The 58,091-nt window shown below is 37.4% G+C and overlaps 1 protein-coding gene across 1 annotated transcript; it reads left to right on the top strand.

Moving 5' to 3' along the window:
• Positions 1 to 1,670: 1,670 nt before the first annotated feature.
• LOC138316806 (kelch domain-containing protein 4-like) lies at positions 1,671 to 47,468 on the top strand. Its single transcript, XM_069258462.1, has 10 exons — positions 1,671 to 1,866; positions 3,275 to 3,366; positions 3,905 to 3,983; positions 9,229 to 9,327; positions 26,653 to 26,719; positions 26,870 to 27,018; positions 40,789 to 40,880; positions 41,333 to 41,864; positions 46,505 to 46,598; positions 47,220 to 47,468. Exons 1-10 carry the CDS (start codon positions 1,753 to 1,755, stop codon positions 47,426 to 47,428), a joined length of 1,527 nt encoding a protein of 508 aa, XP_069114563.1. The 5' UTR covers positions 1,671 to 1,752; the 3' UTR covers positions 47,429 to 47,468.
• Positions 47,469 to 58,091: the final 10,623 nt, after the last annotated feature.

Here is a 58,091-nt window from a genome sequence, read left to right as displayed (position 1 = left end):
AGCCATTGACTACGTATGATTGTACAGGTGTTGACTATGTCCGGTTAATACACAGCCATTGACTACGTCAGATTGTACAGGTGTTGACTACGTCAGATTGTACAGGTGTTGACTATGTCCGGTAATACACAGGTGTTGACTACGTCAGATTGTACAGGTGTTGACTATGTCCGGTTAATACACAGGTGTTGACTACGTCAGATTGTACAGGTGTAGACAATGTCAGGCTATTTCACAGGTGTTGACTATGTCCGGTTAATACACAGGCATTGACTACGTATGATTGTACAGGTGTTGACTATGTCCGGTTAATACACAGCCATTGACTACGTATGATTGTACAGGTGTTGACTATATCAGGCTTTTATACAGGTGTTGACTACATGTTCTTATACAAAAACAAGAAGGAATGTAAAAATATAAAGAAATCTGATAATGTCAATGCAAAATATTTATACTGCAGATTTGAAATGGCTTTCAAATAGAAATTGGAAAATATATATACTAAATATCTTCACTAGTGACAATAGGCTGATGCTTTCTCGACTGATCATGAGCTATGAACATACAATATACCTGCATGCACAGGGATCTGAGAATTACTTACAGATTATATAATTATGAATCAACCAGAGTGTCCATAGACCATTTTATACGTTTAGGGTCTAAATAAAAAATCGGTAATTCAGCGCTATTCTACATTGTACTATACACGTAAAGGGTGGAAAGCTCAAAAGAAAAGACACAAAACATTTACTCCACCTAAACTTAAGCGTCTAAAAATCAATTTCTAGGACGCCTTCACAAAACGTTATTGTACAATGGAGAATAGGATTTTTACCGATTTTTGATCTAGACACTAAAACGTCTTATTAAAAATGGTCTATGGACACTAGCTCTTGTGGGTCATTTTAGGTTTTTGTTAGTTTCATGTAAGGACGTGTCAGGTTTGTTGATGAAGAAAAGCCGGAGTACCAGGAAAAAAACCCACTCCCCACCAGCAGTCAGTACCTGGCAACTGACCGCATGGGATTCGAACTCGTGATCCAGAGGTGGAGGGCTTACAGTAGTAATATGTTCCACGCGGCCACCGCGGCAATCCGCACTCTGGTGGGTCCATATCGTTCTCAGATCCCTGTGCCTGCATGGTCCAATATAGTCCGCTAAACCTGCCAATATTATTAGCCTTTAAAAAATAAATTAAAAAAGCCTAATTATATAGGCAGGTTTAGCGGACTATTAAGTCCAATAAAAAAAATCCCAAACAATTAAATTGCTCAGAAGGTGATGATAGTGTAGTATCAACGTTAAAGTTATATATTTTGCAACTATACAAAAGTAAGTTATCTCAGTTTACATTTCCATTTTAAAGATCAAAAGCCGTTTCAGAAAGGCGTTATGTATCTAACGTTAGTCACGTGGCGCTACCTTGCATATTCATATAGAAAATCATTGTCGTCCCTACATTTTGGTTACTGAACTCTTATTAAGAAAAATTTAAATTTGGTTTAATAGTTTATACTATACCAAGGCATTGGTCTCTGTACAAACATTTTTGTAAAAAAAATATCTAGAGTTTATTTTTTTCAAATATTTGTGTGGTGCATCATAGAAACGAAAAGTAAATCTTCCCCACAGAAACGCTTACATCGAAAGAATTTCAAAGCGGTTAACTTTCAAGCGGTAAATTGACATCGAGTCAAACCATGTGGCCTACGCATTCCGCGAAATCGCCTCAATAAAATTGACAAAATGGGCAAGAAAAACAAGAAAGACAAGAAGGGGAAGGGTAAAGAAAAGACAGCATTAAAGACAGAAAAGAATGCAGAGAAGAGGGCGAAGAAAGAACTAGCAGAAAAGGGAGAGGTATCTATAGGGGCTTAGATGATGTTCGGAGTTTTCGGATTTTATCTCCGCTCGCGATTGCTGTCAACAGGAGTTGGTGTACTTGTTATTCTTAATAATTCTCATAGGTTATGTGAATTAGAGTATTTGTACTGATATTTTTGCTAGCTTTTGAATCTGTAGGATAATAAAGGATGGTTAAGTCAAACCCATTAAACCTATAATAAATTAAAATATAGGAATAAAAAGTTGTTGCCGAGACTCGGTGCAGTAGTACCACTAAATCTGACTACACGTAAAGTGGACAAATGTAAACAAAAGTGATATACCTGGTCACAAAATCAGCGTACACATCGAAAATTGAATGTCAGACAAATCTTGCGAATCGGCTGAATGAAATATTTTTGTCATCTAAGATAATTTCCGGCGATTTTCCGTCATTGCATTTTTTGGTTTTCGCATCCATTCATCCTCATGTTCTGATGAAAAAGATATAAAATCCAAATTTTCATTTGAAATAAGTCACATATCTTGTTGTTCAAGGATTTACAAGTGAGAAGGATTTGCCACTGTCTAATATATAAGTTAAGGACAGAGGATTTAGAAGAAATGTCTTAAATTTTCATTAAAATAATACAACAACTCATGAAATGGCAGCACGCTTCAGAAAGTAAGATGGTAAGCCTGGCATCTGCAAGCTACATCAAAGGCTGCGCTGGGGGATATCAAAGGAAAATCAGTCGCCGCCCAATGTTACGGTCAGTGCACAAACACAAAAGCTCCTGCGCCGTACTTGCCCCGAAACCAGTGTGACTTATCCTTCTCGTATATGTCCTTGTGTTATTTTATGTGAGCAGAATGAGCACTTTTTGCAAAGGTCAGTTTTGCACGGGATCTGCCTGCTCCAAGTGCACCTGTGGCCTGAATCTTCAATATGTGGATGCTTATCTGCAGACGACACAACAGCACCATTTTGGATCGGCTCACTATAGTCTTGTTATCAGGGAATAGTGATGATGGATAACAGATAATTGCAATGATGGAATTTTAAAAAGTCGTCTGAAAATGAGCAAGTAGGCAAACATTATTCATATCACTGACTTACATGTTTCATCATTCATGCTTTCATGCTGCAAGAGGGAAATGTGACCAGACCTCACCTGTTTGTTTACATTTGTCCACTATACGTGGAGTCAGATATAGTAAAATCTAGCTATATAGCCAGATTTAGCAGTGCTACTGGACTTGTCAGTGTACCAACAGGCTGGACACAACCCTGTATATGGGTAACAGTTACCCATTTGAGTAACTGTTACTTGTCTTGATCAATAGTTTGGGAACATTTTGTTATTAAAATTCAAGACAGTGTAAGACCAATGATTTCCAAAGAAAATTTGATGGTTCTTAACTTCTAATTTTTTCGTTAAAGGATGATATCGAGAAGTTGATTGCTGAGTTTCAAAGTAAAGACAAGAAAAGAGTTCAGGTGGTAGAAGAGAAATGTGATCCACCATCACCAAGGTTTGTACATATCTTAACATTAACAAATGATCAAAATTGTAATTCCAACCATGCTATGTACTCTAGAGGTGAAATTTAATTTTTAGCTCACCTGGCCTGAAACTTGCATAGAATGATCCTGACATAGTCCCGACCAAGTGTTGTTATTTTTCAGGTTGATCGGAAATCCAAGATGGCCACCACAGCCATCTTGGTCCCTAGTTGTGCATATTGCATTTTTGGACAATTCGGTGAACAAAATGACCGAGAAGACGCCAGACTGTATATATATTGAGAATGACAAACGATGCACCCCCTCGCCAAAAATTGCAAGTTTGATGTTTTTCAACTGACCATTTCAAAAATCGACTTGCATTTGGCCAGTTGACGATGTGTTGATTTTGAATCCAGTACTGATGATGAGAACTGTAATGAGATTAAAGAAATAAATAAGTGCACATGTTTCAATAATTCTTCTCCAGGTGACAATAATTGCTGCCACATAGCATAAAGATATACACAATATGTTCATTAGCACTGTTGGATTGTCTCCCTTTAGATGCAACATGACCATGTCTGCCCATCCTACCAAGGAAGAGCTGATCATGTTTGGTGGAGAATATTGCACTGGTAACAAGGTAACATATGAGGAGACATGTTAGATAGTATCATAAATACTGTTTTCAAAGGGGACACTACTGTTTAACTTAGAATATTAAGATATAAAATATCTTCATTATGTAAATACTATCATTAAAATATGTATCACAATCATTTACATATTTTTTATGTACATTTTACACAATGTACAGATATGCATGTTTTCATATTTTTACAATGCAATCTTGCAACCTGAGCACAGATATTTTGTTTTCAATTTTACATAGCAAGACATTGCAAAGTTGAATTATGAATTCAAATATAGGGCCATAATACAGTGTGTATGGTGTTTATTTTAGTCATGACATGTGTTTGAATTCAAATGCATTCACTAAAAATGGGAGGGAAACAAGTCATTAAGGGGAGATAAATATGCAGTATTGTACATAATGTCATTGCATTACTGTGAGGTTGTCATCAATTGTACATAACATAAAATTCAGTTAATGACATTAATGAAATGAATGAAATTAACTTACATTATATATAATAATAATAATGAAAATACTGTAAAAGATATCTTCATAATTCCAATTGTTTTGAAATAAGAACGTTTTTTTAAGTGTTCCAGCTAAATTAATGTAGTGTAACTTATTTCCTTTTGGAGAAAATCGACTTTTTGTGTCCCTATTTCCCTGATGCAAATAGTCACTGTTGCCATACTTGGAAGGTATTTATCACTACGGTGTTTATTCCCGTTGAAAACAAGTGTTCTGACACCCTTCGCGGGTTAAGTTCATTTTACGAATTTCAAGTCAACAAAAGAAGCGGAAAAATATCAAGAAACAATGCATTTTCAGCATTAATATCGACATTAGTCGGGCACAAAACTCGATACCGGACAATAAGAATTTCCTGTAATAGTTGCAAGAGGAAAATATTCCGATGTCAGTAAATAAATATTTAATTTCTTTCTTTTGATTAAATTTCTTAATTTGATGACTTGATCCCGAACATTCCAGTGACGTCACTTTTAGTAGGAGTGAATGAAACGGCAGTCAGTCCCGCCAAACAGTGACGTCACAGTCACCGGAATGACGTCGCTTGAATATTTCCCCCGGTAGTAAAAAGGAGTACACACTCATTCTGTTTAGTGAATGCATTCTTTTCTTGATCATCAAAGAAGCGTTTCGCCTTGAGCGAAATTGTGTAAATAACAGGCAATTTGCTTTCGTTTTGAATACCATCTTCTGTATGCATAATGAAAAAAATACAGGATAAACAGAATACACGGTCACTATCTTACAATACAAGTTTTATTTTGGTGTCGACAGGGAAAACCGAGATGACTCGGCAAAACCTCCTCATCTCATCTCATAGCACAAACGAAACCAGCATCGATATTAATTATAGCAAAATGAAAATGTCCAACGTTGGAAATATTGCAAGTACATTCATTATTTACATACACCAGTAATTAGAATAATCATTTATTTCATCTAGACTAAATAATTTGCAAATCCCATACATCGCTTCCAAGGCGACGTCCTTGGCCTATCGCTACCCACGATGCTCTCGACCGTGGTCTTAGATTATGTAACTTTTCATTGGATATTAAATCTAGATATATCTGTTTTCGATAGTTAAATTTCTATGAACATGTGTAAAACAAGCAGTCTCAACTGTTATTCCGAGACCGTTAATGCAATCTTGGTCACCTCAGCCACAGGGGCACGCAAATTATGACAGAAACGTTTACTAGTAAATTGATACGTATGTCATTTAAAAGTATTGGAGACCTTTTGATATCCACGTGTAGACTATATCATGACGTTTCAAGTGATGGCTCGTATTATTTTTTGTGAAAAATGAATTATACATATATGTTATAAAATTCGGTTAGTTTTTTTATTGTCATTATTGTTATATACACTGTATGTGATATTTAAACGAAAACACATATTTTACCTAGGAAGCCAATGATATATATAATGTAAGTATCGGTTAGCTTGTTAACTTACATTATATATAATAATAATAATAAAAATACTGTAAGAGATATCTTCATAATTCCAATTGTTCGGAAATCAGAACGATTTTTTAAGTGTTCCAGCAAAATTAATGTAGTGTAACTTACTTACTTTTGGAGAAAATCGTCTTTTTGTGTCCCTATTTCCTGGATGCAAATATTCACTGTTGCCATATTTGGAAGGTCTTTATCACTACGGTGTTTATTCCCGTTGAAAACAAGCGTTCTGACGCCCTTTGTGGGTTAAGTTCATTTTACGAATTTAAAGTCAACAAAAGAAGCGGAACAATATCAAGAAACAATGCATTTTCAGCTCTCATATCGACATTAGTCGGGCACAGAACTCAATACCGGATATTAAGAATTTCCTGTAATAGTTACGATAGAAAAATTTTACGGTATGAGTAAATAAATGTTAAATTTCTTTCGTTTGTTTCAATTTCTAAATTTGATGACTTCATCCCGAACATTCCAGTGACGTCATTTTAGTAGGAGTGAATGAAACGGCAGTCAGTCCCGCCAAACAGTGACGTCACAATCATCGGAATGACGTCGCTTACATATTTCCCGCAGTAGTAAAAAGGGGTATACACTCATTCGGTTTAGTGAATGCATGTTTTCTTGATCATCAAAGAAGTGTTTCGCTTTGAGTGAAATCGTGTAAATAACAGGCAATTTGCTTTCGTTTTGAATACCATCTTCTGTATGTATAATGAAAAAGTTGCAGGATAAACAGAATACACAGTCACTATCTTACAATACAGGTTTTACTTTGGTGTCGACAGGGAAAACCGAGATGACCTGGCAAAACTTCCTAATCTCATCTCATCGCACAAACGATAGCAGCATCGATATTAATCATAGCAAAATAAAAAAGTCCAACGTTGGAAATATTGCACGTACATTCATTATTTACATAAACCAGTAATTAGAATAATCATTTATTTCATCTAGACTCAATAATTTACAAATCCCATACACCGCCCGCCGGCATGGAGATGTCCATGGCCTATCGCTACCCACGATGCTCTCGATCGTGGTCTTAATATTATGTAACTTTTCATGGGATATTAAATATAGATATATCTGTTTTCGACAGTTAAATTTCGATGAACATGTGTAAAACAAGCAGTTTCAACTGCTATTCAGAGACCGTAGAATGCAATCTTGGTCGCCTCAGCCAAAACACAGGGGCACGCAAAATATGACCGAAACGTTTACTAGTAAGTTGATACGTATGTCATTTAAAAGTATTGGAGACCTTTTGATATGCACGTGTATATCATGACGTTTCAAGTGGCTGCCCGTATTATTTTTTTGTGAAAAAGGAATCATACATATATATGTTATAAAATTCGGTTAGTTTTTTTATTGTCATTATTGTTATATATACTGTATGTGATATTTAAACGAAAACACATATTTTACCTAAGAAGCCAATGATATATATAATGTAAGTATCGGTTAGCTTGTTAACTTACATTATATATAATAATAATAATAAAAATACTGTAAGAGATATCTTCATAATTCCAATTGTTCTGAAATCAGAACGATTTTTTAAGTGTTCCAGCAAAATTAAAGTAGTGTAACTTACTTACTTTTGGAGAAAATGGTCTTTTTGTGTCCCAATTTCCCTGATGCAAATTTTCACTTGGAAGGTCTTTATCACTACGGTGTTTATTCACGTTGAAAACAAGCGTTCTGACGCCCTTCGCGGGTTAAGTTCATTTTACGAATTTAAAATCAACAAAAGGAGCGGAATAATATCAAGAAACAATGCATTTTCAGCTCTAATATCGACATTAGTCGGGCACAAAACCCGATATCGGATAATAAGAATTTCCTGTAATAGTTGCAATAGGAAAATATTACGATGTCAGTAAATAAATGTTCAATTTCTTTCGTTTGATTCAATTTCTAAATTTGTTGACTTGATCACCAACATTCCAGTGACGTCACTTTAAGTAGGAGTGAATGAAACGGCAGTCAGTCCCGCCAAACAGTGACGTCACAATTATCGGAATGACGGCGCTTACATATTTCCCACGGTAGTAAAAAGGAGTACACACTCATTCGATGTAGTGAATGCAACTTTTATTGATCATCAAAGAAGCGTTCCGCTTTAAGCGAAATCGTGTAAATAACAGACAATTTGCTTTCGTTTTGAATACCATCTTCTGTATGTATAATGAAAAAGTTACAGGATAAACAGAATGCCTGGTCACTATCTTACAATACAAGTTTTATTTTGGTGTCGACAGGGAAAACAGAGATAACTCTGCAAAACCTCCTCATCTCATCTCATCGCAAAAACGATAGCAGCATCGATATTAATTATAGCAAAATAAAAATGTCCAACGTTGGAAATATTGCAAGTACATTCATTATTTACATACACCAGTACCTAGAATAACCATTTATTTCATCAAGACTAAATAATTTGCAAATCCCATACACCGCCTGCAAGGAGACGACCTTGGCCTATCGCTAGTCACGATGCTCTCGATCGTGGTCTTATATTATGTAACTTTTCATGGGATATTAAATCTAGATATATCTGTTTTCGACAGTTAAATTTCTATGAACATTTGTAAAACAAGCAGTCTCAACTGCTATTCCGAGACTGTAAAATGCAATCTTGATCACCTCGGTCAAAACACAGGGGCACGCAAATTATGACAGAAACGTTTACTAGTAATTTGATACGTATGTCATTTTAAAGTATTCGAGACCTTTTGATATGCACGTGTATATATCATGACGTTTCAAGTGGCTGCCCGTATTATTTTTTTGTGAAAAATGAATCATATATATTATATATATGTTATAAAATTCGGTTAGCTTTTTTATTGTCATTATTGTTAATACACTGTATGTGATTTTTAAACGAAAACACATATTTTACCTAAGAGCCAATTATATATATAATGTAAGTATCGGTTAGCTTGTAATATAATAATAATAATAAATAATATATTTTTGATAAGTGAATAAAGATTATTGTTGCATATGTCTTTCATGAAAACATTGCATACTCTGTTTAAAGAAGAGAGTTAAATGATTAGACAAACACATCACAGATTATCTGTATTTTTACAAATTATCAGAATTTTTACACTTAAATCAAAATTGATTTTTTGGTTCAACATAGACTAACCTATCAAAGTTTTTCTATCTGATAATGGTTAAATAGTTGTACTCACTTTTCTTATCATTTCATTCTATTAATATCATGATTTCTTGGTTTACAGACTTACATGTACAATGACCTATTTTTCTACAACATAAAGAAAAAGGAATGGACCAAAGTCACCGCCCCAAACGCTCCCCCTCCACGGAGTTCCCATCAGGTATAAACTGCTTCCTTGTAGGGTCTCTCCAATATGTACACAGTAAATTCACACATGCCGTACATTTAAATGTACGGCATGTGCATCTGTATTTTTAGGTCATCTGACCCGAAGGGTCAGGATGACCTATAGTCATCGTGATTTGGCCGTCGTCGTGCGCCGTGCGCCGTCCGTCGTGCGTAAACTTTTTCCTTTAAAACGCTACTCCTCCTTAACGGCTAGGCGGCTGTCATCCATATTTGGTGTGAAACATTATTGGGGAAGGACAATCATATTTTTAGCCCACCATCATCAGATGGTGGGCTATTCAAATCGTCTTTCGTCCGTGGTCAGTGGTCCGTCCGTCCGTCCTTCCGTCTGTCCTTCCGTCCGTCCTTCCGTCCGTCTGTCCGTCCGTTAACAATTCTTGTTACTGCTATTTCTCAGAAAGTACTGAAGGGATCTTTCTCAAATTTCATATGTCGGTTCCCTTAGGACCCTCGTTGTGCATATTGCATTTTGGGACCGATCGGTCAACAAGATGGCCGACAGGTGGCCATCTTGGATTTTGATAGTTTAAGTTTGTTACCGCTATTTCTCAAAAAGTGCTGAAGGGATCTTTCTCAAATTTCATATACAGGTTCCCCTAGGACCCTAGTTGTGCATATTACATTTTTAGACCGATCGATGAACAAGATGGCGGAGAGGGGCGGCCATCTTGAATTTTGATAGTTAAAGTTTGTTACCGCTATTTCTCAAAAAGTATTGAAGGGATCTTTCTCAAATTTCATATATAGGGCCCTAGTTGTGCATGTTGCATTTTGGGACCGATCGGTGAACAAGATGGCCGACAGGCAGCCATCTTGTAATTTGATAGTTAAAGTTTGTTACCGCTATTTCTCAAAAAGTGCTGAAGGGATCTTTCTCAAATTTCATATATAGGTTCCCCTAGGGCCCTAGTTGTGCATGTTGCATTTTGGGACCGATCGGTGAACAAGATGGCCGCCAGGCAGCCATCTTGGATTTTGATAGTTAAAGTTTGTTACCGCTATTTCTCAAAAAGTACTGAAGGGATCTTTTTCAAATTTCATATATAGGTTCCCCTAGGGCCCTATTTGTGCATGTTGCATTTTGGTACCGATCGTTGAACAAGATGGCCGATAGGCGGTCATCTTGGATTTTGATAGTTAAAGTTTGTTACTGCTATTTCTCGAAAAGTACAGAAGGGATCTTTCTCAAATTTCATATGTCGGTTCCCCTAGGACCTTAGTTGTGCATATTGCATTTTGGGACCAACTGGTCAACAAGATGGTCGACAGGCGGCCATCTTGGATTTTTAGCCCACCATCATCAGATGGTGGGCTATTCAAATCGCCTTTCGTCCGTGGTCCGTCGTCCGTCCGTCCGTCCTTCCGTCCGTCCGTCCTTCCGTCCGTCCGTCCGTCCGTTAACAATTCTTGTTACGGCTATTTCTCAGAAAGTACAGAAGGGATCTTTCTCAAATTTCACATGTAGGTTCCCCAAGGGCCCTAGTTGTGCATATTGCATTTTGGGACCAATCGGTCAACAAGATGGCCGACTGGCGGCCATCTTGGATTTTGATAGTTAAAGTTTGTTACCGCTATTTCTCAGAAAGTTTTAAAGGGATCTTTCTCAAATTTCACATGTAGGTTCCCCTAGGGCCCTAGTTGTGCATATTGCATTTTGGGACCAATCGGTCAACAAGATGGCCGACTGGCGGCCATCTTGGATTTTGATAGTTAAAGTTTGTTACCGCTATTTCTCAGAAAGTTTTGAAGGGATCTTTCTCAAATTTCATATGTTGGTTCTCCTAGGGCCCTAGTTGTGCATATTGCATTTTGGGACCAATCGGTCAACAAGATGGCCGACTGGCGGCCATCTTGGATTTTGATAGTTAAAGTTTGTTACCGCTATTTCTCAGAAAGTTTTAAAGGGATCTTTCTCAAATTTCACATGTAGGTTCCCCTAGGGCCCTAGTTGTGCATATTGCATTTTGGGACCAATCGGTCAACAAGATGGCCGACTGGCGGCCATCTTGGATTTTGATAGTTAAAGTTTGTTACCGCTATTTCTCAGAAAGTTTTGAAGGGATCTTTCTCAAATTTCATATGTTGGTTCTCCTAGGGCCCTAGTTGTGCATATTGCATTTTGGGACCAATCGGTCAACAAGATGGCCGACTGGCGGCCATCTTGGATTTTGATAGTTAAAGTTTGTTACCGCTATTTCTCAGAAAGTTTTGAAGGGATCTTTCTCAAATTTCATATGTTGGTTCTCCTAGGGCCCTAGTTGTGCATATTGCATTTTGGGACCAATCGGTCAACAAGATGGCCGACTGGCGGCCATCTTGGATTTTGATAGTTAAAGTTTGTTACCGCTATTTCTCAGAAAGTTTTGAAGGGATCTTTCTCAAATTTCATGTGATGGTTCTCCTAGGGCCCTAGTTGGGCATATTGCATTTTGGGACCAATCGGTCAACAAGATGGCCGACTGGCGGCCATCTTGGATTTTGATAGTTAAAGTTTGTTACCGCTATTTCTCAGAAAGTACTTAAGGGATCTTTCTCAAATTTCACATGATGGTTCTCCTAGGGCCCTAGTTGGGCATATTGCATTTTGGGACCAATCGGTCAACAAGATGGCCGACTGGCGGCCATCTTGGATTTTGATAGTTAAAGTTTGTTACCGCTATTTCTCAGAAAGTACTGAAGGGATCTCTCTCAAATTTCATATGTTGGTTCTCTTAGGGCCCTAGTTGTGCATATTGCATTTTGGGACCAATCGGTCAACAAGATGGCCGACTGGCGGCCATCTTGGATTTTGATAGTTAAAGTTTGTTACCGCTATTTCTCAGAAAGTACTTAAGGGATCTTTCTCAAATATAATATGTTGGTTCTCCTAGGGCCCTAGTTGTGCATATTGCATTTTAGGACCAATCGGTCAACAATGATGGCCGACCGGCGGCCATCTTGGATTTTGATAGTTAAAGTTTGTTACCGCTATTTCCCAGAAAGTACTGAAGGGATCTTTTTCTCAAATTTCATATATAGGTTCCCCTAGGGCCCTAGTTGTGCATATTGCATTTTGGGACCAATCAGTCAACAAGATGGCCGACGGACTGACGGCCATCTTGGATTTTGATAGTTAAAGTTTGTTACCGCTATTTCTCAGAAAGTACTGAAGGGATCTCTCTCAAATTTCATATGCATGTTCCCCTTGAACCCTAGTTGTGCATATTGCATTTTGGGAGTGATTGGTCAACAAGATAGCCGACCGGCGGCCATCTTGGATTTTGATAGTTAAAGTTTGTTAACACTATTTCCCAGAAAGTACTGAAGGAATCTTTCTCAAATTTCATATGTAGGTTCCCCTACGACCCTAGTTGTGCATATTGCATTTTGGGACAGATCGGTCAGCAAGATGATCGACAGGTAGCCATCTTGAATTTTGATAATTGAAGTTTGTTACTGCTACATATCTCAGAAAGTACTGAAAGGATCTTTCTCAAAGTTCATATATAGTATGTAGTAAAAGTTTGAAAAGCAGGGAAAAGATCCCTCTTTCTGTTGTCAGACATAGATCATTCTTTGGTGGGCGCCAAGATCCCTCTGGGATCTCTTGTAATGGTTAAAGTTTGTTACCACTATTTCTCAAAAAGTGCTAAAGGGATCTTTCTCAAATTTCATATACAGGTTCCCCTAGGACCCTAATTGTGCATATTGCATTTTGGGACCGATCGGAAACAAGATGACCGACTGACGGCCATCTTGGATTTTGATAGTTAAAGTTTGTTATCAATATTTCTCAAAAAGTACTGAAGGGATCTTTCTCAAATTCCATGCATAGTTTCCCCTTGTACCCTAGTTGTACATAGTACATTTAAGGACTTATCCATAATGCCTTTCGGCACTGATTGGTATACAAGATGGCAAACCGGCCGCCATCTTAGATTTCATTGTTGAAGTTTGTTACCACTATGTCTTAGAAAGTACTATAGCGATCTGTTTCAAATGTAGTGTGTTTGAACAAGTTTGAAAAGCAGGGAAAAGATCCCTCTTTCCATTGTCAGACATAGATCATTCTTTGGTGGGCGCCAAGATCCCTCTGGGATCTCTTGTATATAAATGAGCGTTGTCCAACCCCTAGGGGCTGAGGGGTTGGGCCCCCAAAGGGCAAATTTTCTTAATTTTAGCTTTAAAATCCTACTCCTCCTTCATCCTTGGATGGATTTCATCCATATTTGATGTGAAACATCATTGGGGACGGACAATCATATTTTATATAAATGAGCGTTGTCCAACCCCTAGGGGCTGAGGGGTGGGGCCCCAAAAGGGCAAATTTTCTTAATTTTAGCTTTAAAATCCTACTCCTCCTTCATCCTTGGATGGATTTCATCTATATTTAGTGTAAAGCATTATTGGGGAAGGATAATCATATTTGATGTAAATGAGCGTGGTCCAACCTCTAGGGTATGAGGTGTGGGGCCCCAAATGGGCAAATTTTCTTAATTTTGGCTTTAAAATCCTTCTCCTCCTTCATCCTTGGATGGATTTCATCCATATTTGGTGTGAAACATCATTGGGGAAGGACAATCATATTATAAATGAGCCTGGTCCGACCCCTAGGGGCTGAGGGGTGGGGCCCCAAATGGGGAAATTTTCTTAATTTTAGTTCCTCCTCCTCCTCCATCCTTGGATGAATTTTATCCATATTTGGTGTGAAACATCATTGGGGAAACACAATTATATTTTTATATAAATGAGTCTGGTCTGAACACTAGGAACTGAGGTGTGGGGCCCCAAAAGGGCAAATTTTCTTAGTTTTAGCTGGCCCACTTCCTGTTTTAAGGTTTCAGTCTCCGATCTCAATGAAAATTGGTCTATAGGGGTTTTAATTGATGCCAAACAACATGCAAACATTTTCGTAAAGATTTTGGTATTCCAAGATGGCCGCTAGCCCACTTCCTGTTTTAAGGTTTCAGTCTCTGATCCAATGAAAATTGGTCTATAGTGGTTTTAATTGATTCAGAAGGGGGAACTTTAGGTAAGGACAATCATATTTTATAAAGGACCGAGGTAAGACCCATGGGGATAGTATGACCGAGGTCCTTAATGGGAGCTTTGCTGAAATTTGGCTTTAAAATCTGACTCCTCCTTATATTAATCCTTGAATGGGTTTCGACCATATTTGGATGAAGGGCTACCAAGTTTGTTCAACAAATGACATTTACCTTTTTCAGAAACTTACATATTCAACTAAGGAGTTCCTTGTATTGTTTATATTAATCGTTAACCAATACTTTATACTGTGACTTTATTGTTTTGTGCCATGAATCAGATGACCGTTAAGGCCCATGGGCCTCTTGTAGTAAATGCTGTAATGGTTTCAGAACTGTTGAAGACATAATGAATAATCTAGATTTTATAAATGTCTGTCAGCACAGTATAGAGCAATTTGTTGTGGCAAATTGACAATATATGTACAGCCATTTTGTTATTGGTGCCTAAATTCCCTGATGTATATTGTATCATGTTATTGTTGTATTGATGTCACAATGTCAAATGAAACAAGAGGGAGGACAAAATAAATGTCCTAATATCCCTTTGTTATAGGTAAAAACCCTGAAACAAGGGGGAAGACAAAATAAATGTCCTAATGTCCCTTTGTTATAGGTAATAGCCCTGAAACAAGGGGGATGACAAAATAAATGTCCTAATATCCCTTTGTTATAGGTAAAAACCCTGAAACAAGGGGGAAGACAAAATAAATGTCCTAATGTCCCTTTGTTATAGGTAATAGCCCTGAAACAAGGGGGAAGACAAAATAAATGTACTAATATCCCTTTGTTATAGGTAATAGCCCTGAAACAAGGGGGAAGACAAAATAAATGTCCTAATGCCCCTTTGTTATAGGTAATAGCCCTGAAACAAGGGGGAAGACAAAATAAATGTCCTAATATCCCTTTGTTATAGGTAATAGCCCTGAAACAAGGGGGAAAACAAAATAAATGTCCTAATGCCCCTTTGTTATAGGTAATAGCCCTGAAACAAGGGGGAAGACAAAATAAATGTCCTAATGCCCCTTTGTTATAGGTAAAAACCCTGAAACAAGGGGGAAGACAAAATAAATGTCCTAATGCCCCTTTGTTATAGGTAATAGCCCTGAAACAAGGGGGAAGACAAAATAAATGTCCTAATGCCCCTTTGTTATAGGTAATAGCCCTGAAACAAGGGGGATGACAAAATAAATGTCCTAATGCCCCTTTGTTATAGGTAATAGCCCTGAAACAAGGGGGAAGACAAAATAAATGTCCTAATGTCCCTTTGTTATAGGTAATAGCCCTGAAACAAGGGGGATGACAAAATAAATGTCCTAATGTCCCTTTGTTATAGGTAATAGCCCTGAAACAAGGGGGAAGACAAAATAAATGTCCTAATGCCCCTTTGTTATAGGTAATAGCCCTGAAACAAGGGGGAAGACAAAATAAATGTCCTAATGCCCCTTTGTTATAGGTAATAGCCCTGAAACAAGGGGGATGACAAAATAAATGTCCTAATGTCCCTTTGTTATAGGTAATAGCCCTGAAACAAGGGGGAAGACAAAATAAATGTCCTAATGTCCCTTTGTTATAGGTAATAGCCCTGAAACAAGGGGGAAGACAAAATAAATGTCCTAATGCCCCTTTGTTATAGGTAATAGCCCTGAAACAAGGGGGAAGACAAAATAAATGTCCTAATGTCCCTTTGTTATAGGTAATAGCCCTGAAACAAGGGGGATGACAAAATAAATGTCCTAATGTCCCTTTGTTATAGGTAAAAGCCCTGAAACAAGGGGGAAGACAAAATAAATGTCCTAATGTCCCTTTGTTATAGGTAAAAACCCTGAAACAAGGGGGAAGACAAAATAAATGTCCTAATGCCCCTTTGTTATAGGTAATAGCCCTGAAACAAGGGGGAAGACAAAATAAATGTCCTAATGCCCCTTTGTTATAGGTAATAGCCCTGAAACAAGGGGGAAGACAAAATAAATGTCCTAATGCCCCTTTGTTATAGGTAATAGCCCTGAAACAAGGGGGAAGACAAAATAAATGTCCTAATGCCCCTTTGTTATAGGTAATAGCCCTGAAACAAGGGGAAGACAAAATAAATGTCCTAATGCCCCTTTGTATAGGTAATAGCCCTGAAACAAGGGGGAGACAAAATAAATGTCCTAATGCCCCTTTGTTATAGGTAAAAGCCCTGAAACAAGGGGGAAAACAAAATAAATGTCCTAATGCCCCTTTGTTATAGGTAAAAACCCTGAAACAAGGGGGAAACAAAATAAATGTCCTAATGCCCCTTTGTTATAGGTAAAAAGCCCTGAAACAAGGGGGAAAACAAAATAAATGTCCTAATGTCCCTTTGTTATAGGTAATAGCCCTGAAACAAGGGGGAAGACAAAATAAATGTCCTAATGCCCTTTGTTATAGGTAATAGCCCTGAAACAAGGGGGAAGACAAAATAAATGTCCTAATGTCCCTTTGTTATAGGTAAAAAACCCTGAAACAAGGAGGAAGACAAAATAAATGTCCTAATCCCTTTGTTATAGGTAGTAGCCCTGAAACAAGGAGGAAGACAAAATAAATGTCCTAATGTCCCTTTGTTATAGGTAAAAACCCTGAAACAAGGAGGATGACAAAATAAATGTCCTAATGCCCCTTTGTTATAGGTAAAAACCCTGAAACAAGGGGGAAGACAAAATAAATGTCCTAATGTCCCTTTGTTATAGGTAGTAGCCCTGAAACAAGGGGGATGACAAAATAAATGTCCTAATGTCCCTTTGTTATAGGTAAAAACCCTGAAACAAGGGGGAAGACAAAATAAATGTCCTAATGCCCCTTTGTTATAGGTAAAAACCCTGAAACAAGGGGGAAGACAAAATAAATGTCCTAATATCCCTTTGTTATAGGTAAAAACCCTGAAACAAGGAGGATGACAAAATAAATGTCCTAATGTCCCTTTGTTATAGGTAATAGCCCTGAAACAAGGGGGATGACAAAATAAATGTCCTAATGTCCCTTTGTTATAGGTAATAGCCCTGAAACAAGGGGGATACAAAATAAATGTCCTAATGTCCCTTTGTTATAGGTAATAGCCCTGAAACAAGGGGGAAGACAAAATAAATGTCCTAATGCCCTTTGTTATAGGTAATAGCCCTGAAACAAGGGGAAGACAAAATAAATGTCCTAATGTCCCTTTGTTATAGGTAATAGCCCTGAAACAAGGGGGATGACAAAATAAATGTCCTAATGTCCCTTTGTTATAGGTAAAAACCCTGAAACAAGGGGGAAGACAAAATAAATGTCCTAATGCCCCTTTGTTATAGGTAAAAACCCTGAAACAAGGGGGAAGACAAAATAAATGTCCTAATGCCCCTTTGTTATAGGTAAAAACCCTGAAACAAGGGGAAGACAAAATAAATGTCCTAATGCCCCTTTGTTATAGGTAATAGCCCTGAAACAAGGGGGAAGACAAAATAAATGTCCTAATGCCCCTTTGTTATAGGTAATAGCCCTGAAACAAGGGGGATGACAAAATAAATGTCCTAATGCCCCTTTGTTATAGGTAATAGCCCTGAAACAAGGGGGAAGACAAAATAAATGTCCTAATGCCCCTTTGTTATAGGTAATAGCCCTGAAACAAGGGGGAAGACAAAATAAATGTCCTAATGCCCCTTTGTTATAGGTAATAGCCCTGAAACAAGGGGGATGACAAAATAAATGTCCTAATGTCCCTTTGTTATAGGTAAAAACCCTGAAACAAGGGGGAAGACAAAATAAATGTCCTAATGCCCCTTTGTTATAGGTAAAAACCCTGAAACAAGGGGGAAGACAAAATAAATGTCCTAATGCCCCTTTGTTATAGGTAAAAACCCTGAAACAAGGGGGAAGACAAAATAAATGTCCTAATGTCCCTTTGTTATAGGTAAAAGCCCTGAAACAAGGGGGAAGACAAAATAAATGTCCTAATGTCCCTTTGTTATAGGTAAAAACCCTGAAACAAGGAGGATGACAAAATAAATGTCCTAATGCCCCTTTGTTATAGGTAAAAACCCTGAAACAAGGGGGAAGACAAAATAAATGTCCTAATGCCCTTTGTTATAGGTAGTAGCCCTGAAACAAGGAGGAAGACAAAATAAATGTCCTAATGTCCCTTTGTTATAGGTAAAAACCCTGAAACAAGGAGGAAGACAAAATAAATGTCCTAATATCCCTTTGTTATAGGTAAAAACCCTGAAACAAGGGGGAAGACAAAATAAATGTCCTAATGTCCCTTTGTTATAGGTAAAAACCCTGAAACAAGGAGGAAGACAAAATAAATGTCCTAATATCCCTTTGTTATAGGTAAGTAGCCCTGAAACAAGGAGGAAGACAAAATAAATGTCCTAATGTCCCTTTGTTATAGGTAATAAACCCTGAAACAAGGGGATGACAAAATAAATGTCCTAATGCCCCTTTGTTATAGGTAAAAACCCTGAAACAAGGGGGAAGACAAAATAAATGTCCTAATATCCCTTTGTTATAGGCAAAAACCCTGAAACAAGGGGGATGACAAAATAAATGTCCTAATGTCCCTTTGTTATAGGCAAAAACCCTGAAACAAGGGGGAAGACAAAATAAATGTCCTAATGTCCCTTTGTTATAGGCAAAAACCCTGAAACAAGGGGGAAGACAAAATAAATGTCCTAATGTCCCTTTGTTATAGGTAAAAACCCTGAAACAAGGGGGAAGACAAAATAAATGTCCTAATGCCCCTTTGTTATAGGCAAAAAACCCTGAAACAATGGGGAAGACAAAATAAATGTCCTAATGTCCCTTTGTTATAGGAAAAAACCCTGAAACAAGGAGGAAGACAAAATAAATGTCCTAATGTCCCTTTTGTTATAGGTAAAAACCCTGAAACAAGGGGGAAGACAAAATAAATGTCCTAATATCCCTTTGTTATAGGTAAAAGCCCTGAAACAAGGGGGATGACAAAATAAATGTCCTAATATCCCTTTGTTATAGGTAAAAACCCTGAAACAAGGGGGAAGACAAAATAAATGTCCTAATATCCCTTTGTTATAGGTAATAGCCCTGAAACAAGGGGGATGACAAAATAAATGTCCTAATGTCCCTTTGTTATAGGTAAAAAACCCTGAAACAAGGGGGAAGACAAAATAAATGTCCTAATATCCCTTTGTTATAGGTAAAAACCCTGAAACAAGGGGGAAGACAAAATAAATGTCCTAATATCCCTTTGTTATAGGTAAAAACCCTGAAACAAGGGGGAAGACAAAATAAATGTCCTAATGTCCCTTTGTTATAGGTAGTAGCCCTGAAACAAGGAGGAAGACAAAATAAATGTCCTAATGTCCCTTTGTTATAGGTAGTATAGGTAAATGTCCTAATATCCCTTTGTTATAGGTAGTAGCCCTGAAACAAGGAGGATGACAAAATAAATGTCCTAATGCCCCTTTGTTATAGGTAGTAGCCCTGAAACAAGGGGGAAGACAAAATAAATGTCCTAATGTCCCTTTGTTATAGGTAGTAAAACCCTGAAACAAGGGGAAGACAAAATAAATGTCCTAATATCCCTTTGTTATAGGTAAAAACCCTGAAACAAGGGGGAAGACAAAATAAATGTCCTAATATCCCTTTGTTATAGGTAAAAACCCTGAAACAAGGGGGAAGACAAAATAAATGTCCTAATATCCCATTGTTATAGGTAAAAACCCTGAAACAAGGGGGAAGACAAAATAAATGTCCTAATGTCCCCTTTGTTATAGGTAAAGCCCTGAAACAAGGGGGATGACAAAATAAATGTCCTAATATCCCTTTGTTATAGGTAAAAACCCTGAAACAAGGGGATGACAAAATAAATGTCCTAATGTCCCTTTGTTATAGGTAATAAACCCTGAAACAAGGGGGATGACAAAATAAATGTCCTAATATGTCCCTTTGTTATAGGTAATAACCCTGAAACAAGGGGGAAGACAAAATAAATGTCCTAATATCCCTTTGTTATAGGTAAAAAAACCCTGAAACAAGGGGGGAAGACAAAATAAATGTCCTAATGTCCCTTTGTTATAGGCAAAAACCCTGAAACAAGGGGATGACAAAATAAATGTCCTAATGTCCCTTTGTTATAGGTAAAACCCTGAAACAAGGGGGGAAGACAAAATAAATGTCCTAATATCCCTTTGTTATAGGCAAAAACCCTGAAACAAGGAGGATGACAAATAAATGTCCTAATGTCCCTTTGTTATAGGTAAAAAGCCTGAAACAAGGTAGGAAACAAGGGGGATACAAAATAAATGTCCTAGTAAGGAGAAGGTAAACCCTGAAACAAGGGTGTAGTCCACACCGTTATAGACATAAATGTCACCACAATTAGTTCTTTTAGTTATACAAAATGAAGGTTAGTTCATTCAGAAACCCTGAAACAAGGTTGGTTCATTTAGACAAAACTGAAGGTGTCCTAATTTAGATCTCACCACAGTTAGCTTAGTAATTTAGATCCTGAAACAAGGGGGAAGACAAAATAAATGTCACTAATGCCCCTTTGTTCATTTAGATCTCTCCAAAACAAAACTTAGCTCATTTAGAAACTGGGGGAAGACAAAATTGTCCTAATGTTCATTTGTTAGATCTCAAACAGAAGGATTAAATGTCCTAATATAGGATAAAAAACCTGAAGGTTGTTCAAAATAAATGTCCTAACTGAAGGTTAGTTCATTTAGAACCCTGAAACAAGGAAGGTAAATGTCCTAATATAAGTTTTGTTGTAGATCTCACAACTGAAGGGGAAGTTCAAAATAGATGTCTCACCACTGAAGGTTAGTTCATTTAGATCTCACAACAGAAGGTTAGAATCATTTAGATCTCATCAAATTAATGTCCTTTAATAGTCTCCCACAGAAGGTTTGTTCACCCTCAGAAACCACTGAAGGGGAAGACAAAATAAATGTCCTAGTATCCACTTGTTATAGGTAAAAACCTGAGAGTAACAAGGGGAAGACAAAATTAAATGTCCTAGGTTCATTTGATATCCACCAAGAAGGTTAGTTCATTTAGATCTCCCTTTGTTAAGAAGGTTGAAACACAAAGGGGGATCTCACAAAATAAATGTTAATTCATTTAGATCTCAACACTCACACCACAGAAGGTTAATTCATTTAGATCTCACCACTGAAGGTTAGTTCATTTAGATCTCACACACACTGAAGGTTGGTTATTTAGAATTCTCACCACTGAAGGGTTAATTCATTTAGATCTCACCACAGAAGCTTAGTTCATTTAGATCTCTCACCACTGAAGGTTAGTTCATTTAGATCTCACCACAGAAGGTCAGTTCATTTAGATCTCTTCACTGAAGGTTGATTCATTTAGATCTCACCACAGAAGGATAGTTCATTTAGATCTTAGCCACTGAAGGTTAGTTTCATTTTAGATCTCACCACAGAAGGTCATTTCATTTAGATCTCTTCACTGAAGGTTAATTCATTTATATCTCACCAACAGAAGGATTGTTCATTTAGATCTTGCCACTGAAGGTTAGTTCATTCAGATCTCACCACTGAAGGTTGGTTCATTTAGATCTTCAACCACTGAAGGTTAATTCATTTAGATACTGCACCACAGAAAAGCTTAGTTCATTTAGAACTCACCACTGAAGGTTAGTTCATTTAGATCTCACCGACTTAAGCTTAGCTCATTTAGATCTCATCACTGAAGGTTAGTTCATTTAGGATCACACCACTGAAGGTTGATTCATTTAGATCTCACCACTGAAGTTTAGTTCATTCAGAACACTCACCACTTAAGCTTAGCTCATTTAGATCTCATCACTGAAGGTTAGTTCATTTAGATCTCACAACAGAAGGTTAGTTCATTTAGATCTCTCCACAGAAAGTTTGTTCACTCAGATTTCAACACTGAAGGTTAGTTCATTTTGATCTCTCCACAGAAGGGTTAGTTTAATGTAAATCCCAATACTGAAGGTTTAGGTCATTTAGATCTCACAACAGAAGGTTAGTTCATTTAGATCTCACCACTGAAGGTTAGTTCATTTAGATCTCTCCACAGAAAGTTTGTTCACTCAGATTTCACCACTGAAGGTTAGTTTCATTATATCTCACCACTGAAGTTTAGTTCATTTAGATCTCACCACTGAAGGTTAGTTCATTTAGATCTCACAACAGAAGTTTAGTTCATTTAGATCTCACCACAGAAGGTTAGTTCATTTAGATCTGATCACTGAAGGTTAGTTCATTCAGATCTCACCACTGAAGGTTGGTTCATTTAGATCTAACACTGAAGGTAAGTTCATTAAGATCTCACCACAGAAGCTTAGCTCATTTAGATCTCACCACTGAAGGTTAGTTCATTTAGATCTCACAACAGAAGGTTAGTTCATTTAGATCTCTCCACAGAAAGTTTGTTCACTCAGATTTCACCACTGAAGGTTAGTTCATTTAGAACTCTCCACAGAAGGTTAGTTAATGTAGATCTCATCACTGAAGGTTAGTTCATTTAGATCTCACCACTGAAGGTTAGTTCATTTAGATCTCACAACAGAAGGTTAGTTCATTTAGATCTCTCCACAGAAAGTTTGTTCACTCAGATTTCACCACAGAAGGTCAGTTCATTTAGATCTCACCACTGAAGCTTAGTTCATTTAGATCTCACCACTGAAGGTTAATTCATTTAGATCTCACCACTGAAGGTTAATTCATTTAGATCGCACCACATAAGGTTAGTTAATTAAAATCACACCACAGAATGTTAGTTCATTTAGATCTTGCCACTGAAGGTTAGTTCATTCAGATCTCACCACTGAAGGTTGGTTCATTTAGATCTCACCACTGAAGGTTAATTCATTTAGATCTCACCACAGAAGCTTAGTTCATTTAGATCTCACCACTGAAGGTTAGTTCATTTAGATCTCACCACAGAAGGTTAGTTCATTTTGATCTCTCCACAGAAGTAAGGTTCTAGTTAATGTAAATTTCAACACTGAAGGTTAGGTCATTTAGATCTCACAACAGAAGGTTAGTTCATTTAGATCTCTCCACAGAAAGTTTGTTCACTCAGATTTCACCACTGAAGGTTAGTTTATTTAGATCTCACCACTGAAGTTTAGTTCATTTAGATCTCACCACTGAAGGTTAGTTCATTTAGATCTCACAACAGAAGGTTAGTTCATTTAGATCTCACCACTGAAGGTTAATTCATTTAGATCTCACCACTGAAGGTTAATTCATTTAGATCTCACCACTGAAGCTTAGTTCATTTAGATTCTCACCACAGAAGGTTAGTTCATTTAGATCTCGCTACTGAAGGTTAGTTAATTTAGATCTCACCACAGAAGCTTAGTTCATTTAGATCTCACCACTGAAGGTTAATTCATTTAGATCTCACCACTGAAGGTTAATTCATTTAGATCTCACCAGTGAAGGTTAGTTCATTTAGATCTCACCACAGAAGGTTAGGTCATTTAGATCTCTCCACAGAAGGTTAGTTAATGTAAATCTCAACACTGAAGGTTAGTTCATTTAGATCTCACAACAGAAGGTTAGTTCATTTAGATCTCTCCACAGAAAGTTTGTTCACTCAGATTTCACCACTGAAGGTTAGTTCATTTAGATCTCACCACTGAAGTTTAGTTCATTTAGATCTCACCACTGAAGGTTAGTTCATTTAGATCTCACAACAGAAGGTTAGTTCATTTAGATCTCACCACTGAAGGTTAATTCATTTAGATCTCACCACTGAAGGTTAATTCATTTAGATCTCACCAACTGAAGCTTAGGTCATTTAGATCTCACCACAGAAGGTTAGTTCATTTAGATCTCTCCACAGAAGGTTAGTTAATGTAAATTTCAACACTGAAGGTTAGGTCATTTAGATCTCACAACAGAAGGTTAGTTCATTTAGATCTCTCCACAGAAAGTTTGTTCACTCAGATTTCACCACTGAAGGTTAGTTCATTTAGATCTCACCACTGAAGTTTAGTTCATTTAGATCTCACCACTGAAAGTTAGTTCATTTAGATCTCACAACAGAGAGGTTAGTTCATTTAGATCTCCACCACTGAAGGTTAATTCATTTAGATCTCACCACTGAAAGTTAATTCATTTAGATCTCACCACTGAAGGTTAGTTCATTTAGATCTCACCACAGAAGGTTAGTTCATTTAGATCTCACCACTGAAGGTTAGGTCATTTAGATCTCACCACTGAAGGTTAGTTCATTTAGATCTCACCACTGAAGGTTAGTTCATTTAGATCTCACCACTGAAGGTTAGTTCATTTAGATCTCTCTACTGAAGGTTAGTTCATTCAGATCTCACCACTGAAGCTTAGCTCATTCAGATCTCACCACAGAAGCTTATTTCATTTAGATCTCACTACTGAAGGGTAGTTCATTTAGATCTCACTACTGAAGGTTAGTTCATTTTAGATCTCACCACAGAAGCTTAGCTCATTTAGATTTCACCATTGAAGGATAGTTCTTTTAGTTGTCACCACAGAAGCTTAGTTCATTTACATCTCACCACTGAAGGTTAGTTCATTTAGATCTCACAACAGAAGGTTAGTTCATTTAGATCTCACCACTGAAGGTTAATTCATTTAGATCTCACCACTGAAGGTTAATTCATTTAGATCTCACCACTGAAGCTTAGGTCATTTAGATTTCTCACCACAGAAGGTTAGTTCATTTAGATCTCTCCACAGAAGGTTAGTTAATGTAAATTTCAACACTGAAGGTTAGGTCATTTAGATCTCACAACAGAAGGTTAGTTCATTTAGATCTCTCCACAGAAAGTTTGTTCACTCAGATTTCACCACTGAAGGTTAGTTCATTTAGATCTCACCACTGAAGTTTAGTTCATTTAGATCTCACCACTGAAGGTTAGTTCATTTAGATCTCACAACAGAAGGTTAGTTCATTTAGATCTCACCACTGAAGGTTAATTCATTTAGATCTCACCACTGAAGGTTAATTCATTTAGATCTCACCACTGAAGGTTAGTTCATTTAGATCTCACCACAGAAGGTTAGTTCATTTAGATCTCACCACTGAAGGTTAGTTCATTTAGATCTCACCACTGAAGGTTAGTTCATTTAGATCTCACCACTGAAGGTTAGTTCATTTAGATCTCACCACTGAAGGTTAGTTCATTTAGATCTCACCACTGAAGGTTAGTTCATTCAGATCTCACCACTGAAGCTTAGCTCATTCAGATCTCACCACGGAAGCTTATTTCATTTAGATCTCACTACTGAAGGGTAGTTCATTTAGATCTCACTACTGAAGGTTAGTTCATTTAGATCTCACCACAGAAGCTTAGCTCATTTAGATTTCACCATTGAAGGATAGTTCTTTTAGTTGTCACCACAGAAGCTTAGTTCATTTACATCTCACCACTGAAGGTTAGTTCATTTAGATCTCACAACAGAAGGTTAGTTCATTTAGATCTCACCACAGAAACTTAGCTCATTTAGATCTCACCACTGAAGGTTTGTTCATTCAGATCTCTCCACAGAAAGTTAGTTCATACAAGTCTCTTGGTATCTAACAGAATATGCTTGTGATTGCTACAATAAAGGGACATCTGGATTCTAATGTCGCATTTCTTTACGTCTGTCTGTCAATTTGTGGTATTCAGGGGTTAGCCAGGTAAAGGAGTAGATACAATAGGACCAGTATTTGGCCTTAATTTTTCAGGCCGAAAAATATTAACTCTGATCCACATCAATTTCACATCAATAAATACTCTCATACTTGCCATTCATAAAAACATAACTTTTTGTAACCATGTACACGATGTGCTCCACCTCTGACGTCATCAAATTTATGATTTTCCTCTTCTCGCCAAATCTTGCTAGAAATTCATCATCTTTAGGTTAGAAAAGGCTTGAAATGGATTTGGCCGCCACCTTGGAGCAACTTTATATTTTGCATGGATAAGCGTAAATACACGATACACAACGTGTGAAAATCTCTTTCTGCTCCACGAAGGCGGCCACATTCATTTTTAGAGAAAACCACTCAAAAAGTATGATTTTTAAGGATTTTTGTGAAAATTGGCGGGAAACTGCCTGTTGATGACGTCATAGTGAACATAATTGGCACATGCGAGATATTTTCAGGATGTAATGTGTTAACAAATGTATTAAACAGTTATATGGCAAAATATGTTGTTCTTTACTGGATAATTAATTTTGGGGCCATATTCGAGTCTTAACGTACCTTTTCCTTTGATTTGTCAACTATTTAGACAAACTTTTTAGATTGTATTTCAGTCAAAGAGTGGATGGGGTTATATATTTGTTATCATGTATTCTAAAAAGGGTGTGGGATGTGTGACAGGTTGACACTCTCTAAATCTGTTGGGATAAAACTGAATTTAACCAATAACTTGGTGTTTTGCTGCTCTAGATGTGTTTTATGTACAGGAAGTTTATACACTGGATAGCTTTCTGGTTTTATTTATTATACTGGTAATATATTATGTCACAGGTAAAGTAATCGATGAGAATTCACCCCTCAAATGGAAATGGGTTCACATGAAACAGTCTGGCACCAAACCCACAGCCAGATGTGGTATGTCATTGGCTGTCACACCAGGACACAGTTCAAGCCTCGCTGTTGGTGGGGCGTACTGGACAGTTTTTACGACCCTTTATGTGTTATATAGCCTGGATAGGAATTCACAGTTACCTACTTTGTTGCGTGCCCAGCCTTGATATCCTGAACAACATAATTGTACCATCACTGGTACAGTTCACGATTAGTTGAATACCGTAATATTGTATTTCTTGACTTGGAATATAATAAACAGTTCCTTTCTTTCAATCATGTAATGGTTTTCTAAACCATTTGTACACGTCCTCAAGTAGGAATGTCCCAGATGTTAACGATCATGTTCAGAATAATCACTCTAAGACAAAAACTTATACTGTTAATACCACATTATATACATGGACAGTAACAGTTAATTTCCTTATTTGCTGTGGCTGGACATTTTTGAAGAAGCTTAACAATGTCCCTTTGTCCAAATACTTTGTATGAGATTCAAGCCTGAAAAACGTTATATTTTGAAATATTGGACTGGCGCTGATGTGCCTCTGACAGTTCAATTGTTTCACATGGAAAAACAGTTTTCTAGCTTTGTAATCTTACTGACAAACGCAGTTCCCTTTGTGTTAATACTGGACAGTTCACAGTTCCCATTTGTTAATACTGGACAGTTCACAGTTCCCTTTTGTGTTAATACTGGACAGTTCACAGTTCCCTTTTCTGTTAATACTGGACAGTTCACAGTTCCCTTTTGTGTTAATACTGGACAGTTCACAGTTCCCTTTTGTGTTCATACTGGACAGTTCACAGTTCCCTTTTGTGTTAATACTGGACAGTTCACAGTTCCCTTTTGTGTTAATACTGGACAGTTCACAGTTCCCATTTGTGTTAATACTGGACAGTTCACAGTTCCCTTTGTGTTAATACTGGACAGTTCACAGTTCCCGTTTGTGTTAATACTGGACAGTTCACAGTTCCCGTTTGTGTTAATACTGGACAGTTCACAGTTCCCTGTTTGTGTTAATACTGGACAGTTCACAGTTCCCTTTTGTGTTAATACTGGACAGTTCACAGTTCCCTTTTGTGTTAATACTGGACAGTTCACAGTTCCCTGTTTTGTGTTAATACTGGACAGTTCACAGTTCCCTGTTTGTGTTAATACTGGACAGTTCACAGTTCCCTTTTGTGTTAATACTGGACAGTTCACAGTTCCCGTTTGTGTTAATACTGGACAGTTCACAGTTCCCTTTTGTGTTAATACTGGACAGTTCACAGTTCCCTTTTGTGTTAATACTGGACAGTTCACAGTTCCTGTTTGTGTTAATACTGGACAGTTCACAGTTCCCTTTTGTGTTAATACTGGACAGTTCACAGTTCCCTTTTGTGTTAATACTGGACAGTTCACAGTTCCCTTTTGTGTTAATACTGGACAGTTCACAGTTCCCTGATTGTGTTAATACTGGACAGTTCACAGTTCCTGTTTGTGTTAATACTGGACAGTTCACAGTTCCTGTTTGTGTTAATACTGGACAGTTCACAGTTCCTGTTTGTGTTAATACTGGACAGTTCACAGTTCCCTTTTGTGTTAATACTGGACAGTTCACAGTTCCTGTTTGTGTTAATACTGGACAGTTCACAGTTCCCTTTTGTGTTAATACTGGACAGTTCACAGTTCCTGATTGTGTTAATACTGGACAGTTCACAGTTCCTGTTTGTGTTAATACTGGACAGTTCACAGTTCCTGTTTGTGTTAATACTGGACAGTTCACAGTTCCCTTTTGTGTTAATACTGGACAGTTCACAGTTCCCGTTTGTGTTAATACTGGACAGTTCACAGTTCCCTTTTGTGTTAATACTGGACAGTTCACAGTTCCCTTTTGTGTTAATACTGGACAGTTCACAGTTCCCTTTTGTGTTAATACTGGACAGTTCACAGTTCCTGATTGTGTTAATACTGGACAGTTCACAGTTCCTGTTTGTGTTAATACTGGACAGTTCACAGTTCCTGATTGTGTTAATACTGGACAGTTCACAGTTCCTGTTTGTGTTAATACTGGACAGTTCACAGTTCCCTTTTGTGTTAATACTGGACAGTTCACAGTTCCTGTTTGTGTTAATACTGGACAGTTCACAGTTCCTGTTTGTGTTAATACTGGACAGTTCACAGTTCCCTTTTGTGTTAATACTGGACAGTTCACAGTTCCCGTTTGTGTTAATACTGGACAGTTCACAGTTCCCTTTTGTGTTAATACTGGACAGTTCACAGTTCCCTTTTGTGTTAATACTGGACAGTTCACAGTTCCTGTTTGTGTTAATACTGGACAGTTCACAGTTCCCTGTTTGTGTTAATACTGGACAGTTCACAGTTCCTTGTGTTATACTGGACAGTTCACAGTTCCCGTTTGTGTTAATACTGGACAGTTCACAGTTCCCTTTTGTGTTAATACTGGACAGTTCACAGTTCCTGTTTGTGTTAATACTGGACAGTTCACAGTTCCCTTTTGTGTTAATACTGGACAGTTCACAGTTCCTGTTTGTGTTAATACTGGACAGTTCACAGTTCCTGTTTGTGTTAATACTGGACAGTTCACAGTTCCCTTTTGTGTTAATACTGGACAGTTCACAGTTCCCTTTTGTGTTAATACTGGACAGTTCACAGTTCCCTTTTGTGTTAATACTGGACAGTTCACAGTTCCCTTTTGTGTTAATACTGGACAGTTCACAGTTCCCTTTTGTGTTAATACTGGACAGTTCACAGTTCCCTTTTGTGTTAATACTGGACAGTTCCTTTGTGTTATACACAGTTCACAGTTCCTTTGTGTTAATACTGGACAGTTCACAGTTCCCTTTTGTGTTAATACTGGACAGTTCACAGTTCCTGTTGTGTTAATACTGGACAGTTCACAGTTCCCTTTTGTGTTAATACTGGACAGTTCACAGTTCCCTGTTTGTGTTAATACTGGACAGTTCACAGTTCCCGTTTGTGTTAATACTGGACAGTTCACAGTTCCCTTTGTGTTAATACTGGACAGTTCACAGTTCCCGTTTGTGTTAATACTGGACAGTTCACAGTTCCCTTTTGTGTTAATACTGGACAGTTCACAGTTCCCTTTTGTGTTAATACTGGACAGTTCACAGTTCCCATTTGTGTTAATACTGGACAGTTCACAGTTCCTGTTTGTGTTAATACTGGACAGTTCACAGTTCCCTTTTGTGTTAATACTGGACAGTTCACAGTTCCCTTTTGTGTTAATACTGGACAGTTCACAGTTCCCTTTTGTGTTAATACTGGACAGTTCACAGTTCCCTTTTGTGTTAATACTGGACAGTTCACAGTTCCCTTTTGTGTTAATACTGGACAGTTCACAGTTCCCTTTTGTGTTAATACTGGACAGTTCACAGTTCCCTTTTGTGTTAATACTGGACAGTTCACAGTTCCCTTTGTGTTAATACTGGACAGTTCACAGTTCCCTTTTGTGTTAATACTGGACAGTTCACAGTTCCCTTTTGTGTTAATACTGGACAGTTCACAGTTCCCGTTTGTGTTAATACTGGACAGTTCACAGTTCCCTTTTTGTGTTAATACTGGACAGTTCACAGTTCCCGTTTGTGTTAATTACTGGACAGTTCACAGTTCCCTTTTGTGTTAATACTGGACAGTTCACAGTTCCCGTTTGTGTTAATACTGGACAGTTCACAGTTCCCTTTTGTGTTAATACTGGACAGTTCACAGTTCCCCTGTTTGTGTTAATACTGGACAGTTCACAGTTCCCTTTTGTGTTAATACTGGACAGTTCACAGTTCCCTTTTGTGTTAATACTGGACAGTTCACAGTTCCCTTTTGTGTTAATACTGGACAGTTCACAGTTCCCTTTTGTGTTAATACTGGACAGTTCACAGTTTCCATGTGTTAATACTGGACAGTTCACAGTTCCCTTTTGTGTTAATACTGGACAGTTCACAGTTCCCTTTTGTGTTAATACTGGACAGTTCACAGTTCCCTTTTGTGTTAATACTGGACAGTTCACAGTTCCCTTTTGTGTTAATACTGGACAGTTCACAGTTCCCTTTTGTGTTAATACTGGACAGTTCACAGTTCCCTTTTGTGTTAATACTGGACAGTTCACAGTTCCCTTTTGTGTTAATACTGGACAGTTCACAGTTCCCGTTTGTGTTAATACTGGACAGTTCACAGTTCCTGTTTGTGTTAATACTGGACAGTTCACAGTTCCCTTTTGTGTTAATACTGGACAGTTCACAGTTCCTGTTTGTGTTAATACTGGACAGTTCACAGTTCCTGTTTGTGTTAATACTGGACAGTTCACAGTTCCCTTTTGTGTTAATACTGGACAGTTCACAGTTCCCTTTTGTGTTAATACTGGACAGTTCACAGTTCCTGTTTGTGTTAATACTGGACAGTTCACAGTTCCTGTTTGTGTTAATACTGGACAGTTCACAGTTCCCGTTTGTGTTAATACTGGACAGTTCACAGTTCCCTTTTGTGTTAATACTGGACAGTTCACAGTTCCCTTTTGTGTTAATACTGGACAGTTCACAGTTCCCGTTTGTGTTAATACTGGACAGTTCACAGTTCCCGTTTGTGTTAATACTGGACAGTTCACAGTTCCCTTTTGTGTTAATACTGGACAGTTCACAGTTCCCTTTTGTGTTAATACTGGACAGTTCACAGTTCCCGTTTGTGTTAATACTGGACAGTTCACAGTTCCTGTTTGTGTTAATACTGGACAGTTCACAGTTCCCGTTTGTGTTAATACTGGACAGTTCACAGTTCCTGTTTGTGTTAATACTGGACAGTTCACAGTTCCCTTTTGTGTTAATACTGGACAGTTCACAGTTCCCTTTTGTGTTAATACTGGACAGTTCACAGTTCCCTTTTGTGTTAATACTGGACAGTTCACAGTTCCCTGTTTGTGTTAATACTGGACAGTTCACAGTTCCCTGTTTGTGTTAATACTGGACAGTTCACAGTTCCCTTTTGTGTTAATACTGGACAGTTCACAGTTCCCTTTTGTGTTAATACTGGACAGTTCACGTTCCTTGTGTTAATAGTTCACAGTTCCCTTTTGTGTTAATACTGGACAGTTCACAGTTCCCTTTTGTGTTAATACTGGACAGTTCACAGTTCCCTTTTGTGTTAATACTGGACAGTTCACAGTTCCCTTTTGTGTTAATACTGGACAGTTCACAGTTCCCTTTTGTGTTAATACTGGACAGTTCACAGTTCCCTTTTGTGTTAATACTGGACAGTTCACAGTTCCCTTTTGTGTTAATACTGGACAGTTCACAGTTCCTGTTTGTGTTAATACTGGACAGTTCACAGTTCCCTTTTGTGTTAATACTGGACAGTTCACAGTTCCCGTTTGTGTTAATACTGGACAGTTCACAGTTCCCTGTTTGTGTTAATACTGGACAGTTCACAGTTCCCGTTTGTGTTAATACTGGACAGTTCACAGTTCCCTTTTGTGTTAATACTGGACAGTTCACAGTTCCCTTTGTGTTAATACTGGACAGTTCACAGTTCCCTTTTGTGTTAATACTGGACAGTTCACAGTTCCCTTTTGTGTTAATACTGGACAGTTCACAGTTCTTTTGTGTATACTGGACAGTTCACAGTTCCCTTTTGTGTTAATACTGGGACAGTTCACAGTTCCCTTTTGTGTTAATACTGGACAGTTCACAGTTCCTTTTGTGTTAATACTGGACAGTTCACAGTTCCCTTTTGTGTTAATACTGGACAGTTCACAGTTCCCTTTTGTGTTAATACTGGACAGTTCACAGTTCCCTTTTGTGTTAATACTGGACAGTTCACAGTTCCCTTTTGTGTTAATACTGGACAGTTCACAGTTCCTGTTTGTGTTAATACTGGACAGTTCACAGTTCCCGTTTGTGTTAATACTGGACAGTTCACAGTTCCCTTTTGTGTTAATACTGGACAGTTCACAGTTCCCTTTTGTGTTAATACTGGACAGTTCACAGTTCCCTTTTGTGTTAATACTGGACAGTTCACAGTTCCCGTTTGTGTTAATACTGGACAGTTCACAGTTCCCTTTGTGTTAATACTGGACAGTTCACAGTTCCCTTTGTGTTAATACTGGACAGTTCACAGTTCCCTTTTGTGTTAATACTGGACAGTTCACAGTTCCCGTTTGTGTTAATACTGGACAGTTCACAGTTCCCTTTTGTGTTAATACTGGACAGTTCACAGTTCCCTTTTGTGTTAATACTGGACAGTTCACAGTTCCCTGTTTGTGTTAATACTGGACAGTTCACAGTTCCCTTTTGTGTTAATACTGGACAGTTCACAGTTCCCTTTGTGTTAATACTGGACAGTTCACAGTTCCTGTTTGTGTTAATACTGGACAGTTCACAGTTCCTGTTTGTGTTAATACTGGACAGTTCACAGTTCCCTGTTTGTGTTAATACTGGACAGTTCACAGTTCCCTTTGTGTTAATACTGGACAGTTCACAGTTCCCTTTTGTTAATTGGACAGTTCACAGTTCCTTTTGTGTTAATACTGGACAGTTCACAGTTCCGTTTGTGTTAATACTGGACAGTTCACAGTTCCCTTTTGTGTTAATACTGGACAGTTCACAGTTCCCTTTTGTGTTAATACTGGACAGTTCACAGTTCCCTTTTGTGTTAATACTGGACAGTTCACAGTTCCCGTTTGTGTTAATACTGGACAGTTCACAGTTCCCTTTTGTGTTAATACTGGACAGTTCACAGTTCCTGTTTGTGTTAATACTGGACAGTTCACAGTTCCCTTTTGTGTTAATACTGGACAGTTCACAGTTCCCGTTTGTGTTAATACTGGACAGTTCACAGTTCCCTTTTGTGTTAATACTGGACAGTTCACAGTTCCCTTTTGTGTTAATACTGGACAGTTCACAGTTCCCTTTTGTGTTAATACTGGACAGTTCACAGTTCCCGTTTGTGTTAATACTGGACAGTTCACAGTTCCCTTTTGTGTTAATACTGGACAGTTCACAGTTCCCTTTTGTGTTAATACTGGACAGTTCACAGTTCCCGTTTGTGTTAATACTGGACAGTTCACATTCCCGTTTTGTGTTAATACTGGACAGTTCACAGTTCCCTTTTGTGTTAATACTGGACAGTTCACAGTTCCCTTTTGTGTTAATACTGGACAGTTCACAGTTCCCGTTTGTGTTAATACTGGACAGTTCACAGTTCCCCTTTTGTGTTAATACTGGACAGTTCACAGTTCCTGTTTGTGTTAATACTGGACAGTTCACAGTTCCTGTTTGTGTTAATACTGGACAGTTCACAGTTCCCGTTTGTGTTAATACTGGACAGTTCACAGTTCCTGTTTGTGTTAATACTGGACAGTTCACAGTTCCTGTTTGTGTTAATACTGGACAGTTCACAGTTCCTGTTTGTGTTAATACTGGACAGTTCACAGTTCCCTTTTGTGTTAATACTGGACAGTTCACAGTTCCCGTTTGTGTTAATACTGGACAGTTCACAGTTCCCTTTTGTGTTAATACTGGACAGTTCACAGTTCCTGTTTGTGTTAATACTGGACAGTTCACAGTTCCCGTTTGTGTTAATACTGGACAGTTCACAGTTCCCTTTTGTGTTAATACTGGACAGTTCACAGTTCCCTTTTGTGTTAATACTGGACAGTTCACAGTTCCCTTTTGTGTTATTACTGGACAGTTCACAGTTCCTGTTTGTGTTAATACTGGACAGTTCACAGTTCCCTTTTGTGTTAATACTGGACAGTTCACAGTTCCCTTTTGTGTTAATACTGGACAGTTCACAGTTCCCTTTTGTGTTAATACTGGACAGTTCACAGTTCCCGTTTGTGTTAATACTGGACAGTTCACAGTTCCCGTTTGTGTTAATACTGGACAGTTCACAGTTCCCTTTTGTGTTAATACTGGACAGTTCACAGTTCCTGTTTGTGTTAATACTGGACAGTTCACAGTTCCTGTTTGTGTTAATACTGGACAGTTCACAGTTCCCTTTTGTGTTAATACTGGACAGTTCACAGTTCCCTTTTGTGTTAATACTGGACAGTTCACAGTTCCCTTTTGTGTTAATACTGGACAGTTCACAGTTCCCTTTTGTGTTAATACTGGACAGTTCACAGTTCCCGTTTGTGTTAATACTGGACAGTTCACAGTTCCCGTTTGTGTTAATACTGGACAGTTCACAGTTCCCTTTTGTGTTAATACTGGACAGTTCACAGTTCCCTTTTGTGTTAATACTGGACAGTTCACAGTTCCCTTTTGTGTTAATACTGGACAGTTCACAGTTCCCTTTTGTGTTAATACTGGACAGTTCACAGTTCCCTTTTGTGTTAATACTGGACAGTTCACAGTTCCCTTTGTGTTAATACTGGACAGTTCACAGTTCCCTTTTGTGTTAATACTGGACAGTTCACAGTTCCCTTTTGTGTTAATACTGGACAGTTCACAGTTCCCTTTGTGTTAATACTGGACAGTTCACAGTTCCCGTTTGTGTTAATACTGGACAGTTCACAGTTCCCTTTGTGTTAATACTGGACAGTTCACAGTTCCCGTTTGTGTTAATACTGGACAGTTCACAGTTCCCTTTTGTGTTAATACTGGACAGTTCACAGTTCCCGTTTGTGTTAATACTGGACAGTTCACAGTTCCCTTTTGTGTTAATACTGGACAGTTCACAGTTCCCTTTTGTGTTAATACTGGACAGTTCACAGTTCCTTTTGTGTTAATACTGGACAGTTCACAGTTCCTTTTGTGTTAATACTGGACAGTTCACAGTTCCCGTTTGTGTTAATACTGGACAGTTCACAGTTCCCTGTTTGTGTTAATACTGGACAGTTCACAGTTCCCGTTTGTGTTAATACTGGACAGTTCACAGTTCCCTTTTGTGTTAATACTGGACAGTTCACAGTTCCCTTTTGTGTTAATACTGGACAGTTCACAGTTCCCTTTTGTGTTAATACTGGACAGTTCACAGTTCCCGTTTGTGTTAATACTGGACAGTTCACAGTTCCCGTTTGTGTTAATACTGGACAGTTCACAGTTCCCTTTTGTGTTAATACTGGACAGTTCACAGTTCCCTTTTGTGTTAATACTGGACAGTTCACAGTTCCCTTTTGTGTTAATACTGGACAGTTCACAGTTCCCTTTTGTGTTAATACTGGACAGTTCACAGTTCCCGTTTGTGTTAATACTGGACAGTTCACAGTTCCCGTTTGTGTTAATACTGGACAGTTCACAGTTCCCGTTTGTGTTAATACTGGACAGTTCACACAGTTCCCGTTTGTGTTAATACTGGACAGTTCACAGTTCCCTTTTGTGTTAATACTGGACAGTTCACAGTTCCTGTTTGTGTTAATACTGGACAGTTCACAGTTCCCTTTTGTGTTAATACTGGACAGTTCACAGTTCCCTTTTGTGTTAATACTGGACAGTTCACAGTTCCCGTTTGTGTTAATACTGGACAGTTCACAGTTCCCGTTTGTGTTAATACTGGACAGTTCACAGTTCCTGTTTGTGTTAATACTGGACAGTTCACAGTTCCCGTTTGTGTTAATACTGGACAGTTCACAGTTCCCGTTTGTGTTAATACTGGACAGTTCACAGTTCCCGTTTGTGTTAATACTGGACAGTTCACAGTTCCCTTTTGTGTTAATACTGGACAGTTCACAGTTCCCGTTTGTGTTAATACTGGACAGTTCACAGTTCCCGTTTGTGTTAATACTGGACAGTTCACAGTTCCCTTTTGTGTTAATACTGGACAGTTCACAGTTCCCTTTTGTGTTAATACTGGACAGTTCACAGTTCCCGTTTGTGTAAATACTGGACAGTTTGTGTTAATACTGGACAGTTCACAGTTCCCTTTTGTGTTAATACTGGACAGTTCACAGTTCCCTTTTGTGTTAATACTGGACAGTTCACAGTTCCTGTTTGTGTTGATACTGGACAGTTCACAGTTCCTGTTTGTGTTCATACTGGACAGTTCACAGTTTCCGTTTGTGTTAATACTGGACAGTTCACAGTTCCCGTTTGTGTTAATACTGGACAGTTCACAGTTCCTGTTTGTGTTAATACTGGACAGTTCACAGTTCCCGTTTGTGTTAATACTGGACAGTTCACAGTTCCCTTTTGTGTTAATACTGGACAGTTCACAGTTCCCTTTTGTGTTAATACTGGACAGTTCACAGTTCCTGTTTGTGTTCATACTGGACAGTTCACAGTTCCCTTTTGTGTTAATTCTGGACAGTTCACAGTTCCCGTGTTAATACTGGACCTCAATTGTCGCTGTCCAATATGTTACATTTGACAGTCCATTATTTACCTGTAGCTGTCCAATAAGTTACCTTTGACAGTCCATTATTTACCTGTAGCTGTCCAATATATTACCTTTGACAGTCCATTATTTTCCTGTAGCTGTCCAATATGTTACCTTTGACAGTCCATTATTTACCTATAGCTGTCCAATATGTTACCTTTGACAGTCCATTATTTACCTGTAGCTGTCCAATATGTTACCTTTGACAGGCCATTATTTACCTGTAGCTGTCCAATATGTTACCTTTGACAGTCCATTATTTACCTGTAGCTGTCCAATATGTTACCTTTGAAAGGCCATTATTTACCTGTAGCTGTCCAATATGTTACCTTTGACAGGCCATTATTTACCTGTAGCTGTCCAATATATTACCTTTGACAGTCCATTATTTACCTGTAGCTGTCCAATAAGTAACCTTTGACAGTCCATTATTTACCTGTAGCTGTCCAATATGTTACCTTTTGAACAGCCACAGGTTAATAATGGACTGTCAAAAGGTATCATATTGGACAGCGACAATTGAGGTCTGTGGTTTCTGTTTGATATTGTACTAGAAAGACAATGGATGACATCACAACTGTGTTTTTAGCCCATCATCATCAGATGGTGGGATATTCAAATCGCTTTTTGTCCGTGGTTTGTTGTCCGTCCCTTCGTGCGTCCGTCCGTCCGTCCGTTATCAATTCTTGTTATCGCTATTTCTCAGAAAGTACTGAAGGGATCTGTCTCACATTTCATATGTAGGTTCCCCTTGGGCCCTAGTTGTGCATATTGCATTTTGGGACCAATCGGTCAATGAGATGGCCGCCAGGCAGCCATCTTGGTTTTTTATACTTAAAGTTTGTTATCTCTATTTCTCAGAAAGTACTGAAGGGATCTGTCTCAAATTTCATATGTAGGTTCCCCTCGGGCCCTAGTTGTGCATATTGCATTTTGGGACCAATCGGTCAACAAGATGGCCGCCAGGCAGCCATCTTGGATTTTGATAGTTAAAGTTTGTTATCGCTATTTCTCAGAAAGTACTGAAGGGATCTGTCTCAAATTTCATATGTAGGTTCCTCTAGGGCCCTAGTTGTGCATATTGCATTTTGGGACCAATCGGTCAACAAGATGGCCGCCAGGCAGCCATCATGGATTTTGATAGTTAAAGTTTGTTATCGCTATTTCTCAGAAAGTATTGAAGGGATCTTTCTCCAATTTCATATGTAGGTTCCCCTTGTTGTGCATATTGCGTTTTGGGAGTGATCGGTCAACAAGATGGCCGCCAGGCAGCCATCTTGGATTTTGATAGTTAAAGTTTGTTATCTCTATTTCTCAGATTTGTTATCGCTATTTCTCAGAAAGTACTGAAGGGATCTGTCTCAAATTTCATATGTAGGTTCCCTTAGGGCCCTAGTTGTGCATATTGCATTTTGGGACCAATCGGTCAACAAGATGGCCACCAGGCAGCCATCTTGGTTTTTTATACTTAAAGTTTGTTATCTCTATTTCTCAGAAAGTACTGAAGGGATCTGTCTCAAATTTCATATGTAGGTTCCCCTCGGGCCCTAGTTGTGCATATTGCATTTTGGGACCAATCGGTCAACAAGATGGCCGCCAGGCAACCATCTTGGATTTTGATAGTTAAAGTTTGTTATCGCTATTTCTCAGAAAGTACTGAAGGGATCTGTCTCAAATTTCATATGTAGGTTCCTCTAGGGCCCTAGTTGTGCATATTGCATTTTGGGACCAATCGGTCAACAAGATGGCCGCCAGGCAGCCATCATGGATTTTGATAGTTAAAGTTTGTTATCGCTATTTCTCAGAAAGTATTGAAGGGATCTTTCTCAAATTTCATATGTAGGTTCCCCTTGTTGTGCATATTGCGTTTTGGGAGTGATCGGTCAACAAGATGGCCGCCAGGCAGCCATCTTGGATTTTGATAGTTAAAGTTTGTTATCTCTATTTCTCAGATTTGTTATCGCTATTTCTCAGAAAGTACTGAAGGGATCTGTCTCAAATTTCATATGTAGGTTCCCCTAGGGCCCTAGTTGTGCATATTGCATTTTGGGACCAATCGGTCAACAAGATGGCCACCAGGCAGCCATCTTGGATTTTGATAGTTAAAGTTTGTTATCGCTATTTCTCAGAAAGTACTGAAGGGATCTGTCTCAAATTTCATATGTAGGTTCCCCTCAGGCCCTAGTTGTGCATATTGCATTTTGGGACCAATCGGTCAACAAGATGGCCGCCAGGCAACCATCTTGGATTTTGATAGTTAAAGTTTGTTATCTCTATTTCTCAGAAAGTACTAAAGGGATCTGTCTCAAATTTCATATGTAGGTTCCCCTAGGGCTCTAGTTGTGCATAATGCATTTTTGGATCGATCGGTCAACAAAATGGCCGCCAGGCTGCCATCTTGGATTTTGATAGTTAAAGACTGTTATCGCTATTTCTCAGAAAGTACTGAAGGGATCTGTCTCAAATTTCATATGTAGGTTCCCCTTAGGCCCTAGTTGTGCATATTGCATTTTGGGACCAATCGGTCAACAAGATGGCCGCCAGGCAACCATCTTGGATTTTGATAGTAAAAGTTTGTTATCTCTATTTCTCAGAAAGTACTAAAGGGATCTGTCTCAAATTTCATATGTAGGTTCCCCTAGGGCTCTAGTTGTGCATAATTTGTTTTTGGATCGATCGGTCAACAAAATGGCCGCCAGGCTGCCATCTTGGATTTTGATAGTTAAAGACTGTTATCGCTATTTCTCAGAAAGTACTGAAGGTATCTGTCTCAAATTTCATATGTAGGTTCCCCTCAGGCCCTAGTTGTGCATATTGCATTTTGGGACCAATCGGTCAACAAGATGGCCGCCAGGCAACCATCTTGGATTTTGATAGTTAAAGTTTGTTATCTCTATTTCTCAGAAAGTACTAAAGGGATCTGTCTCAAATTTCATATGTAGGTTCCCCTAGGGCTCTAGTTGTGCATAATGCGTTTTTGGATCGATCGGTCAACAAAATGGCCGCCAGGCTGCATTCTTGGATTTTGATAGTTAAAGACTGTTATCGCTATTTCTCAGAAAGTATTGAATGAATCTATCTCAAATTTCTTATATAGGTTCCCCTAGGGCCCTAGTTGTGCATATTTCGATTTGGGACCGATCGATCAACAAGATGGCCGCCAAGGAGCCATCTTGGATTTTGATAGTTGAAGTTTGTTACCGCTGTGTCTCAGAAATTACTGAAGCGATCTGTCTCAAATTTGATATGTAGTATGTTTGCAAAAGTTTGAAAAGCAGAGAAAAGATCCCTCTTTCCATTGTCAGACATAGATTATTCATTGGTGGGCGCCAAGATCCCTCTGGGATCTCTTGTTAGTGTATGTATTTCTATAGTTTTCATCTTTTGAATATTTTCCTAACCAAAACTCAAAGAAGTAGCTTTATAAAAACCAATGTAGCAGCCATTTTTAATATCTAACTTACAATATCCTCACCAATGGAACACCATATAAGAGTCATCAATATGTTGATGATGTGTGTAATGTGTTTAGATGGAGGATGAAGAGGACCTAGATAGTGTGTTCTATAATGAGATGTATACCCTGGACCTGGAGAGGGGCAAATGGTTCCCCCTTACACTTAGGTAAGTTTCTCATTGGTCAGTTTTTACTCCCACCTATCCAACTTCCAAGTATGATCTTGATAAGCAGGTATACAAATTATTATGTTACAGAATAGATCCTCAGACAAGGGAGATAACTCTATTTTCCCTATATCATTGTACTGTTGGGGTTGTTTGGCGTAGTTGAGAGTTAAGGTGTTATTAAGCATGTTGCACCTAAATCAATGTCACTAACTAACTTTAAGTCCCCTTCCCATCTCAAGGTATTGTTTTGATGGCCAATCTTTATGGATGTCTAGAACTTGTCTTAGTTTTGTCTTCAAATGTCAGTTGTCTTTGTAAATGAACAAAAAGAACAGGAGTGGTAAAACTGGTAGTTTCTTTTCATCTATTAAGAATTCTAGTAATCATAATATTGAGTCTTGCTAGTTAAGAAAAATGCTTTACTTTTCAATGTTTTATATAATTTCTAGAGGAAAAAAATCCACAAGTACAGAAAAGAGGAAGAGGAGGAAGAAAAAAGAGGAAGGTGATGGTGAGGGAAGTGATGAGGAGGACAATGAAGAGGACAGTGACATGGATGATGAGGATGTTGAGGAAGCTGAGGAGGATATAAAGAAATTAAAACTTGATCATGAAACAGACGTTCAAAGTGAGATCACAAACGGCAGTGCATGTGCCTTAGACAATAATGAAGGACAAGGGTCAAGCCAGGGGTCAGGTAAGGGGTCAGGTGAGGGAGGTGAAGATGAGATTTTCAAGGTGACGGTCAGTGAGAAGCCTGCTGGACAGGCACAAAGTATGGAGGAGGATAGCATGGATGTGGATGTATTCCTGCCTCCCCCAAGGATGGGGACACTGATGGCAGTAAGAGGCGGCGAGTTGTTTCTATATGGAGGGCTTTGTGAAGTTGGAGACAGACAGATTACATTTTCTGATTTCTACTCACTTGATCTACACAAGCTTGATGATTGGACAGTGCTTATACACAACAAACAGACACTGGTAGGTTCTGTCTTAACATTGCAATTTTAGTCAGGATGACCTATAGTTATCATGTCTCATCTGTCGCCATCTGCTTTGCGTAAACTTTCATATTTGAACTTCTTCTCCAGTTCTACCAGTGTCATTTGACATCAAATTGTCTGTAGTGATCCTAATGTGTAATTAGGACTGGGACGAATGACTTATTGTAATTGTGTAATTAGGACTGGGACGAATGACTTATTGTAATTGTGTAATTAGGACTGGGACGAATGACTTATTGTAATTGTGTAATTAGAACTGAGATGAATGACTTATTGTAATTGTGTAATTAGGACTGGGACGAATGACTTATTGTAATTGTGTAATTAGGACTGAGATGAATGACTTATTGTAATTGTGTAATTAGGACTGAGATGAATGACTTATTGTAATTGTGTAATTAGGACTGGGACGAATGACTTATTGTAATTGTGTAATTAGGACTGGGACGAATGACTTATTGTAATTGTGTAATTAGGACTGGGACGAATGACTTATTGTAATTGTGTAATTAGGACTGGGACGAATGACTTATTGTAATTGTGTAATTAGGACTGGGACGAATGACTTATTGTAATTGTGTAATTAGGACTGAGATGAATGACTTATTGTAATTGTGTAATTAGGACTGAGATGAATGACTTATTGTAATTGTGTAATTAGGACTGGGACGAATGACTTATTGTAATTGTGTAATTAGGACTGGGACGAATGACTTATTGTAATTGTGTAATTAGGACTGGGACGAATGACTTATTGTAATTGTGTAATTAGGACTGGGACGAATGACTTATTGTAATTGTGTAATTAGGACTGGGACGAATGACTTATTGTAATTCTGTAATTAGGACTGAGATGAATGACTTATTGTGACTGTGTAATTAGGACTGGGATTAATGACATATTGTGACTGTGTAATTAGGACTTGGACGAATGGCTTATTGTAATTGTGTAATTAGGACTTGGATGAATGACTTATTGTAATTGTGTAATTAGGACTGGGACGAATGATATATTGTGACTGTGTAATTAGGACTGGGACGAATGATATACAGTGGAACCTCCCGAAACCGATCATGGTCGGTGCATATAATTTCGGCCAGTTTAGAGAGGGTTCGGTTTGGAGAAGTGAACCGAATACCGATCATCACGATCCGGATTTAATCGATCGGAAGTCGTTTTTTACATTAGTGCTGCGCATGTATGCCTAGTGTTCGTTAAAACCGACCGATATTGATTGTTAATGTGAATGTTATCACAAAAGAGAGAATCATACGTTTAAAAGGAATGGATCATAGCAAACTTGACTTTGTTACCGCTTATAAACGTAGTTTAGTTAGTTAGTTGCGTGAATGTTCTTTGGGATGTTCTCGTCTGTACTAACCTACATACGACCAATCGCTTCCGGTTACGTCAAAAATCAAATTATATGGTCTAATTACACGATGATCAGTCGATGCCGGTCATTATATGACATAGGCATTTTCAAAAACAATACATGGCTTCGGCTTCTTCATACAGATAATTTACGTTATCCGACAACTACATATGTAAATAAAAAAAAAAACGTGTGATTTGAATACGAAACTTTCTCTTTATTACTAGCTCTGCTTGTTTTCCTACAGTAAAAAAAACGCGTGCACATGGTAGACCTTCGTTAGATATCTAAACAATAGGCATGATTAAATAATTACACCACCATCTCGGGTATAATTACTGTGTACCTATAGCCTTCCCATCGGTATACATGCCCAAGGACATGGCATGCAACAACTATGGTACAGGTATGTGTGTATTTCACGGTCGGTTGATCATGATCAGACCTCAATGCAACTATCGGTGTCGCTCAGGTAAGGCTGGTTTTCAGAAGTGTATTTTAGTTACATTTGATTATTCCGATCTCAAAATCGGTCCGGTATTCGGAATTGGGAGCGATCGGTTTTGGGACGTTTTATATACTATTAATAAAGAGGAATTCATTCCGTACATGACATCCATGTTCGGTTTCTAGAGGTGATCGGTTTTGAGAAGGTTCAGTTTTGGGAGGTTCCACTGTATTGTGACTGTGTAATTAGGACTGGGATGAATGACATATTGTGACTGTGTAATTAGGACTGGGACGAATGATATACAGTGGAACCTCCCGAAACCGATCATGGTCGGTGCATATAATTTCGGCCAGTTTAGAGAGGGTTCGGTTTGGAGAAGTGAACCGAATACCGATCATCACGATCCGGATTTAATCGATCGGAAGTCGTTTTTTACATTAGTGCTGCGCATGTATGCCTAGTGTTCGTTAAAACCGACCGATATTGATTGTTAATGTGAATGTTATCACAAAAGAGAGAATCATACGTTTAAAAGGAATGGATCATAACAAACTTGACTTTGTTACCGCTTATAAACGTAGTTTAGTTAGTTAGTTGCGTGAATGTTCTTTGGGATGTTCTCGTCTGTACTAACCTACATACGACCAATCGCTTCCGGTTACGTCAAAAATCAAATTATATGGTCTAATTACACGATGATCAGTCGATGCCGGTCATTATATGACATAGGCATTTTCAAAAACAATACGTGGCTTCGGCTTCTTCATACAGATAATTTACGTTATCCGACAACTACATATGTAAATAAAAAAAAAATGTGTGATTTGAATACGAAACTTTCTCTTTATTACTAGCTCTGCTTGTTTTCCTACAGTAAAAAAAACGCGTGCACATGGTAGACCTTCGTTAGATATCTAAACAATAGGCATGATTAAATAATTACACCACCATCTCGGGTATAATTACTGTGTACCTATAGCCTTCCCATCGGTATACATGCCCAAGGACATGGCATGCAACAACTATGGTACAGGTATGTGTGTATTTCACGGTCGGTTGATCATGATCAGACCTCAATGCAACTATCGGTGTCGCTCAGGTAAGGCTGGTTTTCAGAAGTGTATTTTAGTTACATTTGATTATTCCGATCTCAAAATCGGTCCGGTATTCGGAATTGGGAGCGATCGGTTTTGGGACGTTTTATATAAAGAGGAATTCATTCCGTACATGACATCCATGTTCGGTTTCTAGAGGTGATCGGTTTTGAGAAGGTTCAGTTTTGGGAGGTTCCACTGTATTGTGACTGTGTAATTAGGACTTGGATGAATGACATATTGTGACTGTGTAATTAGGACTGGGATGAATGACATATTGTGACTGTGTAATTAGGACTAGGATGAATGACATATTGTAATTGTGTAATTAGAACTGGGATGAATGACATATTGTAATTGTGTAATTAGGACTGGGATGAATGACATATTGTGACTGTGTAATTAGGACTGGGATGAATGACATATTGTAATTGGTAATTAGGACTGGGATGAATGACATATTGTAATTGTGTAATTAGGACTGGGATGAATGACATATTGTGACTGTGTAATTAGGACTGGGATGAATGACATATTGTGACTGTGTAATTAGGACTGGGATGAATGACATATTGTAATTGTGTAATTAGGACTGGGGTGAATGACATATTGTGACTGTGTAATTAGGACTGGGATGAATGACATATTGTGACTGTGTAATTAGGACTGGGATGAATGACATATTGTGACTGTGTAATTAGGACTGGGATGAATGACATATTGTGACTGTGTAATTAGGACTGGGATGAATGACTTATTGTAATTGTGTAATTAGAACTGGGATGAATGACATATTGTGACTGTGTAATTAGGACTGGGATGAATGACATATTGTAATTGGTAATTAGGACTGGGATGAATGACATATTGTGATTGTGTAATTAGGACTTGGATGAATGACATATTGTGACTGTGTAATTAGAACTGGGATGAATGACATATTGTAATTGGTAATTAGGACTGGGATGAATGACATATTGTGACTGTGTAATTAGGACTGGGATGAATGACATATTGTGACTGTGTAATTAGGACTGGGATGAATGACATATTGTAATTGGTAATTAGGACTGGGATAAATGACATATTGTAATTGTGTAATTAGGACTGGGATGAATGACATATTGTGACTGTGTAATTAGGACTGGGATGAATGACATATTGTGACTGTGTAATTAGGACTGGGATGAATGACATATTGTAACTGTGTAATTAGGACTGGGATGAATGACATATCGTAATTGTGTAATTAGGACTGGGATGAATGACATATTGTGACTGTGTAATTAGGACTGGGATGAATGACATATTGTGACTGTGTAATTAGGACTGGGATGAATGACATATTGTAATTGGTAATTAGGACTGGGATAAATGACATATTGTGACTGTGTAATTAGGACTGGGATGAATGACATATTGTGACTGTGTAATTAGGACTGGGATGAATGACATATTGTATTTGTGTATTTAGGACTGGGATAAATGACATATTGTGACTGTGTAATTAGGACTGGGATGAATGACATATTGTATTTGTGTATTTAGGACTGGGATGAATGACATATTGTATTTGTGTATTTAGGACTGGGATGAATGACATATTGTATTTGTGTATTTAGGACTGGGATGAATGACATATTGTATTTGTGTATTTAGGACTGGGATGAATGACATATTGTATTTGTGTATTTAGGACTGGGATGAATCTGACTCTGATGATGAGCAGTCTAAAGGAGCTATTGGAGGCAAGGAAGAAGAGGATGATGACGACGACGATGATGATGAAGGTGAAAATTATTGATTTGTTTCTGATACTTTCAGTCTCTTCTTCCTTAATTATCGTAAATACTGTATTACCATATGAATAAGGTATATTTCTCATCCAAATGAAATAATAATTTAATGCATTAGTTATTAGTATCAGTATCAATACTTGTTCCTCTGTTGACGTTCCTCATACAATCACTATCAATAGCACACGTGTGTTATACTTTAGTCTGAACTGATGCACAATATGCTGACATTTGTTCACAAGGTTATAGGTTATCCATTGCATACCTTTTTCAGGTGAATATCATTATTACATTGATGGACTATTTTTGCGAATTATCATTTTAGCCTTTTAAAGTTCCACTCTGATGACAGACCATGATTTTGAGAAATTTCACGATTTTGGATGGATCCACAAATTGAGTGAAATTAAAACCCCGCAAATATTAGCAACTACACAGTATTAGCTTCAATCTTAAGGTCAGAGGTCAAATATTTCTTTTTCAAACCTCCAAAGGTGATGTTATGGTCCCTCACTTTTCACACTGTTAAAGAGTAGACAAACATTTATGACGACACACATAATCTTATTGTCTTTGTATGTTGATTTTATAATATCTGTATTTTGTGATTTTTAGATGATTCTGATGACGACATTGCTACCATTTTAGAGGGATGTGATGTGCCTCACAGGTCAGAGGAAGAGGCAGTGATGACATATTTTGAGAGAACTAAGGAATTTTGGGAGACACAATCACAGAAATATTTCAAAAAGGAAGACCTGAAAGTTACTAAAAGAACAATTACAAAGTTTGCCAAAGAACTTTGTCAGGAATACTGTAATTAATAGATATATTTTATCATTAAATAAAATAACATCAAAATAATTCTGTGCTTTTTTTCTCATCCACTGGTAATTTTAAATGTACTGTATGATGTTTTTATGTTCTAACTTGTTTATAATAATCTTTTTAGCATTTCTTGAAAATGATATTTTGGTAAAAAATATGTGCAATTTACAAAAATCACATGCAAACTATATTTATTGAATATGTATATGAATAGGGATAGGGCTAATTGAATAGCAGCTATAATATGTGCATGTGTTGTTGTTTTTCAAAATATTCAAAACTACCATCCTGACCACCCAATTGTGTGAGTATTGTAGGGGAGGTAACTCTGCCAACCTTAGATAAATTAATCAAAAATGTTCATTCATGGAGAAACGCCTTTCCAGTAAATAACCAAATTATATAAGATATCTTTTACTGTAAATAAGGTGCCTAACCATGAATAACGAACATTAACTGTAAATAAGGTGCCTAACCATGAATAACGAACATTAACTGTAAATAAGGTGCCTAACCATGAATAACGAACATTAACTGTAAATAAGGTGCCTAACCATGAATAACGAACATTAACTGTAAATAAGGTGCCTAACCATGAATAACGAACATTAACTGTAAATAAGGTGCCTAACCATGAATAACGAACATTAACTGTAAATAAGGTGCCTAACCATGAATAACGAACATTAACTGTAAATAAGGTGCCTAACCATGAATAACGAACATTACTGTAAATAAGGTGCCTAACCATGAATAACGAACATTAACTGTAAATAAGGTGCCTAACCATGAATAACGAACATTAACTGTAAATAAGGTGCTAACCATGAATAACGAACATTAACTGTAAATAAGGTGCCTAACCATGAATAACGAACATTAACTGTAAATAAGGTGCCTAACCATGAATAACGAACATTAACTGTAAATAAGGTGCCCAACCATGAATAATGAACAATAGCGGTCGATAAGGTGCCTAACCATGAATAACGAACATTAACTGTAAATAAGGTGTCTAACCATGAATAACGAACATTAACTGTAAATAAGGTGCCTAACCATGAATAACGAACATTAACTGTAAATAAGGTGCCTAACCATGAATAACGAACATTAACTGTAAATAAGGTGCCTAACCATGAATAACGAACATTAACTGTAAATAAGGTGCCTAACCATGAATAACGAACATTAACTGTAAATAAGGTGCCTAACCATGAATAACGAACATTAACTGTAAATAAGGTGCCTAACCATGAATAACGAACATTAACTGTAAATAAGGTGTCCTAACCATGAATAACGAACATTAACTGTAAATAAGGTGCCTAACCATGAATAACGAACATTAACTGTAAATAAGATGCCTAACCATGAATAACGAACATTAACTGTAAATAAGGTGCCTAACCATGAATAACGAACATTAACTGTAAATAAGGTGCCTAACCATGAATAACGAACATTAACTGTAAATAAGGTGCCTAACCATGAATAACGAACATTTACTGTAAATAAGGTGCCTAACCATGAATAACGAACATTAACTGTAAATAAGGTGTCTAACCATGAATAACGAACATTAACTGTAAATAAGGTGCCTAACCATGAATAACGAACATTAACTGTAAATAAGGTGCCTAACCATGAATAACGAACATTAACTGTAAATAAGGTGCCTAACCATGATAACGAACATTAACTGTAAATAAGGTGCCTAACCATGAATAACGAACATTAACTGTAAATAAGGTGCCTAACCATGAATAACAAACATTAACTGTAAATAAGATGCCTAACCATGAATAACGAACATTAACTGTAAATAAGGTGTGTAACCATGAATAACGAACATTAACTGTAAATAAGGTGCCTAACCATGAATAACGAACATTAACTGTAAATAAGGTGCCTAACCATAAATAACGAACATTAACTGTAAATAAGGTGCCTAACCATGAATAACGAACATTTACTGTAAATAAGGTGCCTAACCATGAATAACGAACATTAACTGTAAATAAGGTGCCTAACCATGAATAACGAACATTAACTGTAAATAAGGTGCCTAACCATGAATAACGAACATTAACTGTAAATAAGGTGCCTAACCATGAATAACAAACATTAACTGTAAATAAGGTGCCTAACCATGAATAACGAACATTAACTGTAAATAAGGTGCCTAACCATGAATAACGAACATTAACTGTAAATAAGGTGCCTAACCATGAATAACGAACATTAACTGTAAATAAGGTGCCTAACCATGAATAACGAACATTAACTGTAAATAAGGTGCCTAACCATAAATAACGAACATTAACTGTAAATAAGGTGCCTAACCATGAATAACGAACATTAACTGTAAATAAGGTGCCTAACCATGAATAACGAACATTAACTGTAAATAAGGTGCCTAACCATGAATAACGAACATTAACTGTAAATAAGGTGCCTAACCATGAATAACGAACATTAACTGTAAATAAGGTGCCTAACCATGAATAACGAACATTAACTGTAAATAAGGTGCCTAACCATGAATAACGAACATTAACTGTAAATAAGGTGCCTAACCATGAATAACGAACATTAACTGTAAATAAGGTGCCTAACCATGAATAACGAACATTAACTGTAAATAAGGTGCCTAACCATGAATAACGAACATTAACTGTAAATAAGGTGCCTAACCATGAATAACGAACATTAACTGTAAATAAGGTGCCTAACCATGAATAACGAACATTAACTGTAAATAAGGTGCCTAACCATGAATAACGAACATTAACTGTAAATAAGGTGCCTAACCATGAATAACGAACATTAACTGTAAATAAGGTGCCTAACCATGAATAACGAACATTAACTGTAAATAAGGTGTCCTAACCATGAATAACGAACATTAACTGTAAATAAGGTGCCTAACCATGAATAACGAACATTAACTGTAAATAAGGTGCCTAACCATGAATAACGAACATTAACTGTAAATAAGGTGCCTAACCATGAATAACGAACATTAACTGTAAATAAGGTGCCTAACCATGAATAACGAACATTAACTGTAAATAAGGTGCCTAACCATGAATAACGAACATTAACTGTAAATAAGGTGCCTAACCATGAATAACGAACATTAACTGTAAATAAGGTGCTAACCATGAATAACGAACATTAACTGTAAATAAGGTGCCCATGAATAACGAACATTAACTGTAAATAAGGTGTCTAACCATGAATAACGAACATTAACTGTAAATAAGGTGCCTAACCATGAATAACGAACATTAACTGTAAATAAGGTGTCTAACCATGAATAACGAACATTAACTGTAAATAAGGTGCCTAACCATGAATAACGAACATTAACTGTAAATAAGGTGCCTAACCATGAATAACGAACATTAACTGTAAATAAGGTGCCTAACCATGAATAACGAACATTAACTGTAAATAAGGTGCCTAACCATGAATAACGAACATTAACTGTAAATAAGGTGCCTAACCATGAATAACGAACATTAACTGTAAATAAGGTGCCTAACCATGAATAACGAACATTAACTGTAAATAAGGTGTCTAACCATGAATAACGAACATTAACTGTAAATAAGGTGCCTAACCATGAATAACGAACATTAACTGTAAATAAGGTGCCTAACCATGAATAACGAACATTAACTGTAAATAAGGTGCCTAACCATGAATAACGAACATTAACTGTAAATAAGGTGCCTAACCATGAATAACGAACATTAACTGTAAATAAGGTGCCTAACCATGAATAACGAACATTAACTGTAAATAAGGTGCCTAACCATGAATAACGAACATTAACTGTAAATAAGGTGTGGCCTAACCATGAATAACGAACATTTACTGTAAATAAGGTGCCTAACCATGAATAACAAACATTTACTGTAAATAAGGTGCCTAACCATGAATAACGAACATTCACTGTAAATAAGGTGCCTAACCATGAATAACGAACATTAACTGTAAATAAGGTGCCTAACCATGAATAACGAACATTAACTGTAAATAAGGTGCCTAACCATAATAACGAACATTAACTGTAAATAAGGTGTCTAACCATGAATAACGAACATTAACTGTAAATAAGGTGCCTAACCATGAATAACGAACATTAACTGTAAATAAGGTGCCTAACCATGAATAACGAACATTAACTGTAAATAAGGTGCCTAACCATGAATAACGAACATTAACTGTAAATAAGGTGCCTAACCATGAATAACGAACATTAACTGTAAATAAGGTGCCTAACCATGAATAACGAACATTAACTGTAAATAAGGTGCCTAACCATGAAATAACGAACATTAACTGTAAATAAGGTGCCTAACCATGAATAACGAACATTAACTGTAAATAAGGTGCCTAACCATGAATAACGAACATTAACTGTAAATAAGGTGCCTAACCATGAATAACGAACATTAACTGTAAATAAGGTGCCTAACCATGAATAACGAACATTAACTGTAAATAAGGTGTCTAACCATGAATAACGAACATTAACTGTAAATAAGGTGCCTAACCATGAATAACGAACATTAACTGTAAATAAGGTGCCTAACCATGAATAACGAACATTAACTGTAAATAAGGTGCCTAACCATGAATAACGAACATTAACTGTAAATAAGGTGCCTAACCATGAATAACGAACATTAACTGTAAATAAGGTGCCTAACCATGAATAACGAACATTAACTGTAAATAAGGTGCCTAACCATGAATAACGAACATTAACTGTAAATAAGGTGCCTAACCATGAATAACGAACATTAACTGTAAATAAGGTGCCTAACCATGAATAACGAACATTAACTGTAAATAAGGTGCCTAACCATGAATAACGAACATTAACTGTAAATAAGGTGCCTAACCATGAATAACGAACATTAACTGTAAATAAGGTGCCTAACCATGAATAACGAACATTAACTGTAAATAAGGTGCCTAACCATGAATAACGAACATTAACTGTAAATAAGGTGTCTAACCATGAATAACGAACATTAACTGTAAATAAGGTGTCTAACCATGAATAACGAACATTAACTGTAAATAAGGTGCCTAACCATGAATAACGAACATTTACTGTAAATAAGGTGCCTAACCATAAATAACGAACAATTAACTGTAAATAAGGTGTCCAACCATGAATAACGAACATTAACTGTAAATAAGGTGCCTAACCATGAATAACAAACATTAACTGTAAATAAGGTGCTAACCATGAATAACGAACATTAACTGTAAATAAGGTGCCTAACCATGAATAACGAACATTAACTGTAAATAAGGTGCCTAACCATGAATAACGAACATTAACTGTAAATAAGGTGCCTAACCATGAATAACGAACATTAACTGTAAATAAGGTGCCTAACCATGAATAACGAACATTAACTGTAAATAAGGTGCTAACCATAAATAACGAACATTAACTGTAAATAAGGTGCCTAACCATGAATAACGAACATTCAACTGTAAATAAGGTGCCTAACCATGAATAACGAACATTAACTGTAAATAAGGTGTCAAACCATGAATAACGAACATTAACTGTAAATAAGGTGCCTAACCATGAATAACGAACATTAACTGTAAATAAGGTGCCTAACCATGATAATAACGAACATTAACTGTAAATAAGGTGCCTAACCATGAATAACGAACATTAACTGTAAATAAGGTGTCTAACCATGAATAACGAACATTAACTGTAAATAAGGTGCCTAACCATGAATAACGAACATTAACTGTAAATAAGGTGCCTAACCATGAATAACGAACATTAACTGTAAATAAGGTGCCTAACCATGAATAACGAACATTAACTGTAAATAAGGTGCCTAACCATGAATAACGAACATTAACTGTAAATAAGGTGTCTAACCATGAAATAACGAACATTAACTGTAAATAAGGTGCCTAACCATGAATAACGAACATTAACTGTAAATAAGGTGCCTAACCATGAATAACGAACATTAACTGTAAATAAGGTGTCTAACCATGAATAACGAACATTAACTGTAAATAAGGTGTAACATGAATAACGAACATTAACTGTGAAATAAGGTGCCTAACCATGAATAACGAACATTTACTGTAAATAAGGTGTCTAACCATGAATAACGAACATTAACTGTAAATAAGGTGTCTAACCATAAATAACGAACATTCACTGTAAATAAGGTGCCTAATCATGAATAACGAACATTCACTGAAAATAAGGTGCATAACCATGAATAACGAACATTAACTGTAAATAAGGTGCCTAACCATGAATAACAAACATTTACTGTAAATAAGGTGCCTAACCATGAATAACAAACATTTACTGTAAATAAGGTACCTAACCATGAATAACGAACATTCACTGTAAATAAGGTACCTAACCATGAATAACGAACATTCACTGTAAATAAGGTGCCTAACCATAAATAACGAACATTAACTGTAAATAAGGTGCCTAACCATGAATAACGAACATTAACTGTAAATAAGGTGTCTAACCATGAATAACGAACATTAACTGTAAATAAGGTGTCAAACCATGAATAACGAACATTAACTGTAAATATGGTGTCTAACCATGAATAACAAACATTAACTGTAAATTAGATGCCTCGTCACGAAATCTTTATTACGATAAACCTTCATCGTTTTCTCGAAATTTATCGGCTATCAATGAGGAAAATTTGTTACCAATTCGATATAACGACCGTTGTTCATGGGACTTCGGATTTTATGTGTCCTCAAGTTTTTGATCCGGGACACATATTCCAGGTTATACAATTACTTTCAACCAACGTAATGTCTCGCCGACAAAGATGGCTGCCGCCTCTACCATTTGGTCCACGTGTGAATTGGTAACTGGTGACGTAATGTAATCAGGTAATGGACACCACGAGGAGTCCCCTAGATCTAGATATAGGCTACGTCGGGTCAGTGTCGGGACATTCGGGTGATCGGGACTGGGTATCGATCAATTAAACTAATTATACATAACATACTTAGGACTTTGATAAACAGTTATCGACAAAGACGATCAGTTTGTTGAAACAGGGTCAATAAGCCATTGTCATTCTTCGTGTCATTAAATTCTTGGTCAATCGGAATTAATATGAATGACCGCTAAATAAGTGGCGTCTTTTAGATGCTGATTTAATCAAATTATAAGTTTTCCACCGATTTGTAAAAAGCAGTCTTTGTCCACCGGAAACGGACAATCTACCGTGCGAGTCTCTGACCAATATCCAACAGGTGAAAGACTACTTAGTAGAATGTTGGAACTTTTCACGAGATATTATCAAATGGAGATTCCAAGTTGTTATCATCAGAAGTAGCCAGGGTTGACCAGCGAATGTATCTGATGATATTGATGGCGAGGTGGTAAGGTGATGTCAATTTATACATTGATATGAAACCCGCTATGATATGGGAGATACCGCAGTACCAAATCCCACCAGGGAGAATCGTTATCGAGAACTCAACAAACACGAGAAAGAACTTAAAATGACAGGCCATTGTGTGATAGTACGAAACTCGTCAATCAATAAGCATATATAATATCATTTTTAATCCGCCAAGGTTTTCACCCCGAATTCCGCGATGATTCTGTGATGGACGTGGCGTACCACTTATCCCTGGTAGTAGGGATGTTGTTGAAGCCATTCAGAACTTCTCTTTACAGATTATTCTTACAGCTTTCATCCCAAACACATCCCCTTTCCTTGCCCAATCCCCCCGATTACTCGCCATCGTCTATTATACATGTAAATCATATGAATCCTAAGTAGCACGTGCTGTGATGCCGATCACTTGACCACGCTTGACCCCTGATGGTAGAAAGAGAATCTCCCCAAGAGGCTTATACTCCTAATCGTTAAGGATACGCACGTGCCCCGAATTGTCTTATCGACAGTGGGATATATATCACAAGGAGAAGAGATTATCATGACCTGTTTCTTTTGAAGTATAAATCCGTATCAAAAGTCTTGCTTAGGAATGCTGTATAGGTAAACTAGTGCCGGTAAAATTCGCCTTCCGTTGGCGAAACTTTGGGATCGTATAGTCAAGCGTTTGAATTGTCGTTCTTTATGTGCTTCAAAAATGATTAGGAATTTTGGTAGATATAAGTCCAGCATAACTAAAGACTTAAACCAATCTATTAATTCGCGATAAAGATAAGCTCGTTGGTTGTTATGACAAAATATTACTGCAGATTTTCTGCAAATAACCAGGAGATACTACAGACATGTCAAAGCAAAATTGAAGGCTGATCGTAACCCCTGGAAATCAAGGATGATAAATCCATGAAGACAATGCCTTTTAAGTGTCGTTCCTCTGGCCCTTGTTAGTTCAAAATAGTATCTTAATAAAATAGTATAGATCTAGTATCTTTTTGCATCATTAAGGCAATGTGTGCTGTATTGTTTTCGTGTTTCTTATAATTCCGCGTTTCAATATTATTTGTCCGTAATAAATAGCGATTAACCATGCTGTTTACACACCTATAGACGAGTAAAGTGCAATGAATTCATTTCAATTTGTTCTGACCTGGAGGCCAGGAGTGAAAAATATCATCGGATATTCTGCGACGTACTATGCATGTTTGAATGTTGCCATCGACCTTTACTTTAAGGTGAAGCAAGCTGTTTGCTTTATTAGAATTTGTTTTGTATAACGAAGAAACTTGTGGTTTCTTGATGCTTTTGGAGGAGCAGCTCTGACAATGATTCCGCAATTAAAACTTACTATGTGTTCATTGTATGTCAGCATGCCAAGGTCATGGTTGCTTGGTCTTCAATATGACCACCATGGATACCGACCACATGTTGTTCTAGGTAAACAATCATGGTATGGTAACAAGTGAACCAGTCCCCTAGGGAATGACGTCAGGTCAGTATGGGGCCAGCGCGTGCCACAGGGATCGATAAGGTAATACACTAGTCGGTATGTGAAATGTAAATATATCACCTTGAACCCATCAGTAGCCTGCAGGGGCGAGCGATAAAGGGGGATAATCTGGGGCTACAGGGGACGGGGTACATATAAAACAGTCATAAATAGAGCTATAAGGCTACTGTAAATTAGTGTTTTTGTGGCCCCACAACACCTTATTACTGGTATAACATGGTTTGTTTGACAATGTTCATGAAAAATAGATAAATAGATAAACAACATGTTGTGGCGTATGAGGGCGATTGGAACGCTGGTCAGAAAGGTTATGGTAACTCATAGTTTTAACGTAGCGCATAGTGTTCAAAATGGTAGGAAGGAAAAGACGAACATTAATCAAGATGGAGGGTGAAAAGTAAGGGGGAAACCATGAGAGGATCTGAAGGTGTAAAACGAACAACAAATGTAAATGTAAATTGCGATCAAGGTCGACTCGATTTACACCACTTAGGGCCCCACTTTGAGCCTCGGTATATAACGAGCCAACAGTAGTATTAATATTCATAAGATGATCAATTAAGGGCCAGTGACATTAACAAATCAATACGCCGGTCAATCACACATTAGAATATCATAATAAGGCGTATTACACACCATTTCTCATGTTTGTTAAGCTCTTAGATATTTTTTAAGCGTTGAATTAAATTTTTGTTTAAATAACAAAAAATACCACCAACAACCAAAACTAATTATATTCTGCGAAAATAACACCCTATCCATGCCAAGCGATATTCATACCGGAAAGTACAAGTTAGAATCAAAGGAAACTAATACTAATGTTTATGGTGGCTGATTACGGCCATCTCGTGTTGTTGTGTTGTCGCCTTGTCGAGTTGTCGCGGTCTCAAACTGTGACAACCCGAGATTTAACAGTTAACATGTCGACTTGTCGCGTTTTCGAACCGCGACAAGTCGACAACACGACAACACGACAAGTCGACATTTCAAACACGCTAATTAGCGCGTACAGAATCTCGTGTTGTCGCGGTAAAATGTCGACTTGTCGTGTTGTCGAGTTGTCGTGTTGTCGACTTGTCGTGTTGTCGAGTTCTCGACTTGTCGCCTTCCTGTTACACATGCGCAAATAATTGATAACACTCGCCATATTGGATTGCTAATGAAAATAATTGTGTGCATGTGGTTGTAGCTAGATGAAGATATTTGATAGCAATTTTTTACCGAGAGTTGTCAAAGTATTTTTGCTCTGAACTATGTATTTTAATAATTTGTTTATTATATGATAATCGTGTAATAATGGTCTGGTCACGCCGTCTGATTAGTACGCAGTGATCCTCATCTGTTGATTTTAAGGTCACTTGAACCGCTAAGGCCTAATAGTTCGAAGGCCCGTTAATCCGAAAATTAGAAAATATTGCAATTTATATAGTTGTTTAACTTATGTAAATTGAAAGTTTGACATGTTTTCAATAAGTTATGACAAATACATTTTTAGGCAATTCTTTAAAGTTATTTAACTGCAAACTTCTATGGACGGCAAGTTGTGATTTCTTCAATGAGCATTGCAAGATAAAAAATACATCAAAATTATAATTTAAAAAAAATCATAAAAAGAAAGAAAATATCTTACATTTTATTAGATGTCACATAAATATACATTTTATGAATTATCTTACAAATATATGCCTAATGTAA

Source organism: Argopecten irradians, chromosome 2 (genome assembly GCF_041381155.1).
Source record: "Argopecten irradians isolate NY chromosome 2, Ai_NY, whole genome shotgun sequence".
NCBI lineage: Eukaryota > Metazoa > Mollusca > Bivalvia > Pectinida > Pectinidae > Argopecten > Argopecten irradians.
The sequence above is the reverse complement of the archived record's forward strand: the minus strand, read 5'-3'. Positions and strand labels throughout refer to the sequence as shown.

What these genes read in the sequence shown, in the direction of transcription:
- LOC138316806 (XM_069258462.1), top strand. Translation starts at nt 1,753, where the DNA reads ATGGGCAAGAAAAACAAGAAAGACAAGAAGGGGAAGGGTAAAGAAAAG. An exon ending in TGTGATCCACCATCACCAAG is followed by an intron (nt 3,367 to 3,904) that starts GTTTGTACATAT and finishes GTCTCCCTTTAG; the next exon opens with ATGCAACATGACCATGTCTG. An exon ending in CGACGACGATGATGATGAAG is followed by an intron (nt 46,599 to 47,219) that starts GTGAAAATTATT and finishes TGTGATTTTTAG; the next exon opens with ATGATTCTGATGACGACATT.